Source organism: Nyctibius grandis, chromosome 7 (assembly GCF_013368605.1).
Source record: "Nyctibius grandis isolate bNycGra1 chromosome 7, bNycGra1.pri, whole genome shotgun sequence".
In the NCBI taxonomy this organism is placed as follows: Eukaryota; Metazoa; Chordata; class Aves; order Nyctibiiformes; family Nyctibiidae; genus Nyctibius; species Nyctibius grandis.
In genome coordinates, this window is record NC_090664.1 from 54,046,186 (window position 1) to 54,117,906 (window position 71,721).

At 47.4% G+C, this 71,721-nt stretch overlaps 1 protein-coding gene across 3 annotated transcripts; it reads left to right on the forward strand.

Annotated features, from left to right (window-relative positions):
• The first annotated feature begins 34,855 nt into the window (after positions 1 to 34,855).
• On the forward strand, positions 34,856 to 58,507 carry XIRP1 (xin actin binding repeat containing 1). 3 transcript variants are annotated; one of them, XM_068404361.1, is made up of 4 exons: positions 34,856 to 35,003; positions 48,146 to 48,199; positions 49,828 to 54,525; positions 55,004 to 55,093. In XM_068404361.1, the coding sequence occupies exons 3-4, from the start codon at positions 49,828 to 49,830 to the stop codon at positions 55,010 to 55,012; spliced, it is 4,707 nt and encodes a 1,568-aa protein (XP_068260462.1). In that variant the 5' UTR covers positions 34,856 to 35,003; positions 48,146 to 48,199; the 3' UTR covers positions 55,013 to 55,093. The 3 variants fall into 3 exon arrangements, with proteins under 3 accessions (XP_068260462.1, XP_068260460.1, XP_068260461.1); XM_068404359.1 differs by having other exon boundaries at positions 49,828 to 58,507; XM_068404360.1 differs by lacking the exon at positions 34,856 to 35,003 and adding an exon at positions 46,117 to 46,260 and having other exon boundaries at positions 49,828 to 58,507.
• Positions 58,508 to 71,721: the final 13,214 nt, after the last annotated feature.

Here is a 71,721-nt window from a genome sequence, read left to right on the forward strand (position 1 = left end):
GGAGGATCAAGACTGTATCAAAGCATCTAGTGACACCCTTTGAATCTTCCACAGTACCAACGCCAAGGATATACCACGATATTTCCAGTTGTCTGGATATCACTCAGCTGTTTGGAAGACATTAGCAGGACTTGGGGCTTAGGATGGGTTGTCATGATGGAGGGAGGCAGTCTCTACCTTGAATGCTACTAAACCCCTGCTCTCCAGGGGCTTGTCCTTGCTGGTGAAATGGGATTTCCCTCTTGATAGGAGGCTGAGGAACTGGGACTCCACTATTTTGTTTGGCTTATTGCCTTAGCACCACCATGTAGGGTATGAAAAGGAGAAATCTGGCTCTCCTGCAGCCTCTCCTGCTCCTGCCTGCTGGAGTAGAGGGCAGGGGAGGGGAGGCAGATGGATCGGGCAGAGCAGAGCCACACTGGTCATGCAAGGCTGAAACAGGCAGTCACATAGGATTAATATTGAGGTAGAAATTTTGTTGTCCTTTGCTATCATGTGTTTAAGATCACAGTGTACTAGCACGGGCCCTTTTCCCATTTGCCCCTCTCCTTTCAGCCTCGTTGTGTTTGAACATGTTTGTACATCAGGACCGTTATGTCCTAGGGGGAGACTGTCCTTATGTTAGCTGTCCCAGTCACTTGATTATTCAGGGCTGGAAGATGGGCGCTGGCTTGAGTTAGCAGCAGCCGTCGAAGCCGGCAGCAAAAGGGAATAGATGTCAATAACTCAGAAAAGGGAAGCAGGGATGACTTGGAGAGGAGTTATCGCTACACCCTCATGAAGTGAAATAGAAAGCTCTATTTATCATAATTTATTGTCCTTTACTTTGTATCTTACAGATGTCTGTCCTTCCACAGGTAATTCATCTGTGCAAAGTCAAATGACTGCCCTCCAGACAGGGCTGGAGCACAATGGAAGGATCATGCTGTAGAGCAGCCCCCTGGGACAGATGAGGGACTGTGTGCTGCTGTCAGATCTTACAAAGGGCTACACTTCTGTGTCTTTGCATTGTGGCTGCACGTCACGGGCCAGTCAGGGAACAGAGAAATGGAGAAAAAAAGGGTTCTATAATGAAAACCGTGCATTTGACCTCTCTGGCTGGGGACACAGTCTAAATCTCATTGTTGACTTTAAAGATGGCAGAATCTTGTCCTCTCCAGTCAGGGTTCAGTCCCCTTCCCTCTGATCAGCTTTGACATGTGTCGGACCTTCTATGGGATACAGAAACTCTGGTGTTGCCAGGTATCAAGGAACCAAGCTGCCCTTGGCCATGGGCACATGATGACATGCAAACATGCAGTTGTCCAGTCTGCAAGTTGCAAAACAAACTGGCTTTATACACACTTCTTTTCAGCCTTGTTTCCAAACTGCAAAGGCTTCTGGACCTCCTGGGTGACCACCTATCCTCCTCACTGCAAACATTCTCTTTTCTTTTCCAGACCAGACAAGGAACAAATTTCCACTCCTCCTGTTGCTTTCTATGGAGGTTATGCAGCCTACATTGAGATTAGCACTCACAGGAAGAGCCCCATCTCTAAAATGCCCCTACCTCTTTCCTTGAGAGAGAGGGAGTAAGAGAGAGAGATGGCAGCACAGATCTCAAGAGGACATCCTGGAAGATGGGAAAGAAAACGCCTTCTTTTATCCCAGATTTCCAAATGTCCTTCTCCAGTCCCCACAAGTGATTGGCACTCATGCAAATGTCTCTGCATATGTTCTTGTACCGAGTAACTTTTGAACCTGTTAGCCAGATGCAAGGGAGGGTACCTCATAGACAGCTACTGTACATGAACAAAGGCAGAGGAGAAATTAATTTCCTGGAATTGATTTGTCCTTAATAATTTTGCAACCCAGAGGAGTTGATTCTTACAATCAAACATGGTTGCTGGCAAGCCCAAAGAGCGTGAGAAGAGGTGATGGGTTTATTCAAGGAAAGTGGGAGCTCTTAATACAGGTAATTAAAAAAAAAAATCAATCAGGAGATACTAATGCACAGGGAAACTGGAGACAGTGGTGCTCATAAAACTGCCACCTGTCAATACTTACCTTCTTGTCATACATGAAAAGTCAAACTGTGGCATTTCAGCTGTGGTGGGAGGAAAAGTGAAACCTCTCAGACATGCCTTGATTCAAGGAGCAAGTCCCTTGCTTACCAGAGCAGGTAGCTATTGGCTGCACCAGTTATGGTGCAAGATCTCAGCAGTCTGCTGAGCAGGTCGTGTCCCGAACTGCTGAGAGAGGTTGGGCTCAATTCCACCAAGGGCCAGCAGAGCCACTTGGCTTGAATCTGGAGGAAGCCAACATATAGGTCAGGTTGGCCCTCACTAATGCCAAAAAGGACTTCAGCATGGATGTCTCCAGGGAGATTGAGTGGAGGCACTGCTGCCCAGCATGAGCTGCGATATCAGAATCCGTCCCTTTGCTGGTCTGGGGGAATGGAGGCGGGGTGGCCTTGCAAGACAAGCAAGCACAAACGACTAAGAAAGCAAGATAAATATGGGACATAAATACGCGATGGTGCAGGAGGTGGTACCATAAACTTATTTTATTGCCACTCGTCTGCAAAGGCCAACATAATTCACTCGCTTCGCCTCACTCTGTCATTCATGAATAATGAGATTGCCCAAACACATGCCAGTAAAAACCTCCTCAAGCCCTGCACCAAGATGTGTGAACCCTATCCTGGGAAAGGGAATAAAGGAACAGGGATTTTTTAATACTGATCAATCCCCTGCTGATCAATCCTGAATACCTGAAGTAGTGTTTACTGATTACCAATAAAATCTGATCTTTCATGTTGCTGCTCTCTGACTTAGCCTCTATCTTAAAAGGTCTTCAGGAGCTCCTTCAGGAGCAATATCAGTACAGTGAACCCAGCTCCTGCAGGCAGAGGTCCACGGTGTTTCATAAGCAGCTTGCAGCAAGTGCAGCCCATGCTCTGGGCTGAGCAGATCTGTGCAAACGCAGTCAGCACGATGCTGTTACCCAAGCAAGCGTCCTGGGGGCTGAATTAATCTATCCTGTCTCTCTGCAGGGTTAATGTGGCTTTCCACTTGTTTTGGCTTGCAGCAAACCTCGGAGGCATGCTCGCAGGGTCAGGTTGTGCCCAGAGGTGCTAACAAGGGCTTGACCCATGCCTCCAGCTGGAGCGGGGAATCTGCCTCATAGCTTTAGAGGTGTCTATTGAATAGCTAGCACCTAAAGCCTTGGGTGCTGGCAGATGAGAGGTTAATACTCACCACCCTTTTTGCTGAACTTCAGCTTCTTCTCACCTGCCCCAGAGGACCTTGAATTCAGGTGGTGTCCCCCCTCCCTCCCTGCCCTGGCCAGCTGCATCCCCAAAGCCTGCTCCAGGCCCTGTGTAAGCCAACATCCACCATGAAACGTGACAGGGGAGGCCTGTGTGGGACTGACTGTGCCAGAGCCAGGGGGGAGGGAGCTGGATCAGGCTTGTGGGTATGCAAAGCCACGGACAGAGGTTTCTGCTGCCTGCAGCAGGACTGCGCTCCCTGGACCATGCCTCCGGCGCACGGATGTGCAGGCATGCCAGAGCCCACATCAACACAGCCTCTGCCTCCCGAGGGGAAAGCTACTTCAGAGACGGGATGTCTCTTCCCCTGCGCTCGCAACCTGAGCCCTGCCAAGCAGCCCTAGCAAGAGGCAGGGCCAGGGTCACACAATCCCTGCCCCCCCCCCTCTGCAGAAGGGCAGAGTGAGAAAAAGACAGTGAAATGATGAACGTGGGTCAGCAAAGAGAGCCAGAGCCTTTTTCCAGAGCCCAGGAGGGAAAATTGCTGTAACCTTATGCACAAGACATCAACGGGCAGTAGGGTGCGAGCTGGGTGATGCACAGGCAGAGAGCTGGTCCCCAGAGTTAATCCTCTTTCCTCCTGTTAGAGACCAGCACTTCTGTGTCGCCGTGGTCACAGGAAAAAAAGGAAAGCAGATGGTTCTTGTTGCCTTCCCATTACTGGGTGACACAGCAGCATTTCCCCAGCTTGCACGGGCTGCATCACCCGATACTGTCGCTGTGCTGCTCCATCTGGGCTGAGAGCTGGAAGCTGTAAATCAAGGTGCCCAGTGGAAGTCGTAAGGGGATAAAGCATCCACAGTAAAATTTTTTCTGACAAGTAGTCACAGCTGAGATATCACTTGATGAATGGCAGCAAAATCTCCAATGCAAGGCAGTGGATTCTCTGTGGCTGCGAGCAGACTGAACTCTGTTGTAGGTCTGAGGGCTTTAGAACATCTGCCACTTTAGCAGGTACGTGTGAGAGGACGTACCCAGCCCAAACCCTACATTACTCTCAGCAGGAGCAGCACGGGTAGCTTTCTCCTCCACTTGCCTCCAGCTAAGGAGAGCTTTGTCATTAAGCATCAGTTTTAGTCCCCACTTGGGCACTTTGCTCTTCTCCTCCTCCTGGTCCATGTAGGTAAAAAAGAAATAGGTAATTGCCTCATCTATCTGGGGTGATTTCTCCAGAGCAGAGCCTACAAACAGTGCCAATCGCAATGGGGGCCTCAAAATGGTTTAATCTCTCTAGATAGGTGTATAATAAATTACAATAAGTGTTTAAAAAGTGAAGATACAAGGACCATGACATCTATACCAGGTGCCAGGACATAGGGCACTCACTTTATCAGGTTATATCCCTAGAACTGGATCCAACACCAACATTGAGCTCTGTCGCTTCCCTATCCCTCAGGACGGGCTGGTTCCCAGGGGTGAGCTCAAGAGATACAGGAGAAAGCTCATGTCCTGATTAAAGCGAAGCACCCCAAGGGTTATTTTCAGGATGATGGGAATGTCGTCTATCTCCTGGGACAATTTCCAGCCAAATCAGGATGTACAGCCATCCTGTAATAAAAACTCATCCTCATTTACGACATGATCATAAATGATGCAGCAGGAGCTGTAACAGTGAAAATAGTACCAGATATGGCCTGGAAAAAAAATAATCAGGGCAGGGCTTTCCATTTCTCTTTGGTTTCCTGGAGATACCAGGAATTTCAAGAGATGAAGTACATCTCTAACATATCCTGGTACTCTTCACGCTGAGCATCAGCCCTAAGAATTATTTGGGCCATAAGAACTGAGCTTGTCACGGGCAGCTTCCCACAACTAAAGAATTGCACCTCAAATACAGGTGCCTAAATCCACTCAACTGGAATAGATATAGAGCTGGGTTTACTTTGTTTGTTTGTTTCTACCTTGAATTTTTTCAAATAATACATAAATTGTTGTTTTAGTCAAAGATTTCTAGGGGAATTGTCGGAATTTTGGCAAATTTTCCTGCTTTTGAGATTTTGTCAGCTCTGTACTCATCAGGACTCCCTGGTGGTTCTCACTGGAGAAAGAAAACAATAGATCACGGAGTCCATTGCTCATGGCACATAGTCTGTTTGGCTATCTCAGCCCACAGAGGTGGGGAAGGAGCAAAATACAACCCTCCAAAAGCTACCACAGCTCCAGACCTGTCTAGGCCTGTGCACTGAATATATGACTTTGAATAAGTGAGTCTTGCCACAGGTAGACCTGCATTTGCAATGCTATATTGTGGTCCTTTTTTTTTTCTCTTCCAGCTTCATGTGCCACACAGAACTCAATGGCCTGACCCTTAATAGTCCATCTGGGGGACACCGGTACCTGGCACTGCCTGGACAGAGAGGTCCCACTAGCAGCCTGTTCTCACCTAGGTACGGTACCATGACCCTCACCTAGTCATGTTACCAACATGCCCAAGCTGCTCTTATCAGACCCAATGCAGAATTGTCTCATACATTGGGGAGGAAGATTCCTGAGAGGTGAGTGAGTCCCATTTTTCAGCTCAAGACTTCAGTGCTCAGCAGATGTGTTTGATGAAAGACAGGAACTTATACAAAAACAGTTGCTTCTCACTAAAAAAAAAAAAAAAAGTATGTTTAAACCTCATTGCTGCTTGGAAAAGACCTAGTGTCATTTTGTGACTGGGTGTGGACGACGCATAACTCAAGCATGCTGGAAAACCAGCCTGGTCTGCACCAAGAGAGAAAAATGTACATTACAGTTGAGGGCTTTCCACCCATATCTCCCTTTCTGCAAGGCCCAGCCACAGAGCAGAAGGTCACTGTATTATACAATGCAGCCACACACCACTCAGAGCTTACATGCTATGGTGATACTCTAGAGACAACCTGCACATAGCAAAAGGCTACACTACTGCAAAACAATCCCATCCATTTCAGTGAGGCTCTTCTCAAAGAAAGCAAAAAAAATCCAGAGATGAAGAAAGAAATACCCAGACTAAGACAACAGTTGGATTAGGTCCCATGTTAGGTTCTGTTTGCAGGAGCTCTTGACTGTGTTTAAATTCACCGATAGATGCACCACCCAACATGACACATGTGTTTCTGACCATGCAGCTGCCTGGGTGGGGATGTGTTGAAGAAAGTCTCAGCTACCCCCATGGAGGCTTTCGCTGTCAGAGCAGCCAAAGCACACAGTGACAAAGGGAACAGTGCGTGCATTTGCTGCGTAGGGTGCCTGTGTCCCTACGAGTGACCTGGCCAGTTCACCCCAAGAGATTCCCTTTGATGACATTTGGATGAGGTCTTATTTTAGGTTCTGTTTGCTGGAGCAGAGATCTAGGCTGCATTGTGTGACACCCAAATGCCCAGATGAGGGACCTTTTGAAGAGCGTGGAAGTCACTATTTGAGTGCCATGAGCTGCTAAGCAGTATATAGGAGCTACAGTAAGTTCCCAAGTCTCCTCAGCTCTCTTCTTTCCCTCCTTTCACAGATCAGGACAAACTTTGTGGACTGAACTGACCTTGTACTTCCATCCCTTAGTCTTCTACTCTCACTATGCCCTTCTCAAGGCACCAATCAACAGTGACAGCACATAATTTAAGCTAGGGGAAGGGTGACATTTCCTAAGCATTTGGACCTTCTGACATTTGATACAGATGACAAACCTCATCAGGATGAAGATCTGGTCTTTGTTGTGCATGTCTCTAAATCAGTGCAGGTGGTTTTAAGAGCTACCCCACTAATACTCCTTATTTTCTAAGCTCTTCTGGGGTCTGGCACTTTTACACATACCTCAGCAGATGGACTAACACCCTCTGGAGACAAAAATAGTTCCTACTGCAGCCGTAGTAAGAGCTATACAACTGGGAGCATAATAAGTTTGCATCCTTGACAGAGGGGCACAGAGGTGAAATTGTTAGCAAGCACCAAGCAGGGGCTACAGCACCTTGGGTCTTCAAATAATCCTGATCGGTGTGACAGCCACTGCCTTTGTCAACACCGGGTCTGCCCACGGAGCCGAGATGCGTGAACATCTGAAACAGGGATCAGCTCAGGCACTCAGCTGTGCTTTTTATCAGGTGATACTGGAGAATTGCATCCTTTTGACAGACATTGAGTTGGACCTGCAATCCAAAAGCTGTCACTGCTACAGAAACTGCTACACAGGAAAAAAAGTCGTGTGGCTGTTACCCTTTAGCACTTTGGCTTTCTCTTCACAGTAACTTGCCTTCCTGCTAGTATAGATTAGATCAACGCTGACAAGGAGCATGATGGAGTCTAACAATGTCAGTCAGTTGGAGAGCTGCTCTGATGATGTATAAACCACCCAGTCTAATTTTGGGGGGTTTTGGTTTTGGTTTAATGCAGAGAACAGGGCCAGCCCAAAGCAAATGGGAATAAGGGAGACCTGACAACTTTCAAGCATCTCTACCTATATCTCTGTTTTTTCCCGTGCATTTATGTGCATTTAAAGTCTGCAGCCAAAGTGGGAAATTCCTAGAAGTGTCTCTTACCCTTTAACACCTTGCAAATGCAATCTCTGTCTCTATGGTATTTTGCTTGCCCAAGGTCACATCAGCAACTGGAGTACATGGAGCTACACATAGATATCCCACTGCAGATGCAGCCCTGAGCCCTTGCACTGGCAGAGAGATTGGTCTGTAACAGTGAAGTCATGAAGACTGGATACCAAAGAGGGAGGGTAGTCTTTCCTTTCGGGCATTAGAAGTGTCCTGGACTCTTTGATGGGATCTGTCTATCCTACATCAGGTCAAACCCTCAAATGAAGTCAAACATTTGTTATCTTCAGAAGGAGTGACTGCAGCAATCAGCCTTGAAGACACAACTTCCACCTCCCAGTTGGTGGAAGAGGTTATCAGAGATGGCCATCTCTAAAGTGTCCATTCATCAGGGTTTGTCTGAGCTGGGCTTCTGAAAATGCTTCAGTGCTTTCCCTGGATTTTAACCACTAAAGAGAAGATTCAGGTTGGCACTTCTGTACTGCGTTTAGTATTATTTTGATGTCTGGCTACAGTCTGTTTCTAGTAACTGTCCATGAAAGATAAAGACCTGATCATGTGTTGTAGTTATTTTGGTGTCGGACAGTGGAAGGAGGATTACGACTGGCCTTGGAAGCACTGCTTTTTTATCCCTCTTTACTGTTAGTGTGCCAGGTAGCCTTGGTAAACTCACCCAACACTTTCTTCTGGCCATCTCATTCACAAGATGGAGATTGCAGTACTCCATCTTTCCAAGACGTGTCCTCTTTCAGTGCTAGTCTTTATTATTGTTGATATTTTTCCTATGTGGTCAGGTAAAATGCTAAAAGGCTACATCTTGGGGAAAGAAGGGTCAAAGTGTGAAGGCGCTGTTCTGCTTGGGTTTATAACCTCTTGCATACTCAACAATTGGTGTAATTTAAATAAAAGAGGGGGTTGGAGGAGGATTCCAGCCTAATTACACATTACAATGGTGCTGTGCTGCTTCTGGGAGAGCAGCCAGGCATCTGGAAAGAGGTTCAACTCCCAGCAGGAGAGAGCTGACAGGACAAAGGAGAGAAGGCTGGGGAGTAAGCGGGACAGAAAATACAACCAGAGGAGGGTGGCCCAGCTGCAACCAGGAAATGGCAATATTACCAACACCAGGCAACATGGACATGGTAGCCATGTGGCCAGTCTCAGAGGTAAATCTGGGACATAGTGTCTCGAATTCAGGTGCTTTGGGCTGCACCTTAACCTTGCTGAAAGCCTTGTACCATGAATACACACAATTCATAGCTGAGCTTCTCACTTGTCATGGGCCACCTTGGAGGCCTTTTCAAAGAGTCATCCCAACACACCGCCTAAGATCTCTGCTTCCTCTCCCATCAATGCAACAACTCTGCAAGTTCCATGGGAAACAGGCTTGCCTGCACCTCACTCACTTCCAAGAAACTGTTAAAAATCATCTCCAGCTTCTCCCCTTTGGACAGGACACCACTCCTTCTGGCACAAATTCCGAGGGCAGAGGAGGGAGTACAGGACCACCTCCCCCACATTTCTCCTACATCCACGAGGCTTCCCTGGCTGAGAGCAGCAGCTGGGAATGGTTAGTAGATAGTGAACTCATGTCCCTTGCAGACAAGGGGTGGTCTTCTCTTTCTTGGCATACAAAGCAGCAGGAGAGGGTGCCCTGGCAGCTGCTGTTTGAAAACACTGCTTAAGTGACTGTGAAGGCCAGATGGACTTCAGCCCTGAAGACTCGAATGCCCTATTTAGCCACAGAGCGGGGACGCAGCGAGTGACTGCAGATTTTGAGTGCAAGCTGTCTCAGTATTCTCCAGCCCTGGTCTGGAGGACTCTGTCCAGGCTGAATCCACAGACCCATTCAGATCTGCCAGCTAACTGCCAGAACAAGCTTGGGGAGCTGAACAGCGAGGAGCTAACCCATTTCACCAGCCTTCAGATGGTAACAATCCTTCCCATCCCACGAGCTTGCGAGTAGGAGAGGGGAAAGGCTCCAGATTTCATTCTTAATCCTCCAAGTTATTCATACTACCCCTGTTCCCCAGCATTAGGAAGGGCAGCGTTCCCTTATATGGTCAAGAAAAAGTGGAGAATATCTGCAATACATTCTCACATCTGTGCTCAGCCGAGCCTGGCCAGCATGTCCCTGTGAATGCAGAGGTCGTAGCTGCCAAGAGCTGCAGAGCAAAATGCCTCCACCCTGCTGTGAAAAGGCAGGCAAGGGGGATAAACAGATACGGGTGGAAACATTGCAAAATGGATAGCTTTAAGCAACGTTGTTCATGGGTTTATGGTATCTGATCTGGGATGTTTTCCCGTGCAAGCCTGGAGCCCAGTGGGAAAAGGCAACTTGCAAATGTGAAAACAACAGTAAGAAAAAGCTGTAAGGCCAAGTTCTGAAGAAGTAACTAAAATGGGGCATGTAGACCCCTAAAGGACCCAGAAGAAAACTGGTCCTGCTTACTACGACAAATAGGTGCAGGTTCCTCTAATGAAATTCTCCAGCATCTTCTTGCCTGACATGAAGGTCAAGGTTTTAAACTGTGGAGGCTTAGAAGAAAGAAAGAGGGTTCAGACAGGCTCTTTAGGGAAAAAGGGACAAGACCGTTGGGAAGATCCTTCCAATAGATTGGATTAGGGCTATAAAGAGGGAGATGTTGCCACATTTCTGTGCTGATGGAGAAATAAATGTCATTTTGGAGTTTTAAATACCAATACCCGTGCCATCTCGTGCACAAGAACATGACCCATCTGAAAGGTTGCCCAGGCAGTGTTTGTCTAATGATAAAGTTCTTAAGCACATTGATTTCTTCCACCTAGATGTCCTACTTTCTTTCAGAAAGGATGTTCAATGGATGGGTTTAGTTTTTACAGAACCCTTGTATGCACATTAAGGAGAACTAACCATGTTTTTAAGCGTAATCCCCAAGTCTGAGAGGCTTCTGGGCTAGTAAAAAGTCAGTCTGTAGTCCTGAAGACATGGCATGTATTGCATCCACATAGTGAAACCCAGAGCAGCGTGGCCACATCCAAAACAGACTCAAGCATTGCCTAGGGTCACACTACCCCAGGCCAAAACAGTGCCAGGGTGCATACTAATGATGAAAATGTGCTCGGTGGTGACCTGCTGGTCTCAAAAAAGGGTCTTCCAAGGACACAAGATGTCCTGCTCTGCCCTCCTACAACGTTGGCCTTGGTTCTGTGGCCAAAATCCCCCAAGACAATGGCGCAGGGGGAAGGCCATTAGGCACCAGGGCAACAAGCTGGGCTCAAAGACACCTTGGATTTCTTTCTTGCCCCCCACCTCCAGCCCTATCAGAGGATGCTCCAGGCCCAAGGACCAGGCTGGGATCAGAGGTTGCCACGGTTGTACTGGGGTTGAGGAATGGAGCTGAGGCATAGAGAGGAGGAGACATACACAAATTCATCCTAATTGCCCCAGATTTGTTTCTTCTGATGAATGTTTGGATTCAACTTGGGATGAAACAGTGGAGAAGAATGATCTTTTTAAGTTACTTGTAGCTGGCTGAAAAGGAAGCACACAGTTTCAGAGCCTGCCAGCGCTGCTCACAAGCCCCCTCACGAACTTGAGCCTCAAGAAGCTATGGATGCTCTGGAAATCAGAACCTTTCTGTGTAAAACTACATATTTGACAACCTAAACAGAGGCATTCTGATCTTTCAAGGTGCCAAACACCTTTAGTTTCTTTTTCCTCTAATGGCTTTTGTTGCTTCTTTAATACTAGAACACTTTAAAAAACCCTTTAACGTGTAACACGTGTCTGGGAAGCATCCTGTTCCAGAACACAGCTTTACACACCAGAAAATGGTCTGATTTTCAGGAACAACCTTTTCTCCCATATAGCAGTTTCTACAGGACAGGCATCTTAAAAGCATCTTGAATCAATAGTCTTTTTTTTAAAAAAAAAATATACCAGGCAGTAACCCATCTAATGTCACCCAACACTCACAAAAAAACCCACTATCTCTACATCCTAGAGACTGTGTGCCCCTAGGGAAACCTAAAGCCCTACTGTCGTGATGAAAAATACCGCGGTGCTTTGATATTCTCCTGAAGGTTCTACGAAGAGACATGGGTGGCAGCATGCTCTGTGTCCTTCTCCAGGTCAGCCCTGCTCTTGCTCTGAACATTTCGCCCCTTTCTGCCAGCTCTGTAGCAAAAGCATCCCTGTCCAAACACATGGAGGAAAAATTGCTTTCCCCGTGTTGAAACAGAGGTGATGGGACAATGATGCACAGGAAAAGTTGGGCACTGGCTAATTGGGTTCTATTTATGAGTAGGTAATTAGGTGCAGCTGCAGTACTCCCTGCTCTCATAGCTGCAATGAGAGACAAAACATGTTTCGATTGCATGGATGTCCCTTAACTCTGTGCTCCTCTGGGGACAGCCCGTCTGGAAACAGCCTTACACCATCACTTGAAGGGGGATGGAGGAAGGAAAGCAGACTCCCAACACAGGAGACTGCATCCAGGTCCCAAGACTGAGCTGGCATGGGAAGAGAATATCAAGATTGACTGTATACTATCACTGCTGTGCAGCTTGGACATCCAGGTCACTGTTCAGACACCAAGTATGGAGCACTTCTTGGATATAGTAGTGAATAAAAAAGTACCTTTTACTGCCAGTGTCATGGTGTTTCTGTGCTCTGCAGGTCAGCATGGAGGTCAGGGGTCCTGTGGTCTCCATCTCCAGAGAATGGACAAGATAAAACCAACAGCAGGTAACAAGCTTCTAATGAAAAGAACACTAGGGAGGAAAATACCTTTATTAAAAGGACACAGATGGGATGGTTTTCCAATCTCTGGCAGCTTTCTTACCTGTTCTGCCTCCTCCTTGGTGGTAGGGAGACCAGATGTTTGATGTGCTCACTGCTTCCCCTCTGCTGCTGCACCCACTGGGGCAGTGAGTACAAAATCTGCCCCCTCTCCTTTTACAGGCTCCCATCTCCTATTTTTAAACCAAATTTCCCCTGCATCCATCAATTCTGTTATAGTCAGAGAGGATCCCAGCAATGCCATTTTGACATGTCTGAGTTTCTTGCAGCGAATGATCAAAACCAATGACAGATCTCAGAGCCAAGGTCCTCTGAGAACTCTTCTGAAAAATCTATCAGCTCCTGAGGTGGAGACACCCTCTATTTTGTATGAATAAATATGATTTAATTACTCTGTGGGAGGCTCTGGAAATCCGGCAAGGATGAAGCTCCCTTCAGCTGAGTGCCTTGCTAACACATCTGGAGACAAGTTCCCTGCTCTAAAGACCTTCACCCAACCTTCTCCAGCTGATGGGGTGAAGAGGTGAGAAATGACTGCAAATGAGGCAGTGCTCCCCAAAAGTAAGGTGGAAGCGCCCTCTTGTGTCCTCGGAGGACGCCAAGTGGGTTTGTTATCCGAAAATAAGTGGGTGCACGCTGCTCTTCAGACCATTTTGCACAAGTTGGGAACACCATCGCTACCTAAAGGGCAGAAGATGGGGGAACAGGGTGTGACAGCGTAGTCCTAGAAGAAGCTTCATCTCTTGTCATAAATGCAATGGGAAGGACCATGCAGAGGCAGAACAATCTGCACCACACCATCAGGAAACCCAGCACAGAGCCCATCATGCTTCACCAACATGTCCTCAAGCAGAGACGTGCAGGGAGGAAAGTGCCACATGGAGGAGAGCAGTGAGGGGATTTGGGAAATTAAACTGCACAGAAAGTTAAAATTAACTGGAAGGGGTTTTTTTAAAAAAGAAAAAACTATTTTTTCCTTCTAGATCATTTCCAGAATGGGATGTGGTTGAGAGACTGGCTTAGGGCATCTTCCAAGCAGCTTTTACTACCTGAACAAGTCAAGGTACTTTGGTGCTTCCCACTTCACAGATATTCTCCCTCTGCTTGGCATGGTGCTCCTCTGAGGATGAGGACAGCAGGGAAGTGCATGGCACCAACAGCATCCATCCATGGAAAAGGGCTCTAATCAAGGTGCCTTGTCTCTGGACACACACACCTTTGCAAGTAGGACCCTTGATTCTCAACAGAAGATACATCTCTCAGGCTCTATTCCCTTTGCTCACTCAGCTGTGGGTGAGATGCACCAGGGAGAGCAGGTGGTGGATGCAGGTCTCCATCCATAGGTAGCAGGCAGTTCTGGACAGGTGGGTCAGGACAACTCCCACAGATAAAAGATCTATTTGGAATACAGCTATTTGGAAACAATAATTCAACAGCCACCCAACCTCCCCTATCCTCAATGGGCTGGCTTCTTTGAGTGGACAAACTCCCCCAATGCCTTTTGGGTGTACCCTTGGCCATTTCACAACAGACCCTCTGAACTCAGGGGAGAAGTGAATGCTCAGTCCTTCAGGATAAAGGGGTTACAGCAACTCACAGGGAAGAAAAACACTGATTATGGAAAACACATGCAAACTGCATGACAGACACTGTATTTAGAGTATTTACCTTTGAAGACTTGAAGACGAGACAGAGAACAAGGTTGTAAACAAAGAAATGAAGCTCAGAAATGCAAAGAGGCCACAAGCAAGGAAAGAGGAGAACATGGCAGGGGTTTGAGCCTCTGCAGCTGAGGGTTTATCCCACAGCATCTGCCCCCAGGTAATCCTGAGTTTGCTGTAGAGACAGCAAAAGTATCTGGTTGAGCAGACAGCAGCATCATCAAACCTGCCTTCCCCCCCACCGCCATGTGTGATCTGTGCTCGCTGACTCCTCTCCATCGACAGCCTGCAGTTCCCCCAAGGGTTTTGTCTTGTCAGAGGCACGTTAAGCTCCTGAGGGCACATGCTGTACCGTGCCTGCCGAAACACTCTTCCATATGTCCCTACGTTGCTGTAGACAGACGATCTCTCTCCTGGTGGGGACGTCCCCGGGGCTCCGTGCGTTTGACAGCTGTGGGATGCATACAGGCAGCCTCGGAATCCTTTAATACAAATTTCTCATGGCTGGAGATCATTTTCTGTATTTTGAGTAAATGGTGGCACCATGGGCTGGGAGGTTTCAGGCTTCACAAATCTTTCTTTTTACAGGAAAAGAAGGACTGGAAGAGATCTCTTATTTTTATCTTTTCTGCCTTTCAGAGACTAGCAGAAGCTCATCACTGTTACTAATAGCAATAATAATACTGAATAAATCTCACTTGAATCCCACTTTGGTATGCAAATGTTTCCTCCTTATTTGCATCTTTCCAAAGGATCATGCAAATATGAAGCCAGATCTATTTCTCAACAGCCGCATCAAGCTGGCAATGTGAAGACCTTCAAGATAAATACATAGGACTCAGGAACACAGCTCCTCAGTGAGGACTTGCAAGCACTAAAGTGTAACAAAACTGGTACCCAGCCAGTTCACCTATAGCCTGCAAGCCCTTGCCGCCTGCTGCAAAACTGGAGAGGGATTTTTTACAAGGGCATGAAGTGACAGGACAAGCGATAATGGTTTTAAACTGGAAGAGGGTAGATTTAAATTAGATATTAGGAAGAAATTCTTTCCTGTGAGGGTGGTGAGACACTGGCACAGGTTGCCCAGAGAAGCTGTGGCTGCCCCCTCCCTGGCAGTGTTCAAGACCAGGTTGGATGGGGCTTGGAGCAACCTGGTCTAGTGGAAGGTGTCCCTGCCTGTGGCAGGGGGGTTGGAACTAGATGATCTTTAAGGTCCCTTCCAACCTAAACCATTCTATGATTCTATGCAAAACCAGCACATATCTGCACCTTTCAACGTACAGTTCATTCTGATATCTGATCTTGAAGGTCAAACCAGGCCTGGTGGAAAAAAAGAAGTTTTTAAGGCTAACAAGATCAGTTTGGAGTCCTGACACATGTAAGACTGATGCAATTCTGCCTCATTCCCAATCCCCTGGCCCAAAGCCCTTTCCCTGCCCCTAACCACGCACCATGAGGGGACTCAGCCTAGGGACCAAGAGGAGGTGATGACAGCTTCCAAGCACCCCAGCCAGCTGGAAAGAGGCTGCAGATGGAGCAGGGCTGTCTGGGCTGGACCCTGGGGAGGTGCCCCACCACCCCACCGGCACCCCTGGGTCCTTATGCAGCCATCATGCTCCAGTTACGCTCAGGGCTAGATCCCCCAGCTGAAAGCCATGGAGCAACACACATTTTCCTCTGCCGAGAATCAGAGACAAGCGAAGCCAGGCTTGCTGCTTGCATACAGCGTGGGTTTCGGCAGCGGTGCAGTGATGCAGGACTTGAGCTGCTTCTTGGCCCCTCGCCCACTCTGCTGAGCCTGAAGCAGAGAGCATCTCCCCCTCACCTAGATTTGTACTTGCTGACGTTCCCAAGACAGATCTTAACAGCTTTCCCACACATCTGCTGCCAGGCTCGTGGTGGGGGCTGGCAGGCAGCAGCGCCGTTCAGCCAGCTCCCCCTGAGCTGCTCTGCAGCCATCCCTTTCCTCCTAGTCAACGCTTTCAGGTACAAGAGTTTGCAGTGCCAAGAGCCTCTAGTGCAGGCACAGAGAAAAAAGACACGCTAATTGTCACCAAACCTTTGCACATCCTTCAAATAACTCAAAAATACACTGCAAACTGTGCCCAAGGGTGCATTTGCCAGGGAGGAGAGGGCAGAGATGCTGAGGGGCTGCCGTTGCCTTTCCCCTTCCTTTAGCATCAATCAGGGCAGTTTGTATTCTCCAGCTCATTAAAAAAAAGGGGGAAAGCAGAGGCTTTTGCCCCGTATTATGGCTGCACCCAGCTCTGATGTATGCCCACAGAGTTGAACAGCACAGAGTACGCACACTGTGTAGTTTGCAGACACACGCACACAGCCCCACGGTGTCTTAGAGGCAGCCAGGAAATATTTCCTTCTCACAAGAAATGTACTTTTGCTGGTTTTAATTTTCAGAGCTTCCCAGGGGGAGGAGAAAAAGATAAAGAAAAGATACTTTTCAATGAGAAACTGAAGCCTGAACAATCTGCGGTTTCACATTTTGCTGGGGAGAGTGGAAGAAACATCCACCTCCAAACACTTTCATAAAACCGTCAATCACCCGCTTTCGCAGGGAAAACCCTGTGAACGAAAAACATGTCCAGCCCAAAGGGACACTGCTGTCCCGTACAGTCAGAATAAGATGGTCTACACACTGAAGTTGAAAAGCCAAAGTCTTTCCTTGAGAAAAAGCAGGGCAAGGGACAAGCAGAGTGCTCAGGGTGAGGAGAGTCACACAGCTTTTCGTTGCATGGGTTTACTTGTATTCAAAAATTAAAGGTAGCTCTAGTTCTCCTCTTCCTTCCTTCCTTCCTTCCTTTCTTCCTTCCTTCCTTCTCTCCCTTCTTTCTTCTTTTTCTTTCTTTTTCTTTTCTTTCTTTCTTTCTTTCTTTCTTTCTTTCTTTCTTTCTTTCTTTCTTTCTTTCTTTCTTTCATCTTAACTCCACTGAAGTTCAAGACACCCCTAATTTGCTGCGTGTCATGCCAAGGTCTCTGCGGAAGCTGAGGCCAAGCAGGAGCTGGAGTTGGCCTTGGATGTCCCCACAGCCTGAACCCTACAACCCTGGCCATCTCTGCAACCCAGCCTCCACCTGAACATGAGACTGTGGAGCCTGAAAAACTTTAACTTTTGGATCTTTTTCTTTCCTTAAGGAAGCCAGAGGCCATCCTACTTCTTGAAGCGGAAATTACCGAAGTTCCTGCCATGGTATTTCCAGCCATCACAAAACCCAGACACTACAGAGGTCTCCCAAGCTTTCCAACCTGGTTCCTAAAATGAAAAAAATCAGAAAAAAAGATTTGGCAATCTGCAGCAGGGAGCATTCGAAGGGAGTGTGCATCCACGGAGGTTCTTGCAGCAGTTTTCCCGTGCTTGCCCCCACAGACCACACACTTGTGTTTCAGCGTGTTGGGGTGAAACTGGAGCCCCAGGGTCCCGGGGGGCACAGGCAGCCCCAGGGCAAGAGCACACATGAGCTCTCTCCCCAGCACGTGCCAGTGCCGTGGAAGCTCATTAAAATGGACCGTGCGATGTGCCAGCTGTAAATGCAAAGACAGTTCTTTTCAAATAAGCCCCATTAGTTCCACATGTGCGTTTGATAGATAATTTTTTGGTTACTTAACATGAAACCAATAATTATGGAAATGACTGCAAGGATCCAGATACTCTCCACAAGAAAAGGATGGAGAGCAGAGAGAAAGCAGTACCAGAGACTTTGCAGGGATTTTTCCTCCCCTAACTCACCCATCCTTAGTAAACTGCTAGTGCAGAGCCCTACCCAGCAGACCAAAGGAAAGAAATTGGCTCTGCCAGCATCAGCTCCCTGGAGCTGTGTGCACAGTGCCTTCAGCTACAGGATTAAACAGATGCAGCCACATACACAACCCTGAGGCCACACAGGCAAACAACTCTCCTTACCCCCAGACAATGGGAAGAACATACTGGAGAGAGTGCAAAATCTGGCTCTTTCCTCCACTGCTTGTAGATAGTTTGCTGTAAATTCCCTGACAGGGATCAAATCTGGAGGAGATGCACATCACAACCAGTATTTTTCAGAAAACCATTTATGTATCAATCTGTTTATAACAAATAGCAGATCTCTATTCACACCCAAATTGATTTATTCCCTCTCGTGATCGCTCGCACCCTTCACCATCCCACCATCCCCACACACAGCCATCTGACAAGCAGGGCACGAACGTGCGTGCAGCAAAGCAACACGGGCTGGGCACATGGGGGGAAAGAAAGAGGCACGTTTTTAGTGGGAATACAGCTATCAAAACAACATTACGCAACAGCAAAAAAAGAAAAAGGAAAAAAAATTTAGGCGGTTACGTAAACTGCTGTCCCTGTCTGGTCAGCACAAATCTCCTGTGGGCTTAGGTCAGTCCATTTGACACAGCTAGAAATAATTGTCTGTGTTAACCATTAGTAGCTCCTAGTTCAAAGTTCCCCACTCGCTGCTTCTGTGCCCTGCCTGGACTCCCTCTGCCTGGCTCACATGGCTGCCTGCCTGCTCCCTACTGCCCAGGGGAGGAGCAGGCAGCGTTGCCCACCCCTGCTCATGCCCATGCTGGAGAGCTCGGTGGGGGATGTGACATCGAACTGCAGCATCCAGCCAGGATGCCCTGCTCTGTCCCAGTTGGCCAACCCAAGTGCCCTCAGTGTCCTCACAGGGTGTCTGACCACAGCAAACACAACCAAAAAGCAGACCTTACTGTTCCTAGTGTGGTGGACAGGAGATGTCCTGGGCAGGCAAAAAAGCCTTGTAGTGCCTGGAAGGAAGCTCCAGCCCCTACCCTGGAGAAGGCCTGTGTTGCAATAACAGGACAAGGCAGGGTGGATGGCTCTAACAGGTAGAGTTGTGACCCTACAGAGGAACATGCCAGCGGCATCACCTTGTGGCCCAAGCTTATGAAAGCATCTGGAAGACTTTTTGTTTTCTGCACGGAAATTCCCATTGCTTTAGGGAAAAGGATGTGATTTGGCTGTTCATCACAATAAGGAGGGAAAGGGAAGCCTGACTTCTTAAAACGTCTCAGCTATCTTCTCTCCCGGGGTGAGACCCCATAGAGGGGTCCTTGGGATGGAGGCACATGTAAGTGACATGATTGTCCTCCTTTCTGCAGGAAACAGAGGAGGTATTCATGGCTGACTGTTCTTTCTAGCTTGGAATACTAGGCCACCACATTTTATTTAGAGTTAAGGACATCTGGAAAGGCCCTTCCAGGAGCACAGTTAGTGTTGAGCTGTTTGCTCCTGTTGGAGAACAGGAGCAGAGCAGCCAAAAGAAAATCTGCATCCAAACAGGTCAAGGATTGCTTGGGCTGGTGACTGGAAAGAGCATTTGGGGGTCACAGAGGAACATGCGCAGGAGGGTCCTCACAGCACTTCTTTACATCATCTCCTCCACCTGGGGAAACTGCTGAAGCTCAAAAATCATGTCCCATCAAAGCTCCCAGTTTCTACAAGAGACCTCTTCCAAATTCTCACAAGGTAAGATGCAAACCCCAAGAGTCTTCAAGAGTAATGATTTCTCTTCCTTGGTCGTGGAAGGATAAGATGTTTTGGGTACTGGTACATTCAGTTCCTCCATCCTCTAGTCTCCCACTGCAGTGATTTGGTACCCAGAGGCAAGTCAACCTGATTCAGACACCTTTCCTTGCTAACCAGTGGAACTACTTACAGCAGCATGAAAATAATGCAGGGAGGAGAAGCAGGCAATAGGATTTGGATGGGTTTGTACTGGACAGCAGGGACCAAGGAGGCCAGACGGGGCAGTTCAGCTGTGTGCAGGTGTGCATAGCTCTAACCCAGCAGACATTTCTCTCTCTTTCTGGACTGGGACCCACCTCTTCTCAGCTCACAGAAACTGCTCGGCATGAACAATTCATTCCCGTCTTCCCACAGACGCTTGCCAACAGAGCAAACCCAGTGCACCGCTAATAGGGAGGACTAAAATCTCTGTGAGCTGAGTAAGGCCCCCAGCAGAGACGGTAGCTGAGGAAGCAGCCTAAGGCACTGTAATCCTGGCAAAAACAGTTTCAAAACACACTTTATCGAGTGAGTGTGCCTTGGAGTTATGCAGAGAATTGTTTCACGCAATCTTTTTATGGAGAGAGGAACTGGGTAGCAGTAGTCCCCAAAATAATTCATGGGTCTTTTAGCAACCTCAACTACTCACTATTGGATGGACTGCAATGTTCATTGTTTCATTCTGTCAGCCAAATCCTTCTCCTCTAAAGCAAATAACTAACAAGGAAGCATCCCAGCTTCAGAGCCTTGTTTTGCCCATGCAACTAAAATCCTTCTAGCCTCCATCAGGCTTGTCTTTTAATATGCGAGCAGCTATTAAAGTCACTGGTATTTACCCATTGTGGTGCAGGGCTTCCTACAAAATCCTCCAAGAACTGAATCTTGTTCAGTGGGAAACATCCAGCAGGTCAGGGATGCCCTGGGAGCACAGGAGAAGGGTGAAGGGTTCAAGTCTGGCACAAATCTGTGTATGTACAAAGCCAGGACTGTGCTCTAGGCTGGTCCTTAGGCACTGCTGCAATGAACACGACTGACAGCATGAGAGGAGTCTACCATATGAAAACAGACTCACTGTACCCACAGGACAGAGAATTAAAATCACTGTTTCTCAGTTGTTCTTAGGTGCTGGAATAAAAGCTCGATAAAGAGGTTTTGTTTCACTAAGAGTTGAATCAGAACATATGGAGAAGTGCAAGTTATTATTTTGTAAAGCAATGACAGGGACAGCCAGTTTGTTTATCCAGATCTCTTCTTCGCCCTAACTCACTTGCTCCTCATGTCAGAGGTTTCTTGCTTAGCTTAGACATTTCAGGGTAAATGATTCTCCAGCTTTTGATGTCAAATGCAGCCCTTCTTGTTCGTTATAAACCAACGCGCTGTTCTCTGCTCTTATTTGTGCTCTGGCTTTGTTGCTTGGTCAACTTGCCAGCATGCACAGAATAAATCCCTAGAAAGAACTTCATAAAAACCCAGTTATTGTCAGGTGCAAAAGCAACTCTGTTTGTGGCCATGATGTTTTTTGAGAGGGCTAAGAGGTTACCTTTGCCAAACTCGGACCTCAATCAGACTTAGACATTGCCTAAATCGGATCCCTTCAGACAGCCCTGCCCTTTCTAGCCCCTAATACTGAAGTATTTCAATTTATTTCGTCTGGACCCTGCTTCCCTTAGGGCCTGGCCCACCTTTCATTTCTGCCAGGGTGAGCAGTGTCTTCCCTAGACTTGTTAACACCACAGAGAGATGGTCTCTCATGTAGCTCATGCAAAGCCTCTCCAGCGAAGCCACAGGCACAGGAGACCGCAAGCTGAGCTGAAAAAAATGGCTGGTTTGGGGGGTGAATATATGACCTGTGCCAGAAGCATCCATTTAAAAATCCCCATGCAGAGGAGTTCAGTTTTTTCCACCTGGGACAAGGTGGGGAGATGGATTCCAGCAGATTTCCACCCAAATCAGAATCTAGATTTGGGACTAGATGGCTATTCATGCCCCAGCTTGGATCTGAATTTACCCAGTGTTTTTATGGGGAAGAGTGAGACCTCAATAATTGGCAACAGGCTGACAGGAGCAGGAAGGAGGCTTCATCTCCTCTGCTCTTCAGTGTCAGCTCTCCAATTGACACCATCCCTGTTCCCACATCAGCTTTTAATATTTAATTGCAGCTTTGCCAAGGGACTTTGCCTCCTGTCTTGCAAAGAAGGGGGAGAGGAAGGAGTCAGAAGCGTGGTACTGAAGAGCCCCGAGGAGACTATCAAATGGCAGATCTCGGGTGGAGGAAAGCACTCTAGCATGTAAGTGATTTTACACAAAAACCCTCCCAGATCACAGAAGATGGAATGAATTAATATCAGAAAAATCCTGTAAAGCCTTAGCAACTGGGGGATGCTGTGCTGATTGTGGGAACTGTTCAGGGTGGGCTGAGAGGAGTATTTCCATTGACTGCCTGTACCGTATTTAAGGAAAAGGGAGGATATAAATGGAAAATCAGGGAACACTTCTCTCCTAACAGGCTTGTTCTGCTACAGAGTAAATCCCTCAAGGGCTCTTCACCTGGAATTGTTTAATGTTAGACACCACCACAAAAATGGGAAACAATCCCTGGACTGTGGGAGGTGGAAGCCTGTGATCTAACAAATCTGTCTCTTCTCTAACATCATGGGAAATGACCTGGAAAACAAAAAAAGGAAATTTCTAAAGCAACTAGTGAGAAATATATCTCACTCCCTGTGGTCTTGATTTCAGATGTCTTAAAGGCATAAGAGGGGAGGCAGAGATTCATAAACTGCTGAATGACACCCCTGTCTCCCAGAAAATCTGCCTCTCTTGAGTGCTTCTGGAAGTGGACACCCAAACATGGGTGGACAACGGCTCTGGGCACAGCCCAACACTCAGGCCAGTGCAATAAAAATCGCTTATGAAACATATTTTGCAAGTAATATGGCTTTTAAAACAAGTATTTTCAACATCTAAATACAAGTATCTAATAATCCCATAGTTCGAATGTCTGTGTCAGTAATTAAAGAGCAATTACATGTAACTTGTAGGTCCCTAAAGCTCTGTCTAAATTCAGAAAATGAACCCCAGATGACCTAATGTACTTCCAAGTGTCAGACCCGTCACTGCAAATCCAAAGCCTGAGACTTCTGCTGCGCATTTCTGAAGCCTGGAAAGCAAGAACATTTTTGGCAGAAGAGGCCAAGAGGTGCTTAATTCTCCAGTTACTGCCTGAATTCAGAACTGGTTGAGGTCTATGCAATATTGGAAACATTAAAAAAATTAACTAATGATGCGTACACAGAATTTTCATCAAATATTTTTGAAATTATTTAAAGCTAATTCTTCAGGTTCTTTCCCTCTCCCGGTCACAGGGGTGAACTGGGCAATCTAAGAGAATGAGAAAAGTGGCAGGCAGAGGTGGAAAAGACCCATTCCCTAATTTAATTTAAATTGCATCTTCTTTAACCCCATTTTATTTTTTCAAAAGTGAATTTATGTGATGAGGTTTGCATATGTATCCATGAAGACAGTATTTGTTCCACAGCCCTTTACTGATGCACCGATCCCATGAGTGGAGATGGATGCACTAATTGTTGGCCTCTTTTCCCTGGATCTTCACATCCAGCACCGTAACCTTTGCTCTCTTGCTTCAATACCAGCAGACAGAGAACATGGAAAAAGCTGAGAAGCTGAGGCCAGCTGAGTCCTTTCCTTTTCTGTGCCATTCTCCAAGGAGCAATCCAGAGCTCAGAGCAGTTCCTCTGAGAAAATCTGTGTCCGTCTCTGAACTGGTTGCCAGGTGGGTGGTTAATCCACAGCTCACTTTAGATCTAAGGGATTCCAGGGTGGACTCTCCCTCTCCCACTTCCATAATAAACAAATCTCACTCAGATAAGGTCTTTCCCAAGCACAGCATCCCAGTGTCAAATCTCGAGCTAGAGGCAAGTACTTTTCTGCCATAAGTGCTCTTAGCTATTATATATTACTAATGCATTATTAAGTCTTGGAAGACAAGTCCAGATTTAGAAGCCAGACACACTCGAAAAACTTCCCCAAATACAAGCACACAGAGGAATTTGCCCTTGACCCCAATGACTGGAGCATTCCCAGATGGATAATTAAAGCTTTTAATCTTGATAGTCTGTAAAATGCCATGAGCAAAACCAACAAATGCTGGAGAGATGAACTGATGAAGTGATGAGGGGTATGGGCATCCCATCCCCTCCTGGTTTCTCTCAGCTATGTCTAACCAAAATGCTCCAGGGAGAGTCAGATTTCAACCCAAGTGCTTTAAGGCCTAATTTCTCTTCTGGTTACAACACATAACTGAGATCAGACCACAACGCTGACAAGAGTGAGACAAATAAGATTAGCAACAGAAACTGAAGCACCTCATAAGAATGACAGAGTAGCTGTCAAGACTGTCTCTTGAACTTCCCCTTGGGACAGTTTAGTTCTGAATATCCCAAACTTGGTCAGTTTTCACTGCAAATAGTCATCTATCTAACAGGGTCTTCGGAGAAAGCTGAAAGTGCACTCCCCACAGGAAGGAAGAGAAGGAAGGTGGTTTCTTCTGCAAAGGTCTCACTCATCACTGGTGTTATGTTAGGTCAGGTACTGACTTGAAAAATCCCTTTACATTAGGTTAAAGATGAATAAATAAACAATGCATTGACCTTCTGGAAAGCCTGACTTCAGCTGCAAGCCATGTATCAGCAAAGTGCAATAACACACCGGTTTCAGCCAATATAACACCCTAGCACTTCCTCCACCAGTGGGGAGATGGGGTGCTTCAGGGACACATCTGCATGGAGTTTGTGAGGAGAGGGCTCACGCTGGATCTAGTGGCACTGCACCAAAGTAATCCATTAGACCTAAAACCAGTCCTCTTTGGGGGATTTTTCACATCTCTCTCACTCTTCAAGACTGCTTTTGAAGTCTATTGGGTTTGATATTTTCCAGAGGGTAGGGGAAGGCAGAAAGAGCCTGGCTACTATATAGAAAAATACATTCAGTCTAAAAAGGGCTTAAGGTGACATCTCCTCTCTTCTCTGCAGGTACCAGAGCATCCTGGACTGTGAAAGCAGCATGTCTAAGCAAGAACATCCCAAGGTGAGAGCCAAAGGCTCAGAACAGGTGGGACAGAGCATGTCCTAACAACATAATGCTCCAGTTCTTGGCAATTAGAGACAAACAAAATCCTAGCATTTTTTGCAATACCTGTTGCTGTTCTGGGGACATCTCAGGGCAGGACAGATCCAATTCCCTTTTAGTATGTACAGATGGACTGACACATACAAGATGCTCCAGGATGGGATGAAAGCTTCATATATAACACTCAGATTGCTCTGAAGTGAAGAACTTGTAGGGGTAGAGCCTAATGGAAGACCATCAAGACGTGTAGGACCTGGCAGAGGATTTAGCACTGGTTAGGAAGCAAGGGAAGAATCTAGCCTAAGGCAAAGGCATAGAAAGTCATTAAGGCACCCAGACAGCTACACTGGGCTAGTAGACATGACACTGAGGCAACTCTGCCCTCCTGCACTAGCAGCTGGAGGCTTTGAGGGTTACCCTGTGTGTCTCAAATGACCCTAAGCACCTACCAAAAAAACCTGTCTACACTAGGGTGCAGAAATTACTTTCTTGGTGTTTTTGACTGTAATGGGACTTAGATATCAAGTTCAAGAGTAGATTCCACTCACTGCTACATTTAGATGTCTACATTTCAGCATCTTAAACTGAATTCCCCCCTGACTAGAAACTGTGAATACTGTTCTCACATCATGGTAAAGGTGCACCTCCTATTTACCAGTGTCCCTTATATCACATTTTAATTGTAAACTCGTCGGCATAAGGTGCAGTTCTTGGCTCTGTATTTGCATGTTGGGTCCTGCTTTGTGACAAGGGCCTCTTACAGACTGGAATAACAATGATAAAATCACACACTGGAAGCCAGATACTCTGGACTTCATCTAGTTTCCCTGTTGAAGACAGGGATGATTCCCACCGACCAGAGAAAGCTGAATTGCACCTCATTATAAAAAGGCAGAATCTGAAAATTTTTATTTCCAGTCCAGGTTTTTAAGATGAAACTGGAGTTTTCCCATGAAAGATAGACAAGGGGCTTTCCTGACTGGAAACACAATTTCCTAGAGGAAGAGGATGGAGATGAGGATGAGACAATGATCCAAGAGGGAAGAGAGCCGGTGGCGGTATTTTTTCTACTCCAAGGTTCATTGTGTGAGCATGGACAAATTAGGAGGATGCACTGGAAACAGGCAAGACAGAAACTTCTCTCACACTTCATAAAGGGCTAGAGTGTGTTTACATCATGTCCCTGACATTTGCTCCAGGGAACAGAGAGCAGAAAGTGATGGGACACTCTTTCATCCCAAAAAGTTAGAAGGTCAACAGATGTGATGATTCGAGTAGAAGAGCGGGAAATAAAAATTTCAGTTGATTTATTATTGAAGTTAAATATGAGCCTATTTTGATGTTTCTTTGCATTTTTTTAGCTCATGGAGAAAAGATATCTATCACAGAGTAATGTCAGTCCAATGGGGAAAATACATGCCCTATCTCAAAGCCATCACAGTGATATGTCCTGGAGCAAGTCCATGGAGGATCTTCCTGTCACTAACATCAATGCCCCAACAAGGAATCTCAAAGGACTCCTGGCCAGCTTTGACACACCTAAAGCCACTCAACAGTGTAAGACTTTACATTTTGCTCCACTCAAAACACCATCTCCCAACGACATTTTGAGGAAGAAGGAGGCTGATGCCAGAATCATGACAACAATCCAACCCCTGAGCATGGATACCAAACTCCATACAGACCCATCCTTCCCTTCCTCTCTTCAGAGCATCCAGAGGAAGGCACAATGGAGACCTGCCACTATCAAATGGAAGGAATCTCCTGCAAAGGTTAGTGAGTGCTCTTCTTTGAAAGCTCCTAGAAATTTATTATTTTCTTTGTGTGTCCAGAGTCATACTGTAAGTGGTTGGGCTTCATGGTGGTGCTTCATCATCCACTGATGTCAATCCTTGGGCATGGGGGTTGCCCTGTGGAAGCCTAACCTTCCATGGTTAGGGAAGGAGAAGCAGGTTTGCAGGGAAGCCATGTTGTGACATCAGAGCTAACATCAGGGTAGAGCTTGCTCTGAGATGTGGTGAGGGTGAGCAACAGAGACTACCACAGAAAAACCTCCCTGCAGCATTGAGGCCACCTCTCTTTCCGTATTATTAAAAGCTGGCAGGGACACCACCACACCCTCAAACACATGCTGGGTCTCCCTCGGGCCAGATTCTGCAATGTTGCAGTGTCCAGTGGAAAAGGGGTACCATGTGCTGTGACAAGTGAAAGATAGACCTGACTCTGCTATTAAATACTAAAGCACCAAAGGAGCTGGAAATGGATGTTAGTGCCAGTTCATGCAAGCAACTCACAATGGTTGGAGCCAAGCAGCATTTATGAGCAAGCACAAATTCATAATCACCTATGGTTTAAACTTCCTTCCAGCCTTGTTACTCTACCCAGACACAACACCACATCTCCTTGGCCCAGTCCTCTCAATACAGACACTCATCATTCTTTCTGTGCTCCCACATAGTTTATCTCTAGTACCATCCAGCTGGGGGTGATCTAATGGTATCAGGGGCACAGGTCATATGTTCAACAAACTATTCCTTGCCATGATCCTTTTCCTGGAGGGAAGGAGCTGATAGGAATGATCAGCCTAGATTGGAGAGAGACCTACATCAAGGAAACAAGGGAGTCCTATGAAGTTGTTATCATCTGGAATGTTAATTATGGATGAGATCCTGTCTGAAATGCTCATGTCCATCTCACCACTGTCTGATATCACCCCAGTGATTATTACTGCTCAGGATGGACTGGTCCTGTCACTGGGAGTACAGCAAAGGGCAACACCAATCATTACTGGGTTTGAGACACTGAAATTATTCTGGGAGCAGGTAAAGGAAATGGGTGGATAAACCTAACCCTTAAAGAGCAGCAATGGTGGCCTCAAAAACATGAATGGGTAGAGAAAATACCACTTAGCTCTGGAAACAGAGGGGAGCATCAAAAAGCTGTGAAGCACTGTCCTTGGAGAGAACAGAGCAAAGCCAGGCCTGGGTCATGTCTACAGAAAAGAAGTCCAAACCACACACAGTGTGTAGAGACAATGTCAGGGCCACTTTTGCCTCTGGAAAGCCTCTAGTGTAATTGCCTTCTTCACACTGGGGCTTTGTGCAGTTCCTCTCTGTTTATGGGAATTTACCTGTTTACCCGCTGTTGTTCCCACGCAGGAAGGGAAGCTGTCCCACAACAGAGAGGCGATCATCACCTCGGTGCCGGGTGCAGCTGATGACTCAGCCACAGGCAGAAGCTGTGAGTTGGATTTATTTTGGTTACCAGTCATCATTGCTACTCTAATGCCAGCTCTATAGTTGCAACTGGGAAGGGTCTACTTGGTCCTTGCACAAAGTTATATTTCCCATGTAATCCCATAGCAGAGACTGGATGGGAATGGTGTGGGTACTGCCAGGACTGGCCATGCAGGAGGGTGGCCAAGGATAGGGAGAGCAGAGAGCAGACAACACAACCACTGCAGCCTTCCAGCCCTGATTGGTCCCATTGCACAGAGCTGGCAAATCCCAACACAGCTGGGATGTGGGCCAGTGATGAGTCCACAGAGCCACACTGACTCTCCCAATGCTGCTATCCCAGCATTTAAAAATAGCTGGTATCAAATACCAAGGCAGAAGTACGTCCATGTTTAGTTTGGGATGAGTAATATCTCCCTGCACCTCAGCCTTGAGGATAGGAAAAGGGAGAGGTTCCTTTGTACCTAACTAAGGAGTTTTGGCTGGGGTCCTTTTTGAATTTGGCAGCAGTGGTGTATCAGATACAGTCATCCTTGGCTTAAGATAGGGCATGTAAGTGATCCCTAATGCTATGACATCATCGGGACTAAAGCGGGTCAGGGATATTTCAAGGCAAGAGGCATCCGTGAAGAGTGAGAGATCCAAGCTGAAGATTTGCATGGGAAAGGGTGGAATTCTACCAAACTTTGCTGTTTGGTTTGGGGTGGAAATAAACAGCTCTCCAAAAATCCCATAATGACTGGATTTGAGACCAGTGGACCATCCTGCCTTCTTTGGGCCTATATCAGGAATCCAGGGTCCCCATATCCCATCTATCTAGGACTTGTTCTCGTTCCTTTCCATTTCTTCCTTTTCTTTCACACAAGAAGCGGAAAAAAAAAATCACATGCTGCCTGGATTTGAGAAACAGTATTTAATTACCCAACTGCATGGGAAAAGAAGTCTCTTACATGAGCACACCCACAATTGAAGGAGCTGAAGTTTCCACAGCATTGCCGGGATTTTTTTTTTTTATGTCAAAGCACATGAAGTCACCATGCTATCTTGCTACACACACTCACAGTATGAGCTGCAGCGTGCCTTTTACAGTGTGAGGAACATCTTTTCCTCCGTCTATCAAATGATGAATCATGGTCTATCTTAGAACCTTACCACACTCTCCAGACCCTGACTCAAAGGCCTTGTAAGAGCAAAGACTTCATGTCATCTCTGGCACTGCTTCTTTGGTAGGGCTAGGCTTTGCGTGGTGTGAGGTCCTTCTGGGGAGACAATTGCAGCCAGGGAGCTGAGAATACGACAGCTACCTCCGATGCAGGCGCTGGATTTGCTTAGAGACAGGAGTTGTAATGCTTCCTAAAAAAGTCCAGGAACCAGCTGTCTCGTATCTCTTCTGGGACAAAACAAGTCCAGGACTATACCTGTGCTGTGCTTGGTGATTCCCATGGAGCAAGAGAGACATCAGTGTTCCACGAGCCCCAGGAGTGACCAGGGCAGGTCTTCTACAGAAGCCTCCTCACTATTTCCCTGGGACTGCCCCACAGACCTTCTCCAGGACTGATGAGGGGACAGCCAGCTGAGGTAGTGACCTAGGATGGGGAAGGCAGTGTTGAGTGGTTTGAAGCCACATAATGTTGTAAGGTAAAGCACAGAGCAGAGTTCTCAGGTCTGGGATGCCATGATATGGACAACAACAGCTTGGCAGTATTCAAGACAGCTCTGCTGACTGGCATTTGGCTTATCAGCAAACACATGTCCATGCAACAGTTCAGGGCTGAAGGTCAAAGCACATGAAGTCAAAGCACTAGTTGCTGTACCTCTTTCCAGACACGGCATAGTCACCTCTGAGACACTGCTGGAGTCCTGAGCATTGCTCAAAGGGGAAGGCTGCTACACTCCTTAGAAAAGCCCATTCCCAGGCAGCTAAACCAGCTGGGCTACATCCCTGGCCAGGCTGACAATATCAGATGATCTGGAGGAAGCTGCCACCAAAGACGTCACCAAGTCACTAATTAAAGAGGTCCAAGCGGCTATAGGTTGCAGTAATGAGCTTAAACTGAGCAGTGGAAGACTTACACGACAGAACAAAATACTTCTTAGGAAGGAAGATGGCAAATCAAGGAATCGTTTTCCCCAAAGGGAAGTGGTTGAAAGCTTGAGTCCTTTAATATTAAAAGGAGAAGGCACCAGCTAATTTGCTGCAGGTGGAGTCTCCTGAGTACTCTGGGTTTAAAAATTAACAACTTCTAAGATGGATTTTGGCAATCAAAGAAAGGAAAATCACGGCCAAGAAAGAGAGAAGAGGGGCATGCATGCGGGCATGCCGTTCCTCCAGCTCGCACACATACATATGCTTGTGCATGTATGTATTAATATAGCTCCATTATTCAGTGCTTTCAGCTGAAGGGCACACGAGGATGTTACCTCGGTGCAGTGCAAAGATGAAACGGGAACCTGACGTGACTGCAAATTACAGAGCATCCAGACAGCCTCCAAAAAGCACTTAATTCTCTCCTCCCCCTCTCCCTTTCTATTCCGTATTCATTTCGACCTCTATCCACGGGGAATTTTCAAAGCAAGGAGAGGAGGCGAAGGACAGGGCAGAAAACGGTGGGGTCCCCCATCCTGCGTGCAGGGAGACCCAGGTTTGGTCGTAATGCTCGCTTGGCAGGGAATGTTTTTTCCCCTGCTCGCTGTAGCACCCGCACCTTCTCCTGCGAGGGGGTGCGGTGCCATCTAGCGACAATGAAACGGTCCCACTTCAGTCCCAAAATTGGGCTCTGCAAGGATGCTGCTGCACAGCAGCCACCGGACACCGTGTCTCAGCCCCAGAAGTGAAGGGAGGGTGACATCCTCCATCTCTTCATGATCTGGGGCCTTGCAGACAGCATCCCCCCTTCTGCAGCATCCTGTTCATCAGGCGGGTTTGGGAGAACATCATTAGTGAACTAGAAAGATCTGAAAGGAGGGGGGAAAATGCTGATTTGAGATAAAAGGCTGTGCTTGTGTTATAGGCAGCTCTGAGTTCAAGGCAGCTCTGGCACTTGCAATGATAGAGGCTCCTGCAGTCAAAATAATCCTAAAAGCTCGTTTCCCTTTCAGCAGTTGATTTTCATGAGCATGACAAGCAGGAGCTGAATGTCAGGACTCCTGTAAGTGGCCGGTCTGTCCAACTCTAAGTGCTTTGTGCCTCTGCAACTCAGCCAGGGGGGAAAGTGGGGGTGTTTAAGCATGAAATCTATCTGCCCCCCTGACTGGAGCACCCCACATCACAGAAAGAAGGGGCAGAAGCAGGTGCCATCCTCCCCTTTTCACTTCTCCCAGCCCCTGTGACAGCCAGTGGGGGATGCTGGGATCACAGGCACCTTTTTGGGGGCTGCCACGGGAGCGTGCAGCGGTCCCCAGGCAGCCGTGGAGGGCAGAGAGCAATCAGCCTCCGCTCATGCCTGGCCAAGCTCTGCCAGCAGCAGCGATCAAAGCAGATAGGCTAGTCCGTCTAGTTGGCTTTCCCTGCGAGCCCTAGTTCATGCTCTCACCTGATCTAACCTACAGAGCCTTTCCCCTGCTGAGCCCCTGCTACCCCCTTCTCTCGGCTCCCAGCAAGAGCCACCCCACCTCAGTCGAGGGCTCAGGGTTCCTGTCTGCCCCAGACCCTCATGTCCCCAGGCTCCTGATCTCCCCCATCACACTCTCAGTGCCTCTCAGAAAGGCCCAGTGCCACATTGATTATTCTTTTTTTTTTTTTTGTCATTTCCTGCTTTCAAATTAGTTGCTGTTTTTCAGACAGGAGAAGAAAAACCCTTTCCCAGGAGGTGTGCAGAGCTGTCAGGTACCTCAGACCTCGCAGGAGAGCGCTGGCAGGGGCAATTTGCCAGGGCACTGATGGAGGGACACACAGCAGACCAAGTCCTCCACCTAGGGATGGAAAGAGAGACAGCAGGAGCATGAACAGCCAGCCACGCATGCAGACAGGCCACCATCCCTGGATACACATGCTGTATGTTGCAGCTAGACAGACAGACGGGCAAATACATGCTGCAGACTAGGAGAGAGCTCCACATAAATGCATGAACCCTGTGTGTTCCTGCTGGGCACAGGCATGCCACAAGGACACACACACTCATGCCCATCGTGAGCCGCTGACTGTGCCGATACACTCTGCCCTTCACCTCCTGCCTTTATGTCCCTCCACCCATAGGTAATAAATAAGATACCTCTGTCCCCAGCCTGCCGCTCTGTTCCCTGACACCCCTGCCACCCGGTCCATGCTCCCTGAGCGTGTTTGCTGGCAGCCCCTGCTATCGCAAGCCCTCTGACTCACAGCCTGGCTGGGAAACAAAGACCTGTCTATCACCCTGCTAACAACATCCCTCGCTTTCCTGCTTCATGTCATGGGGTACATTCAGCACAGACCGCTTTGGTCTGCACCTTCTCAGCTGCTTAGTGCTGCCTCGCTCACAGCCATCACTCACAATGTACGGTCTCCTTAGCTCGCAGCAGTAACGAGGGTGGGTGTATCTATCTCCCCCACCCCTAGACGGTTAAATTTCAGCCCATTCTGATTTAGCTCTTTTCTCTGACCCCCATTTATGGAAGGAAGTGACAAAGAACATGGAGACCACTTCAGAAGGAGGGGTGATGATCTTCCTAGACACCGGGCTTGACATAGACAGCAGGGGACAAGGGGCAATGGGCACAAACTGAAACATGGGAAGTTCCATCTCAATATGAGAAAAAACTTCTTTACTCTGAGGGTGACAGAGCACTGGCACAGGCTGCCCAGGGAGGGTGGGAAGTCTCCTTCTCTGGAGATATTCAAAACCTGGCTGGACGTGACCCTGTGCAACGTGCTCCAGGGGAACCTGCTTTGGCAGGGGGTTGGACTAGATGATCTCCAGAGGTCCCTTCCAACCCCAACCATTCTGTGACAGTGACAGGACGCGACTGGTAATTTGTAGCCTTGCAGGATGTTTAAAGAAACTGGGCTATGGTAGGAAGGAGCTGGGCTCTTCCAAGACCCTCGATGAAAGCAGATGGTCATCTGGAGCTGGAAGTGATGTGATGTTGGTGAGGAAACCTCATCACATGCTGAACTGCAGCCTGATTGATGTGTAGCATCCTCCCCAGGGACTGATACCTGTAGACCCATAGGGAAAAGAGAGGGGCGGCAGCCCCTCCAAACACCCCTGTAAAAATCCAGCAAAGGTATTCAGGAGGAAGGAACCAAAAAACTTAAGCATCTCAAACTGGAAAATCAGCAGCAGTGAGCTGCTTGGCCCTTTGGAGCAAAGAGCGTGGAGCCCCTTTGGGGATCGGGGTCGTGGTTCACCTACTCAGCACAATACTGCTGAGATCTTTAAGTGACCAACGAGCCCAGCTGAAATGGAGATGTTCCTGTGTACACACTGTACACACACATTGCAGAGAGGCTGAAATACCTTGGGGAATACCCTTGCCCTGTATTTCTGACGGTGCATTGGGGCACAGGAAGGCTAAGAGAGCTTCTGTGCTGGCAAATAAAATAGATAAGATTGTTGCCTTGAGACCACCTTGTGCAGCACAGCTCACATCCATGCATCTCTCTCCCCCATCGCTGCAGTCCCATGTTGTCTGACATTGGGTGCTGCGGGCCATGGACATGGCCTGGAGGCTACAAGCAGGGTGGGACTGAGCATGGGTCTCTTGCAGTCCTCACCCTGTCTTCTGTGATCCTCAACACCTCTGAGTGAGTGTTTTATCTCAGGTGATGGTGACTTCTGGTACTGGCATAGCCAACCCACATCTCCTTTCATCACCACTCGAGCATACACTCTCTAAAGGTGTCAGAAATGTAAACCAAAGAGCGAACAGCTGGACCTGATTCAGACATTGCTGGGTACCTCAGCTGTATCGCTATCCCAGCCTGATAAAGGTGGACTGTTAAAATAAGCCCCAGAGCCATTGGTTATGTTTGTAGTTGTAAATCAGCACGGCCAGGCCAGGTTCCCCAGCTCTGGCACGCAGTTGTACCCAACATTCATATGCTAAAAATAACACCTATTGCCCAGTTGAGGTTTGAGGGCATGGAGAGGCCTCTGGGGCTGAGTGGTTTACTGTTATCCCTCTCCAAACACCACCCAGAACAGCTACCTGCAGCACCGCATTGCTAACAGAGGGACTGCAAGGATGGAGGTGATTCCCAGCTGACCATAAAGCAGATAGGTCGATTGCCCTTCTTGCCAGACACACTTCCCCTCATTTTCCTAAAATATTTTTTTTTCTTTCTTGGTTCTAAAATATTGGAAATTATGAGGAAATAGGGAACCAGAAAATGTAGCTAATACCTGTCACCTTCCCAGCTTTTCCCTTAAAGCTTGAGCTGAGACCAGAGGCGAAGGGGACCTGGCCGTGTAGATCATAGCCCGAGGACATGACAGTGAGTCAGGGAAATGTGTCTTCCCCATCACACCACTGCCTGGAAGCATCCCCTGTCCCGTACCAGATTACACCAGGGGTATTTTGAATGAATAAGTTCTGAAAATAAGCCAGGCCCCCAGACTTTCCCAGCCTCCACATAGGATTGCTAAAACTCATGATTGACTCAGCCTGGTGGAAGAGCAATTTTACTCTTCCCTAAAAATAGAACAAGTGGTTCATCCTCTCAACATAGCCCAGTGATCCGTGATAAAACCAGCTGCCAGAGACCACTGGGAGGCAGTGAACAGGACCGAGGGTGTGGGGAGTGGAGCAGGGCTCCTCGTAGGATACACTAAGGGCTGCCTGGCCGTGAGTTTCACATAGATTTTCCACTGGGGCTGTCTACGGCGTGACACAGCTGTTGGGACTACCAAGACCTCCCTGTAAGTAATTTTGGGGTAGATTAGAGTGGGGTGAATTGTTGCATGAAGATGAACCTCAGACTGATGTTAAAATCATAGAATCATAGAACTGTTTTGGTTGGAAAGGACCTTTAAGATCATCAAGTCCAACAGTTGTGGGCAAATGAGGATGCTTAGCACCTCGTGCTATGAAAGCGGTGTTGCAGCTCCTGGAAAGCCATGGATTTTATTGTGTTGGCCCAGAGCCTGGTAAATCCCACCCTTTGCTGCAGAAGGTGTTGTCTCTGTGTTCCCCAGATGGTGGCTTCGGTCTGGTTCAGCACCGTCATCTAGGGTGCTTGGGCATGTTCAAGGCAGAAACAGAGCATTGTACATGTGTGCTTTTCTCCTGTTCTGAATATTCATAGAATCATAGAATGGTTTGGGTTGGAAGAGACCTTAAAATCATCTAGTTCCAACCTCCCTGCCACAGGCAGAAACACCTTTCCACTAGACCAAGTTGCTCAAAGCCTCAAGTTCCTAGCTTTGAGGCTTAAATTCAAGGAGCCAGATCTCAGTGTCTACTCTCTCCCCCAAAAATACTGTTATTTACCCTGAGTCTGGTCACCGTGACCAGCAATAGGGGAAAGAATCTGTATGGGATTCTGTTGAGCCAGTTGGGTGCTGGGGGTGGAGGGGACATCTTACAGATCAAAACTAGGCAGTAGGAAGCAAAATGTGGAGTGTTAGGAGAGAAATGAGCTTTGCTTCATCTTACATCCCTAGGGAAGAGGAGGCAGAGTAGGATTAGTTAAAAAGGGAATTCCTTTCCCTCCCTCTTCTGTCCTGGTCTCCAGGGTGGGCTGAGAAATGTGTCTGTGACCCTGAGCCAAATAAAGCTCTTCAGGAAACTGTTGGGTTAGCAGCGTTAATATGGCCATGGATCCCCCTGTTTGTGCTCACGTATGGAAAGTAACTCCCAAAATCTGCGCTGCTTTGTAAGATGGAGCAGAAATCTACCCCCGTGTGTGCATGTGTGTGTCTAATACCTGATCATCCATTTGCTGAAGCCTTTTAACTCCAAGGTCTGTGTCGTGGCCAGCAGAAGAGAGGCAGGACTCCCCGTCCAGGTCTCGGTGCTGCCCCTCAGTCACTGTGTGAAGGGCCTGACCCCAACAGCCTGAGCTGAAAGCAGTATTTTTCTGCTCATGAATTTGGCGGTGGTTAACATTTCCTTCTGAGTTATCCATCCTGCTGACCACTGCGAGAATAACAGAAATTCTTTAACTTTCCCCAGTTCCCTCCAGATCTCCATTTTGCACCCAAATCTTTGCTGGAAAATATGTGAAGTAGCTTCAGATTTTTATTAGAAAATGGGGATTTAGGGAAAGAGAGGTGGAGTTGATGCCTCAGGTACGGATAACCCTTGATGGGAAGAGACAAAATATGAAAACCCATGTTCTTGTTCAGGCAAAGTGGTAGATAATCCACTAGTGGCAATTAAAGGATCCAGCATGGGTGGAAATTCATAGGAATATCCTATAAAGGCTGTTTTCAGCCCTTGAATAGATGCAGTATTTTGCAGGGTACAAAGTCTCCTTTTTGGGGGAAACCAGACGAATATGCCCTAAACTTGTTGCTGGGAGGATGGAAATTCTTCAGCACTGGCAAAAAAAAACCAGGTCTAGATCTGAACACGATAGCATGAATCTCTGCATTAAATATAGTACAACTTGGTATTTTACTCTTTTAAAGCAAATCATTTCTCTCCTGCCCCATATTCTCACTGGCAGCTTGCCTCATTCAGAGACAAATGGAAATGCCGGGGAAACTCAATAGCTCCAAGTGGGTTGGGGTTTTCTCTTTAAAGGATACTGCTGAATTTTTTTTTGGCTGTGGCTGTTTCTTCCAAAACAGTATTAAGTTTTCTTGGCTGTCAGTGATAAAGAGCTGACAGAAGCATGGAAACACCGTGATAAGAATAGAAAGCAAAGGCAGGGTCTCAGACGCTCCTCAGAGCCGCGTGGTATCCGTGCAATGCCCCTGCGCAAACACCACGGCATGGCAAAGAAATGCTTAAAGATACACACCACAGCCCCTGACCCCAGCTGTGCTCTGCATCCCAGGTGGGATATACGGCTGGTGATCACTGAATCACAGAATCACAGAATGGCTGGGGTTGGAAGGGGTCTCTGGAGATCATCTAGCCTAATCCCCTGCCAAAGCAGGTTCCCCTAGAGTACGTTGCACAGGGTCACATCCAGGCAGGTTTTGAATATCTCCAGAGGAGACTCCACAGCCTCCCTGGGCAGCCTGTTCCAGTGCTCTGGCACCCTCACAGTAAAGAAGTTTCTCCTCATATTGAGATGGAACTTCCCATGTTTCACTTTGTGCTCGTTGCCCCTTGTCCTGTCACTGGGCACCACTGAGAATAGTCTGGCCCCATCCTCTTGACACGTGCACCCCTAAGGTATTTGTAAGCATTGATAAGACCCCCCCTCAGTCTTCTCTTCTCCAGGCTAAACAGACCCAGCTCCCTCAGCCTCTACTCATAAGAGAGGTGCTCCAGTCCTCTGATCATCTTTGTACCCCTCTGCTGGACTGTCTCCAGTAGTTCCTTGTCTTTCTTTAATTGCAGGGCCCAGAACTGCACACAGTTACTCCAGGTGTGGCCTCACTAAGGCAGTGTAGAGGGGGAGGATAACCTCCCTTGACCTGTTGGCCACACTCGTCCTAATGCACCCCAGGACACCATTGGCCTTCTTGGCACAAGGGCACATTGTTGGCTCATGGTGAGCTTGTTGTCCACCAGGACTCCCAGGTCTTCTCCACAGAGCTGCTTTCCAGGAGGTCAAACCCCAACCTGTACGGGTGCATGGTGTCATTCCTCTCTAGATGCAGGACCCTACACTTGCATTTGTTGAACTTCATGAGGTTCCTCTCCACCCAGCTCTCCAGCCTGTCCAGGTCTCGCTGAATGGCAGCACAGCCTTTTGGGGTATCGGCCACTCCTCCCAGTTTTGTGATGCTCGCAGGGGTCATGCCTGCACAGACATTCCCAAGGTATCTCTTCACGGTGGTTAGAGAGGGCTTCCCTTAAAAGGTCTGGTATTCGTGGCATGCTGAGAAGCCCTCTCCCCAGGCAGAGGTTATTCCAGTGGTAGCTCGGTGTTGCTTTCCCTGGGGAAGGGATTTTAGAGGGAGAGAAGCTGCTATCATGAATGGTCATCCTGCATTGTGGTCTGCAAGGGCTGAGTTGCTGCTGTACGGGAGAAGGTAGAGCATGCAGAGGACACAGAGCCTGGCAGAGGGGTTAGGGATAAAAATAGTCCTGCTACCAGCCAGTGTCCGGGAATAGGTGAAACAGAGAAACAGGGAAATAAAACCAGCTCTGGCTGGATGGCGAGCAGGGCTGTTTATCACCATTTCAGTGAAAACCCTCTGTATAAACCACAGATAAAGAGTTACTGGAGGGTACGAGAACGGTGCCAGCGTGAGCGGGGCGTGATACACGATCCCCAGCACGTCAGAGGGCAATGCTGGATACCAAGATCCCCGCGGCACACAGCCTGGGGGGGCGATTCATTAAATGCCCGCTCGGCCTTTATTAACCTGCAAACAGCAGAGGAACATGGGGAACAAGGCAGCGCTGAGATGATAGTCGGGGCTGCACCCATCTTGTCAAGGCACGTCGCATCCCAAAAGCGGGGGAGCCGACCTGGGTGACGTTGAAGGCCCTCTCTAAGGAAAGGCAACCCCACAGCAGCTGGCCCACTCCGGAAGGCCACGTCCCCAGCCAGCAATGCCACTCGCAGCTGTCTCTTGGCATTGCTTCTTGGCATTTTTTGGTACCAGGAATAGAGTCCTCCACATTCCTGGATTTTTGCAAAGACCAGAAATAGCCACGAGCTGCCTTGGGGCAGATACTCAGGCTAAATTTTCCCAACTCTTTACAGGGGACTGTTTAAATTACGTGGGGGTTGTGATGTTGCTCCTGCAAAGGAAAGTCCAGCTGACACTGAGGAGCCAGAAACATTTGCAGAAGTGACTAAAGATCATGAACCTTCAGTTTAGAGGTGCTGGAAATTGTAAAGAGATCTGATTTTGAAACTCAAGTGCAGGAAACAAGACACTCCTCAGTGGTTGTTTTTTCCTTCACCCTCTCCCACCCCCTCAGATCTGCAAATGCAACTTTATAAGCGTGCAAAATGTTAATTGTTTGACTATAACTTAGTAGACAATTCCTAAAGCGTGAAATTATGTTTTAAGTCCTATTCCCTCTTCAACACAGCTGCTCTTTGGTAACATTATTTTATTTTACTTACTTGTTTAGCACCTTCCTCTGATTCTGATGCTTTTCTTTTCAGCCCATTTCCCACCCCAGAATACATATATTAGCTCTATGTGCCAGAGCTGCTCAAGTGATTGCAACATATGGCTTGCAGACAGCGCTAGATCTTTCTTAAACCCTTTCAAAAGAGAATTATTTCTATTTTTCGATGTGCATTAACGATTACATTTATGATCTATACCAGAGATGCCCCCCAACTCCAAATCAGGGATCTATTATACTTGATGCTGTACAAACTTATTTGAAAGGACAAGGTCTACTCTTGAAAGTTTGGAATCAGAAAAAAAGTGTTAAGTCGTATGATTTTTGTTAGTTATCTAACTGTGATCAGGGTTGTTCTTACATCTGAGTTGGTTACATGTGAAAATCTCAGTTCTCACTTTTAATGGTCAATTCCTAGCCCATGTCGTTATAACAAAAAGGTAACTTCAACTAAAACAGTCAAAAAACAGACTATTTTTTTTAAAAAAAAAAACATGTTTACAATTGCCAGTCTTTCATATAATTGGCCACTCTGTGGTAAAAAGAAAAGGCTTGAATTTCAAATCCTCGCTGTTCTTTGTAGAACTGAAAATGAGAGAAAACACTGCAGTTTGCAAACAGAGCACAGTGTGATCTGGGGGTCAGGAGGGAGTACCTATGAGGGTAAGCAGGATGTTTTAGAGCATCGCTGGTCCTCGCTCTTTACTAGAGGCTGCCTAAAATCCTGTCGGTGCTCCCTGATGCAGCCTTGTCCCATCTTTTTTCTCCTTCCTTTAGAAAAAATAGCACATGATATTTTGACATGTGCTGAAGCCTCAGAGCAGGTTATGAGGCCAATGAGAAATAGCTAGAGATGCTCTCCCTTCCCCAAATCCTCACACTCCCAGGACTACCCTTCCCCACACACCCTTCGCTGCAGCATCCCGGGACCACTCACCCTTTTGGCAGCCTTCAAACTGGGCAGCGAGGCAGCCTGCCCCTCTTCCCACACCGCCTTCAGCGCGCGTCTCCTCTGGCAGAGCTTCCCCATGGACCAGGGCCGCCGGCGCAGGGGTTCAGGACAGAGATTTAAACCTTTCCCCGCTGACTGAGCACCACCAATGGGCTGCCGGGCTCCCGGATTAAGCAGCAGCACTGGTTTCCCAGCCAGCTTTTATGGGTGCTTACCCATCCGCGCAAATTCCCCCGGCGCAATCGTGAAGCCGTGCTGGTATTTAGGAGCCCCTTTTATCAAGGGACTGATTCTCTGCGGGGCAAAGCTGGGAAGAGGATGGGGTAGGTGTGATTCAGCACATGCATCTCCCACATCTAGGGACAGAGGCACTTAGAAATGGGGTCCCTGTCTGCAGGGATGGGCTTACAGCTTCAGGAGGGGGACAGTGAGTTGCTGAGGTTTCACTGGCATGCACACCAAGGCCAAGCAGGTGGGAATGGGGACACACATCCAGCCACACAGCCTGAGTCAGGGGACCCAACTGGTAATGACCATCCAATTGGGAGTAACCCACAACCCATCCCAGGCAGGGAGGAGTAGTAGAAATGGCCTCATATTCCCAGGAAACAGCCAGCCCAGAGCACCACAAACCCATGAGCATTTCCATGTCAGTTCAGCTCCATCCCCTTGGAAAACAAAGTCCCTTTCACAGTGTGAAGAAATCGCTATTTTCCTGCCCTGATTTCCCTGGTGCTAAGAAGCTCCAGGACATGGGTCCCTTTGCTCCCACCAGCCTTCGAGTGTTGGGTTTTGAGTCCTGCTCTGTAGGATGCACTGAGTGTCTCATGGTACCCGAGCTGTGGCACAGCCAGAGGGTGAGACCATAACACATCCATGCTCCATGGCATAGGATATGCCAGGTCCAGCAGCCATCATGGCAAGCTCAAGGCTGGTCTGCAGAGGAGCAACACCAGGCAGTGGCTGAGCAGGTGATGGAGGATGCCGGGTTTGGCTGGCCAGGATGGGATGCTCTCCGGAGCACCGCTTCCGTCAGTGAGCAATGGAGAGGGATGGGACCCTGGCACAACTTGCACCATTGGGCTATCCCTTACCCGCCAGCTTGTGCAAGCCCCCAGCTGATCTCAGGCCCTGTTACACAACCCCCACTGCCGTGGGGTGCACACGGCGACACAAAGGGCTTTGCTTAGCAGCTGTGTTTGCTCTGGGCGGCTGATTTTGGGAGCAAAGCCGATGACATGTGGTTGGCCAGGCAGCCCGGGAGACTGGTGCTGAGCTTGCAGCTTCCTTTTTTAATAGGTGACTCAGGCACTCGGTAGCTCAGTGGGGTTGGTGGTGGGAGCCGAGCTGCGAAGGAGTGCCAGCAGCAGAGGTGGTGGACATCAACAGGTGGGTAGCATTGTTTCTCTATAGGATAAAGTGGTTTAAATAGAAAGCTGAGCGAGCTGGAGCTGCTGTGTTACTGGCGAGATGGGGTTTTCTCAGAGGAAGGAGGGGGATAGTGTTTTGTTAGTGATTTGTTTTCCACTTGTTGGGAGTTGGCTGTCAGATGTAACACAATTACAGTTCAAGAGACCTGTAATATTATCTTCAGTGGGAGACAGATCAGTTGAGTGATTTATGGGCAATAACTGAAGAGGAAGTGAGTGAATTTTTAGATGAATATTTAAGAGTTTCCCCCTGTTGCCTTGCCTTTTTCCCCTGTGCCTGGGAAGATCAGTGAGTACAAATGAATATGAGGAATGGTTTTCCCCCATTGCAAGTTTCCAGGTCCCACAGCCCTCCCTGCCCTCTGGGGGCACAGATGATGGGGGCAGAAAGACTGTAAACTGAGCCCAAGCTGAACATACATGGGGCAAGGGAAGAACTAAAGAAACCCCAACAGCTGCTCCCTACGGACAGTCCTAACGCTGCAGCCCCTCACACGAAATGTGCAGATTCATCCGGCACCAGACGCTGGCACGAAGGACATTTTGCCAACAAACCCCAGCGGGGAGGAGCCCATATCCTTCATGGGAGGAGAGGGTCCTCAGGAGCTCTTTTCTTCTATTTTAGCTCACAAGGGGATGCTTTAGTGCTTGAAGTATCAGTTTTAAAATCCCTGGGGCCACAGTCAGCGCTAGTCAATCAGCGCCGTGTGGGATGCACTGCTCAGCGCTGGAGCAGATGCCGAACGTGCCAGCGGAGACCTTTTGCTCAGCAAGGCAGAAACGTGGAGCCTGGCACAGGTCTCAAAATGGGCTTCCATGCCCTCTGTCTCATACACAACAAACAGTACCCTAAGCCTGGTCTGCATAACATCCTTTCGCTCTGCTTTAGCATCCTCGGAGGGGAATTTCCCCCCTCCCTCCCAGGGGATGCTCATCAGTGGCACCATGCTCACAGCTCTTGAGATGTCCTAGGTGCCGCTTGGACGCTGTTAGCTGGACACACGTGACAGCTCGGCTTTCTCGTTAGCAGAATGAACTGTTGTTCTTTCGCTCTTATCTATAATTAGCAATTTAGAGGGTGGCAGCAGCCTGTTTCGTCAGGCAGAGCCGTGTGGAGCGACCAGACTTTCCGCAAGCGCAGAGCCAGCCGCCAGCCCGGCGGGTTTGAGCAGCCCCTATCTAAGGCAGGCAGTTTTGTGAGAAGCGATAAGCAGAGGGCTGTGCACAGCCTGTGCACTGCAAAAAATGTCAAAAAGGAAAAGAAAGACAAAAAAAAAAAAAGAAAGCAAAGGCAGCGATAAGGCTTCAATGAAAGCCTTGTATCTAATTATGGCCGTCATTAAAACAGAAGCCCTGTGGCCTTTCATCCACCCAAGCTAAGGGATGAAGGACTAGACAGCACTGAGGCTGTGCTGTTTTCCACTGCATGAACTGGAAATCTTCCTTCAGCTGCATTATTCATTCCTGTCTGGAGGGGCACATTGCTCTTTATGCAGCATCTCGCCCCCAGGGCCCATGGGCCAATACAAATTATATCAATCAGGTCAGTGGTAATACCCACAGCCTGGGGTAGGAAGAGACCATTAAACGTTACCAGCCCAGCTCTAGGTCATGGGGATGCTTTTGTGAAGCACTTAGCACTGACATGGTTAAGCACAGCAGTGGTCTTGTGAGCCTAAGCAGGGTCCCTGCCTTGCTGTGAAGTGCTCCCATCTCCTAGAGGTATTTTTTAAGAGAGGTTTTTCAGCATGGCCATGCCCTTGCCAAAGACCTGTGTTCATTTTTCCCAACCAGAAAGGCTGCAAAACTGTGCTCGGTTTTCTTTCTGCCTTAAAGCTAGCAAGGCTGACTCTCCCCAGCTCTCCCTGTTGCTCTTACTGGGAGGCTTAGCCAAATCTCATTACCTTGCAAGGAAGAAAGCTTCTTTTTTTCCAGACTGATTGGACCCCTTTGGCCTTTCCAGTAGCTAATTCAGCAATGTAGGAGAAAAGAGAGATTCCCAGACAAGATTTTTCAAAGCCCTCTTCAAAGCTTTCTGCAGCTAATTCAGCACATGCTTCAATGCTCTTCTCACAGGGTACAGCCATAATAAGGGAAGACTGAGGTACCTTCGTTGCAATTACTTCATTTTCCAGTTTTAGAGAGTGGACACCTTCAAATGTATGCCTCAAGCCTCCAAATGAAGGGAGAAGCCCACTGCAGCAGGTAGAAGGGCTTGTGTTAGCAGCTCTCAGCACCACCTCCTGTAAAAGCAGTGATGCCTTGACCCTCTCCTCCCCATTTTCAGGGTGCTGTTCGTCCCAAAAAGCCAGGGATCTAGTCAAAGTCTGGAGACTCTTGAGCAGAGTGGGGAAAAACTGATACAATCAGAGGGTGATTTATCTTGCAACCTTGCCGTCTATCTTAAGACGCACCAGACCTGCCCCAGCAGTGCCACTGCCTCCACCAGCTGTAGGTGGATAATTCATTTTGAATCAGTGTTTAAGCTGCGGACAGCAGAAATCGGGGAGAGATGTCTCGTATTTACATGGTGACTTAGCAAAAAAAAAGCACTAAGGAAATGTCTTTCTCTGCTTCTTCCCCTCATGTCCTAGTGACCTCCAGCAGAACTGGGCAGCTAAATCTGTATTGCATCCAGCTGCTTCCTCATGTATCCAGCCTCAGTTCTGCATCAAAATGCCTGAGCATCTGCAGGAGCAGCTGGAATCAAGGACAAAAGAAACCTTGGGGTTTGGCATCTTCCAGCAACACATCAGCCAGTGTCTGACAAGCTCACTGGGGCCCCTCTGCTCTTATCTCGATGGCTTTTTGGTGCAGGTTTGTCCCCACAGGAACTGGTATTTCATTTGAAGCACCAGCTCCTGGAATCCTGTTAGTATATTACACTAGCTGTTGTCATTTAAAAAAAACCAAAAAACAGAGTAAATCACCCTCAGCAATTTAGAGAAAATCTTGACAATTTGAACTCAACACCCAGAAAACAAAGAAAAGAGTTGTTAAGTTTGTTATTTAAAAAAATCTCATGATTTGGGGACTGAGATTTGAGGGCAAAGAACGCTAGAATTGCTGCAGTGCTTCTAATGTGCACATATTAAAAAGTCCATCAGCCCTTTCCTGGCTGTGCAATAGCTGGATTTGTGGAGAGAGAGCCCATTGTTCAAACAGAAAGCATTGCAAATACCTCACTAAATCCGAATGCAGGAGTGCAAGTCTGCAGATAAAAGGAGAACCTTCTCGTGTTTGTACAGTGGTAACAGAAAAATTACAGCCCTAACTAACCTGGAGGACTGAGATGCATCCTATAGGTGTAAAGCTCTGTGTATGTCTGTGATGGGAGCTGGAGATGGCCATCCTTCTGACACCTAGCAGGTTAAAAAGACATTGCTTAGCTAGAATTTGGAGTTGCCCCTTTCTTTGAAAAGTGAACCTATCTACTTCAGAGCCATTAGTTTTGATATGAACCTCTCTCTGGGGATGGACACAGCTCTCATCCTCAGAGGGAGGAGAAACCCCCGCTGTTTAGGGGGATGGAGACCAAGGTGGGGGCAGTACAACAGATGGGAATGATGGATCATGGCCTGAGCATCATCCAACAGTGTGTGACCACTTCAACCATCCAGTCCCTCTGTGCACCCCTCAGGAGGTCTGGCTAATAGATCACCTCCTCCCAGAGAAGCCATTTCTCCATGAACCAGACAGGAACATCCTCAGCTGTAGTTATCTCCATGGGAGGCATCTGAACAAAGGTAGAAGGAATGCTGAGCATCTTGAACATCTCAGCAATGTAATGCTGGGCCCCAGTGGGGGCCCCATGGGAGGTGGTGCAGCTCAAAATATCAGATCTCTAAACTAAGAGCAGGGTTTGGTCCTCTGGCTCTGCCAAAGACTCCCTGCTACTTCCCTGGGCAAGTCTGGTAGCCTCTTCATCTCTTAGTTCCCTGAAATGAGTTCCCAGGGGAGAGGTAAAGATAAATGGGTGCAACTGCATGTGAGGCATGTTGAAGGGAAAGCTATGTGGCCACGGGGCAAAAAAAAATGTGGGAATTGGTTCAAGTTGAACAGGTGTAGCTCCTTCACGTCCTCCGACCCACTCCTGTTTTGTGATGGCCTTGTCCAGGGATGCGGGGATGGATGCAGGCTCTGTGCCCCACCAGCAGGATGGTGGCATCAGGTCGCTGCCCAGTGTGTTACTCTCATCCAGGCTCAAAGTCCGTTTGAGCCCTGAAATAGGTGGAAATGGCCACGTTTTCTCCCTGAACCAAAAGGGCATGATGTTAAATTTTGGGGGACCAGGGCAGGGGCTGACAGGGGAATCGGTGTGTGGACGGCGGCGGTGCCCAGCAGAGCCCTCGGTAAGCGATGCTCACGCTCCAGGCTGGCTGTGCCCTCGTGTCTTTGGCGCACAGCTCACCGCGCACGTCTGTCCCTGTTTCAGATGAGAGGACGCGGTCATTTTTAGACCTATCAGACAACGCTAGCCACATACTTCACCAAGGACGAGGGAGGTCCGTGAAGGAGCTGTCGGCTCTCTATCTCTCCCAGACAGCTGCTGCTGCTGCTCACGCCGGCGGCCCCGCACAGCCGGTAAGCACCGCGTCGCCTCCTACCCCTCACAAAGCACCAGAGGCATCCCAACAATGTCCCGTCCCAGCAAGTGGTTGTAAGAGGGTGAGAGAGAACATGTCTGGCGTCGTAAATCTGGAGAAACACGGCTTTTGGTTTTCCAAAAATGACCAGCTTTCCCTTGTCATTTGCAAGTATTGTGTAAATGTTATCAGAGGTGCTGGTGTGTATGTATATGATGTATAAGCTGCATAGACATACACACATATCTATATACACATTATGTTCACACATGCACACATGTACTGAGCACACACATGCCAATCACACACACACGTCTGTTTGTATACCCACTAGCCTATACAAACAGTTTATTTATACGCAAGATCATAGAATCATAGAATGGGTTGGGTTGGAAGGGACCTTAAAGATCATCTAGTTCCAACCCCCCTGCCATGGGCAGGGACACCTTCCACTAGACCAGGTTGCTCCAAGCCCCATCCAGCCTGGCCTTGAACACTGCCAGGGAGGGGGCAGCCACAGCTTCTCTGGGCAACCTGTGCCAGTGTCTCACCTCCCTCACAGGAAAGAATTTCTTCCTAATGTCTAATCTAAATCTCTCCTCTTTCAGCTTAAAACCATTATCCCTCATCCTATCACTCCATGCCCTTGTAAAAAGTCCCTCTCCTGCTTTCCTGTAGGGCCTTCAGGTACTGGAAGGCTGCTAGAAGGTCTCCCTGGAGCCTTCTCTTCTCCAGGCTGAACAGCCCCAGCTCTCTCAGCCTGTCTCCGTAGCAGAGGTGCTCCAGCCCTCTGATCATCTTTGTGGCCCTCCTCTGGACTCACTCCAACAGCAACATGTCCTTCTTCTGTTGGGGGCCCCAGAGCTGGATGCAGCACTGCAGGTGGGGTCTCATGGGAGCTGAGTAGAGGGGCAGAATCACCTCCCTCGACCTGCTGGCCACACTTCTTTTGATGCAGCCCAGGATGTCCACTTTATTTGCATGTATATATTTACACACTCACATTCGTGGATGAAATATTCAGCACTCGACAACACATACATCTCCCTGCTATAGCCACTCCAACACAGCACATATATATATATATATATGTCCGTATATGTGACACTCAGGCATAACTTTACAGTGCAACCTCTCTGTGTTCCTCTGTTTGTAGCCCTTGGTCTGGGACCCAGGGGTTTTTATAACCCCTCCAGGCTGATCACTGGCTCATGGGATAATTCAGGTTATAAAGGTTATGAGGCACTGAGCTACATTTTTCCCATTTCCCCAGCTCCACTGGTGACACAGGAGTAACGTGGGCTGTGATTTCACACCTGGACCTTTCCTGCAGGCGTGTTCATGCTCCCTCCCACTCTCAGCCTTTTGCAGGGTCCCTGTCCACAGATGTGCTCTCTCGAGAATGTATCAGGGCTCTGTACTGGAGGAGTCCAAACTGAAGCAGTCCCAGTTGAAAATAAATGAGTGGAGACTGTAATTGGAAAATTACAACTAGTTAGAAATCTAAGAAAAAAAAAAGAGCAATTTCAAAACAATGAATTACACAATCCATTAATTTAAAATATTGAAGTATAAACAAAAATATAGGCTAAATCCAACTTAGGAGAAATCAGTGCTTGTTTTGTTCTTCCCACAACTCTAAATAAATGTCTTTGTGGTTTTGTTTGTTGACTGAGACTTTTGGAAACAAGTATTTCTGATCAACCTGGAATAAGATTGTTTTTCCCAGCTGTACAGAACTGCCAGTGAACCAAAAAACCCCCACAAATCCTCATTTGTAATGGTTTTCAGGTGTCTGTAATTGATACGTATATACATATATACACACAGATAACGTGTCTTCCTATACAGTTTGATGTCATTTCTCCTCGTGTCTTTTCCAGAGTACTGTGAAGGACAACTCCACTCACTCTCCCCACAGACAGAAAAAAAGCAAGGTAAGAATGTTAAAGATAAGCACCATTATCTAACCAAATATTTGTGGACTGCGGTGAAGTGTGATTTAAACACCCCCACAAGGCAGTGAGAAGCTCTTTCATACTGAATATAGCTATCAGCTGCTCAGTCACCCTTCCCCACAGTCAGAAGTTCTTCACAGATCCCAAAAAAAACCCTTATTTTAAAAAGTGCATCCAAAGTATGTAGGCTCACGTGAAAGATTTGCATTTTACACTTGCTGCAAAATATGCTGATTTTGGTATTCTGGGGTTGGTTTTTTTACTAATGTTCAATACTTACTTATTTTTAGCCGGAACAATCTGCATGTAACAGAGTGAAATAACATCGCGCGCCATTGCTTTGAGCAACAACTAATAATATTCCAGGCATAACTCTACAGACGTAACTCCACAGGCATGCCAAGGGTCAGCAGATCTGTTTACTGAAAGAAAAGCCACCAGGATTACAGTCTGTTTTAGATAATGATTATAGGCCTCAGCTACCCTCCCTTTGGATAAATGTCAAGCCAGTGCAGGTCGCAGGTATTCAGTTCGGCGTTCGATGCCCAGGCTTCCCAAGCTAAAGAGAAAAAATGCAGAAAGTGGGTCTCAGAGGTAGGCTAAATGACCACAGTCCACCCCTGTTCACTGCTGAACCAGTGCAGCTGTGAATTCAAGCTGAGCTCAAGCTGACTGAGCCTAAACAGATTAAGCTTTTCCTGGCCCCCAGCTATGGGTGTTATCCCAACCTCTGCTCCCTCAGCCTTGTTTTTTCCTCCCAACAGAGAACAGAATTTGGTCTGCTAATTCCAGCAGTTTGTAAACCTAATTTAGCCTCATGCCTGTACAAGTCCGCAAGTCAAAAGAGCTTTATTTAAGTCTCTAATTGTATAACTGTGCATCTATTCTTATGCAAATGATGATGTGGGGTACACTCCTGAATCCAACAGAAGAAATCATTAATCAGACAAACGTGACAAATACCTTCCCCAAGCCCTCACTCCTGTGCAGTGGGCAGCCCGTGGTGCTACCAGAACCCCATCATGCTAGCTCACTACCCTAAAATAGGCTGCCTTCATCATCTCAGTTTGACACTTTTCTTTGGTTCCCTCTCCCCATTTTCTTCTTGAGAACTCTTCATGAATAGCTCCTTGGCTTTTATCCTGCACCCATATCCTATGTTCCCAGACTCTCTGCAGGTCCTCACACTGCCCTGGACACTTGGGAGCAGGAAGGAGAAGTTAGCTTTTAGCTCACTACACTAAGACAAACTTCCTCATGTTATTCTTGGGGTCACTCTCTCTTGTTGACACAGTCCAAATCAGGCATCTTTATTACACTGTAGCTGGACTGAATCCTGGGGACTGCAGACTAACCACTGCACATGCCTGGATTAGAGACCTTCTTTAGAGCGTGTTGCTGTGGAACCATAGCTAACATCAAGCCTGGAGCGTGTGCATTGGTGTGATGATTTGGAGTGCTGTGTGCTACTGAACCAAAGGTATGAAGCTTAGCAGGTGCATGGATTTCCTTGCTGGCTGGCTTTTTCCTTTGCCATTCTCACTATTAACGGCCATGGGGTTGGGGTGTAAGAGATGATGATGACATTAAAAACTGTTTCCCTAAAGATGTCAGAAGCTCAGAAATCATCTGAAGTTGCCATCAAGAAAATGGAAGACGACTTACCTCCCCCTCCTGCCCTTGGCTCGGTCCAGGTTATCGCTCCAGGGAGCCAAGATCTCAACCCACTCCCTGTGCCTCCTCCAAAGCAAGCCTTCTCCAAGTTCTACCAGCAGCGTCAAGTGAACGAGCTAAAGAGGCTTTACAGACACATGCATCCTGAGCTCAGGAAGAACTTGGAAGCAGCTGTGACCGAGGACCTGGCAGAAATGCTTAATACTGAAGATCCCAATGCACAGGCATCTGTGAACCTGGACAAAGTTCTTCCAGGAGAGGTTCAGTCCATGCGCTGGATTTTTGAGAACTGGACACTTGATTCCATCGGGGACCATCAAGCCACAAAGAAGCTGGCAGAAGAAGAGATCATTCCTGGTGGGGATGTGAAAAGTACTTCCCTGAGATTTGAAAGCCAGTCAGTTAATGGGGACAGTCTGTCAACATCAGCCAAGATAACAGAAACAGACCTTGCCAGAGGGGATGTGCATACTGCCCGGTGGCTGTTTGAAACCCAACCACTAGACTCTTTAAACAAACTGTATTCGGATGAAACCGAAGTGCAGGAGGCAGTTCTCAAGGAGCCTGTCCAGGGAGGTGATGTGAAAGGTGCCAGACAGCTCTTTGAAGCACAGTCCTTGGATGCTATCGGACGCTGCTGCTCAGTGGAGGAGAAGAGCATCCTACAACTCAAGTCAGAAATCCAGGAGCTAAAAGGCGATGTTAAGAAGACTGTCAGGCTCTTCCAAACAGAGCCCCTCTGTGCTATCAGAGACAAAACTGGGAATATCCATGAAATCAAGTCCGTCTGCCGAGAAGAAATTCAGAGCAATGCAGTCAGAACAGCTCGCTGGCTGTTTGAGACTCAGCCCCTGGATACCATCAACAAGGACACTTCCAAAGTGCAAATAATCCGTGGGATTTCATTGGAAGAAATTGGAAGGCCAGATGTCAGTGGAGCAAGGTGGATATTTGAAACTCAGCCGCTGGATGCCATCAGAGAAATCACAGTTGAAGAGCAGGATTTCAAGGCTTCAACAGATGTCGTCACAGGAGCAGATGTCAGTAAGCAGCGAATGCTGTTTGAGACCCAGACTCTTGATTCTCTGAAAGGAGAAGATTCAGAAAGCGTTGTAGCCAAAGAACAAGTCATTGGAGGTGATGTGAAATCTACACTCTGGCTATTTGAAACCCAGCCAATGGAAACCCTGAAAGACAATTTTGAGGTGGGACGTTTAAAGAAAGTAGAGCTTTCAGCAGAGGAGAAGGGAGATGTGAAGCAGAGAAAACACGTCTTTGAGACCTGTCCCTTGGGCAGCATCTCCAAGGCGTTTGAGGAAGAAGTTCCAGCCACCAGCATGGAAGAGGTAGTGAAAGGGGATGTGAAGTCTTTCAAGACCCTGTTTGAGACTCTCCCCTTAGACAGCATTAGGCAGGCTGATGCTGAGCCCATCACCAGAGAAGAGGAGATGATTCCAGCTGGCAACGTCAAAGCCAACCAAATCCTGTTTGAGACAACACCTCTGTATGCCATCAAGGATAGCTTTGGCAATTTCCATGAAGTCACCTCTGTAAGCAGAGAACAAATCATCAGTGGTGATGTCAAGAGCTACAAATGGATGTTTGAAACCAGGCCCCTGGACCAGTTTGATGAAAGCACCAAGAAAGTGGATATAATACGGGGGATCACAAAACAAGAGGTGGTGGCTGGTGATGTCAGAACAGCCAAGTGGCTCTTTGAAACTCAGCCCATGGACGTCATTCATCACCAAGCCATGCAAGGTGAGGAGCATCCCTCAGTGAAGCGGGAGATCTCCCAGCGGGGGGATGTGAAGACCTGCCGGTGGCTTTTTGAGACCCAGCCCATTCACAGCCTGTACGAGAAGACTGAAAAGAAGCAGGAGGAGGATGGCAGTGTGCCCCAAGCTGATGTGAAATCATACACATGGATGTTTGAGACTCAGCCCCTGGACTCCCTGAAAGGCCAAGAGGAGCAGTATTTACAAGTCAGTAACGCATACAGTCAGGAGGAACTACAGGGAGTTGATGTCAAAACTGTCCGGCACCTATTTGAGACTGAACCCTTGAGCAGCAGTGTTGTCGGTGAAGCTGACCAAAAGAAAACTGTGCGGTACTCCAGTCGTGTGGAGATACAGTCTGGGGAAGTGTCCAGAGTGAAGGAGTTCTTTGAAGCTAAGCCCTTGGATACAGCCACCAAACCAACAGCCCAGAAGGATGATGGGACAATTGAAGCTGGATCTGTGCACAAGTTCACGTGGCTCTTTGAGAACTACCCCATGGACTCCCTGAAGGACAGCTCTGAGGGCATCCAGGAAATCCCTCCAGAGAAGGATAACAAGGGGGGAGATGTTGGAGGCAAAAGGTTTGTATTTGAGACCTATTCCCTTGACCAGATCCATGATAAAGTGGATGAGACAGAGCTAGAGAAGATCCAGAAAGACACCATGAGCAAAGCTAATGTAAATTCCTGCACAATGCTCTTTGAAAGTCAACCCTTATATGCTATCCAGGACAAAGAGGGGGGATACCATGAAGTCACCTCAGTGCAGAAAGAAGAAATCATGAAAGGTGATATGAAAGGTGCCCGGTGGTTGTTTGAAACAAAGCCCCTGGATCAGATCAAGAAGGAAGAAGAGGTGTTTGTGATTAGGGCTGTCACTCAAGAGGACATCAAGAAAGGAGATGTCCAGGCTGCTCGGTGGAGGTTTGAGACAGAGCCTCTTGACTCCTTCTCAGGGGGAAAGATGTCTGTGCCCAGAACAGTAGATGATGTACAGAAGGGAGACGTTCAGTCCAACAAGCAGCTCTTTGAGTCCCAGCAAGTGGGCCAGAAGAAGTACGTGAGGATGGTCAGTGTCAGTGATGTTCAGCGGGGTGATGTGAGGACATCCACTTGGCTTTTTGAAAACCAGCCTGTGGACTCCCTGTACGGGGATGCGGAGAGAGGTTCATCTATCAGTACAGTGCAGAGAGAGGACAGCCAGAAAGGAGATGTCAAACGCTGCACCTGGTTGTTTGAAACCCAGCCAATGGACACCCTTAAGGACCCAGAGGTGACAGCCAGTGCTGGGGCCCAAGAACCAATCCCTCGTGCAGATGTGAAGAGTACAACGTGGCTCTTTGAGAGCACACCCTTGGATAAATTTAGTGCCTCTGAAGGTGGTATAGAAATAGAACTGAAAGAAAGGACCATGAAGGAGACTTTAGAGATACTGTGCAGTTGCCAGGCTATTCAACATGATGGGATTCTCATTGAAGCCAATGATATGGAGAGTGTGAAGATGGTGAAGTACCAGCTCAGCAGTCCAGGTGCTCCAGAGATCCTGAAAGAGGAGATTGTGGGAGGCCATTTGCAAAGGATCATGCTGCAGCTCCTGCACAGAACCAATGTGGAAGCACAGAGTGTGCTGGTGGAGGAGGACAGAGAGGGCAAGATCAAAGTAAGCGCATTGCAACTACTGGACCAGAGTGAAGCTGTTAAAGGCAAAGAGGACTTGAGCGGAAATGTAGCTAAGGCTTTACAGGGTCTCCTCAGTCAAGATGCTTCCATCAAAAAGGGGATGGTCTTACAAGAAACAAAGTCAGGATCAGTGAAGATGACTCTCTACTCCCTCCTGTTCCATTCTGTCCAGCAGAAAGTTGTCAAGGGGGATGTGAAGTCAACAATAGGGAACCTGTTGGCTTCTTCTCAGGAGCAGAAAGCAACAGCAACCATTAAGCGTGAGGACAATGAGAAGGGAAATGTCCAGCTTTTTGCGAGCTGCATTGAGAAGGGAGATCTAGACTATCTGAAGAATCTCCAGCAGGAGTCAGAGATACAATCCCTCATCTCTTCCCAAGCAGAGCAGGGGGCAGATGAGAGTGCCCCACGAGTTGTGCAGGGGGCTAAGATACATATCGTACCAAATAAAGAACAAATAGAGAAAGTAATTGCAGAGGGTGAGACAGGGTCTATGGAGGGAGCAAAAAAGGTATTTGCATGTGAAAGCATGGGCAAAGAGGGTGGATTAGAGAGAGAGGCTGTGCATGCAGCAGGGGTGACAGGCACCACTGTGCAATGTCTTGGGAAGCCCCTGCCCACAATGATGGGAAAGGAAGAAATTCTGTCGGGGGGGCTTAAAGTGACTACAAAGTCAATCCAAAGGGTTGCAGATGTCAGCAAGAAGGCAGAGAAAGAAGAAAGCACTGCTGCCAGTTTGAAAGAACCCAAAGATATGGCACAAGGCAAATTTCCAATGCAAGTGACGACTCAGAGGGGAGAAGTGACTGGGAAACAGCAGAGTTTGGTGACTGGGGAAGCCAGCCAGATGCACCCAGAAGAAAAGGCCCTTGGGAGTGATCTTCAGGCTGCAATGCAAAGCCTGAAGCTAGCAACAGCAGAAGCAAAAAACATTCAACACCATGTCCAGAGCAAGCTACAGAACAGGGAGGAGGTCCACATGGCCTGCAGGCAGCAGGCAGTTAGCACACAGGGCACAGCGACCCTTCAATCAACCTTACATCAACAAGACTCTGCATCCACCACACAGGAGAGCACCAGCACTGCCATCAGGACCACCACTGCTAGAGTCCAGGAGGCATCCAAGACCAACACAAGCGTGTCTCAGAAGAGCATAGCATCACACAAAAAGGTCAGTGCTTCAGAGGAAGTACAGGGAGGACAACTATTGAGCCAGGAAAGCCAAGTTGTGCCTAGTAGAGATTTTAGCATTAAGGATGGCCTTTATACTGCCACACCCGTGAAAACCTATATAAACCCTTTTGTTGAGGCTGATTACAAAGAGCAATCAGTGCAAGAAGAAGGAGATGTTATTGTCAGAGGGGATGTACAGACAGCTATCAGAGCACTGCAAAGTGCCGCCACAGAACAGCGCCTGGTAGAAAAGGAGGATATTGTCCGAGGTAATTTAAAAGCCACACTTCAGTCGCTGGAAAAGTCTAACGTTAATGTCTCCAGAGGGGATTTTAAAGCTGCTATGATATACAGAAATGCAGGGCAGTCCTATTCTGTGTGTAAAAAGAAAAATGAGACTCAAGTCGTTAGTAACCAGACTGCTGTAGTGGCTTCAGGGTCGCAGGCTGATAATGACTTTCCTCCTCCTCCCTCAGTTGCTGTGATGAAAACAGAGCATTGCCCACCCTCAACTAAAGCAACAAGAGAAGGTGCCCTTCCACTACCAACCAGCAAAGATGAAGCCCCAGGATGTTCTGCACCACTCCAGACCCCTCTTCTTGCCCTCCCTTCTCTGTCCTGCAAACCCAGTGATCAGAGTCCTCCAGAGAAGACCAGGATTCCTCCAAAACCAGAAATTACTGCCCCACCCAGGAAAAAACCTGTTCCCCCTCCAAAACCTGAGCACCTCTTAGATGAGGCACATTCTATCTCTGCAAATAACACCACAAGCAGACCAATCAAACCCATCCCTCCACCCCTGCCTCCAAAACCTCCAGGCCTGAGGGAGATCAGGAAGCCAAAGCCTTCCCCCACAGAGCTGGGATTAAGCTGCATGGAAGGGTGTGAACAATCAAGCCATGGGGAGGTTCAGGCAAAATGTTGCACTTTGGAGACATCTGTGAACAAGCCTGTCACAGTTCAGGGTATGAGTCCTGAGAGAAAGCTGCCAAAAAATGTTGCCAAAACTCCTCTTCAAATGGCAGAGGAAAGGTACAAGGCCAGCAAAGGAGGACAAGGAAAGGTGGAATCAGACAGTGCTAAGACTTCAAAACCAATAGAAAATGGAGTGGCTAGTTTGGAAGTCAAGCAGGGCATGATGAATGGGAAATCAGCAGCTCCAAGGAGATGCCCAGCTGAGGTGGTTCAGAGGCATATAGAGCTGTGCCAAGACGAGAATGTGTGCTCTTCATTATCACTTCCAACCTGTCCTGGTAGAGCACAGACACTTAAAATGCCAGGACAGACTGAGCCAAGCACCTCCCCTGCAGGCCACACCACTCCTCCAAAGAGAGGAGATGATGTTGCACAAAATGCCTCATCCAAGGTGGAAAGGGAAAGTGTGCCTAATTCTTATGGATTGTGGGATAGTCAGAGAATCGTGCAGCAGGTGAATGAGAGGAGGCAAATGTGTCATTTGATGTCCTTCCATCAGCAGCCAATGAACTCCTTTGAGGAGCAACAACAGGGGAATAGTGGACAATTGAAATGTCCTGATGGGGAGGCAGAGACACCTGCCCAGGAGAAGCCAGCAGTTGTTATGAGAGAAAAAAACAAGAGAGAAACAGAAGATGAGCGTAGAAAGAGGTTGTCAGTACATAAAGAGGAGATCATGAAAGGCAATGTCAAGGAGGCTATGGAGATCTTTGAGAACCTCAGGAGACAGAAGGAGCTGCAAGAGATCTTGACTCGGGTGAGGGAGTTTGAGGAGGAGACAAGCAAAGTGGACGTGAAAGCTCTGAAGAGCTTATTTGAGAAGGTGCCTGACTGGGTTGTTCGTCAGAAGGCCCACCAGGCCAAGCAACGGGACAGGTCTGAGACACTGACAAAGGAGGACACTGACAGTGTCTCCTCGGTGGACATGGTTTTTGGGGACCTGGAACGAGCAAGTGCTGAGATTATCCACCTGAAGGAGCAGACACTTGCCCGGCTCCTGGACATCGAGGAGGCTATCAAGAAAGCTCTTTATTCTGTCTCTAGTCTCAAGTCTGAATCAGACATCGCTGGGCTCTCAGGGCTGTTCAAGGAGTCTCTGGGAAACACCCAAAGCTCTGTGAGCAGCAGCAATATCCGTAAAATCAGTATTGTCTCAAGCAAAGCCAAGCAGGAGGGAATGACACTGGAGACAGGGGAAGCAGCATCTGTGGAAGGTGCAAAGGTGGCAGAAAAGACAGCGGTAACTAAGACAGAGCTAGAGGTCCCCCATCTCATTCAGTCTCGTGTCAGCTCTCCTTCCTCACCTTCCTACATCTCCATCGAGTCTGCTGCCAGGAAACCAGCAGAATCAGCCAGGACAGCACATTCCCCCTGGGACATCCCTTCACCAGGCTGTCTTGACACTCCAGGAAAGAAGGATTCTTTTGCTCAGGACAGCTTTAGCTCCTTTAACCATCCATCAGCAGGGTCTACTGAGCATGACGTGACCCCTTTTGAGAAGATACCACAGCCCGTCCAAAAAAAAGTTGGGCTGAGCTCAACGAAACAACACACCCTTGGCAATGCTACCCATCCGACCAGTGAGAAAGAGGGGTGTCCTCTGGACACCTCTAAAGGCAGTTGCCACTGTGGGGTGAAAGGAGGCTTTTCGGACTACTGCTCCCTGAATGTCCCCAGCCCACAAAATCCGCGGAGGCAGAAAAGCATCTTGGAGCTGCAGACAGGGCCCGATGGGTCCAAGCTCTATGGAGCCACTCGTACTGTCATGGAGCAGTACGAGGAAATGGACCAGTTTGGAAACAAAATCATCACTTCATCCACCACAGTCACCAAGCAATCTGAGACACAAACATCTTCTAAGTGCGATGTGGTCTCTCATCCCCAGTATGAGGTATCTGCCTCACCTGTGTTTCGGAAGTACTTGAAGAGCCCAGGTGAAGATTTCCACACCAATGGCAGTTTTCAGGAGACAGGAGTGGTCTTTGTCACCTTTGGCAACTCCAAGCCAAAGAAATAGGAGATTCTGGAGAGCAAGAGAGAACTGTATAAGACAAAAAGAGAAAGTCCATAATAAAAAAATATCATGGTTCATCCACATTACACACAGGGATTCATCTACACCCTAAGGATTTCTCAGGGTCATCGTCTTGGTGTTTGCATACAGACAGGACAAATGCAGTCTGCCTTGACACTGGAGGAGAACAGCGCTCACCTGGCCAACCCAACAGACTTGGTGCTGCAAACAACCCAGAGCCGTGACACTGCTAGAAGCACAAGGGAAAAATCCATCCATGGGCACCTTAGGGTAGCTTCTTTCCCCCAGAGTGTTTGGGGGGTGGAGGGGTATCGAGCTTCTCTGAACTAATGCAGAAGAAAAGATAGGTAGGATCAAAGAACCAACCAATCTGGTCATTGACAAACACACACCTTTATGCTATCTTCTTTTACTAGTTTCAATACAGATTTTCCAAGAAGGGCATCCTAAACACACATATATACACATGCTCATATTGATGGGTGGGTTGGACAGGTTTTCTCTTAGCCATTAACAAAAGAAGAGGCAAAAAAAAAATCTCAAATTGCTGTCAGTATTGGGGTTGGGAGTGGTATTTATCAGCTTATTTTTCAGTTCCTGGAAAGTACTCAATGCTACTGAAAACTGTCAAGCCAAGACCTACAACTATTATCAATGCTGTTCCCCCAGAGAAAGATGCTATGAAAGATTCTCTACTTGAGTCAGAATGGTTACTGCTTTCCTTTCTTTATTTTTAGAATTGTAATTTATTATTCAATATATACAAAAACCTTATTTTAGATTTCCATGCTTTCATACATGTTTACTGTTTAAATTCATTTTGAGACTTTGTAAAGCAATTTTCTTTTTATTATGACTTTGTTTTGTACATTCTCAACTCAAGATTTTAGATATTTTGTGGTTTTTTTTTTTAACTTCTATTGCTGCGTTCTGAAGGTAAACATTACCTCTAAAAATACTTTGGTCTTGAGTTTCTTTTGTTGAGTGCTTGTTTCCTTTCGAAGTACCTAGAAATCATCTCTCAATGAACCAGTTGAATCATATATTGAGAGCGCTCTGAATCACTGGAGACATTTAGTCTATGTCTTCTTTACAAAGTGGGTGGATTAACAGCCCTGCGACAAACAGCTTTCATTCTCTTGTATGAAAGCTGAGTTGAGTCCAGGGTGATACACACCACCCAGTCCAGGACCCTGTGTAGGTGTGTGGAGACTGGGTAGGATGTATACACCAAGAAAGGTCTGAACACTTGCCTGTACCCATTTCCTCCATGTGAGAAGGCAGCAGAGGTGGTGTGCCTCCATAAGCCTTACAAGGAGGGGCAATTGATGAACCAGCCATTGCTCAGTGCTGTGCCTCAACTCACATCACAGGTTGGCCTCAGTTTGGGAAGGAGGCAAGCGAGCATGGAGTTTGCTCCAGGTGTGGGAGAAGGTGAGGAGCCTACAGAATGACTGCATGGTTTCTCAGGGAGCTGTGTCCAACAGCCTGGCTCAGACTTAGGCTACTGACCCCTGGGTCTCACTGTAGACCTTCTGGCTGGCCTACAGCAAGCCACCTCAACTCTCAGTGCATCAGTTTACTTTTCCACAGAAGGGGACAGTAACCTCATTCAAAAAACCACCATGTTTCAGTAAGATGTGGTTAATATTTTCTTTTTTCCTCTGAGGGAAAAGAGCTCACATTGATGACTGAAGAGCAGGACACTGAGGAGGAAGGAACTGTTTCAGCATCTACCTCTTCATATCCCTGCATCCATAGCTAGGTTTTTAAATAGCAAATAACATCTCACGTCATGCAATACCTTGTTCAAGGTGTTGTAGACCAAGTAGAAGTTCTGTTTCAAACCCCAGAAAAGCAGGCACATACCCAGAGTTCTTCGGTTTGCCCCAGGAGCCCATAAATTTGAAAGTGAGATTGCCAAAAGAATATCTTTTTCAGTTCCACCAAAGAATATACCGAAGGCTGAGGTAGAAGAGCAGATCATCATAAACTGAGCATATCTGGTTTCAGCGACACAGAAAAAATAACTGCTTGAACCTTCCCAATTGTTTTAGTAGGACTAATTGTAGAAACAGGGGAGAAAGAGTAATTTGGAGCTGCTCTTCAAAATTTTTTCCAACACTGTTTTCTTATCCTTGATTGTTTCTCGTCTTGTTTCAGGATGCCTATAATACGTTTATTTCATTTCTTTTTAAGGACAGCTGCAGATCAGTTTTAGTAAGCTGCAAACAGGTTGCTTGGGCAATGAAAATGATTCCACAGGAACTCAAATAAACCCAAATATCCTGCACTGCCAGCACTTAAAAATACTGATCTTATTGTTTGTGTTTCTGGTTTTACAGGATTTCTAAATGTCTCAATGAGCCATTTATGAGGTTAAGATCATTTGAAATGTGTTTCTGTCATGGTATTTCCATCAGCCAGGAACTGAAATATCATGAGGGGACAGATGCTACATTATTTCAGGACCGTACATGGCTCCTTGAAGCACTGAAAGAGCTGGAGAAAAAAACAAATGCAAAGATTTGAAACTCAAATACAAGCTGAAGGATCAGCTCATATTCTCAGACCTTGCAATAATAAACCAGCAGAGCACATACAAACTATCAAATCCCAAATGAGTTGTCATAGTTTTTCTGTGATCTTTGGATACAAGACATGCCATTGTTCATCATTCTTTGCTCTAGTGAGTTGCTACATTCTCACACAGTGCTGGGTAGATATTTTCAAGAGCAAAATGGCTGGGAGAATTACCTGGGCCAGTGGAGAGAGGGCAGATGTCCTTGTCTTAGCTGTACCTCCTTGAGTGGTCAAAGGAGAAATTCAGCTACAGATCTGCTTCTCTTGCAGCAGTACACATGAAATATGCCACATTTGAGGTGCCTGCATCAAGTACTACCCTTCCCAGCTCCACAGAATCACAGAATCACAGACTGGTTGGGGTTGGAAAGGGCCTCTGGAGATCATCTAGTCCAACCCCCTGCCAAAGCAGGTTCCCCTAGAGCACATCACACAGGGTTGTGTCCAGGCAGGTTTTGAATATCTCCAGAGATGGAGACTCCACAGCCTCCCTGGGCAGCCTGTTCCAGTGCTCTGGCACCCTCAAAGTAAAGAAGTTTCTCCTCATATTGAGATGGAACTTCCCGTGTTTCAGTTTGTGCCCGTTGCCCCTTGTCATGTCACTGGGCACCACTGAGAAGAGTCTGGCCCCATCCTCTTGACACGTGCTCCACTTCAGCCACTGGTTTCCCTGAGGATAACTCAGTCTTAGGTCAGAAAGCTTTGTGCTCACCATCTTTTCCACCTATCAATAAGACAGGCATTTTCAGGCTAACCCCTCCTACTATAAAGATTTTAATTCACCTAGGGGAAAAAAAAGCAATAACTGATAAGCCATAAGCCAGCTGCAACTTTCAGCATGGCAGTGATCAGCAGTGTGCTAAAAGAGCCTTTCCAGGAACGCTCTGTAACTGCTTTTCACAGAAGTCTTAAGATAATTTCGTTGCCCACAGTGCCATTTGATTGCTGCTAATCACCTCTATCTTCCAAACCATTAGGAAGGCTTATTCCTGAGGCTGATAAAAATATCTCTGAAGAGCAAGAGTATTTGCCATGCATCAGACAGTGAGCACTTAAAATAAATCCCCTGGTGAAAGAGACCTGCATCCCCTAGAAAGGATTATCCCACTTTGGAAACACACTTCAGGAGTACATATATTCATTCCCAGCTAAGAGTAGAGAGCTCTTGTTTGTTTGTTAAACAGCCCTGCTTCCTTCCTTGGTCATGATTGAAGGAAAGCATTTTTTTCTTATACAACAGAGACATGTCAACACTTACTCTCTTCTCTGCCAGGACACACACCTTCATGCCAGGACACACACCTTCATGCTGTACGAGAGCTCGTCACTGTCAGAGGAAATGCCTGCCAGAGTACCTAGACATGACTGTGATCTGTGCTGCCAAATACAGCAAAGTTGAACCATTGGCTGAGATTTATTATCGCCAGGACTGGCACTTTGCTCCATCATCACAGATGATGCTGCGTTCATGCCGCTGTCCATCAGCAGTCACTGTTCTTTGCCAAATAGCCTGCTCATTTCCTCCAGTGAAATGACATCCATGCCAAAGGTGCAGAGCTTCAATTTCTTTTGGAGACGCCTGCTAATACGGCATCACTTTCCATCCGGTTTCTGCTACCATTTTCCACTTGAAGGATCTATGTTATCTTTGCACGAAAGCATATTTCTGCTTCACCTTCACCAACACTGCCCTCCCACTCGCATCAGCACAGTTCTGTAGTCACATTGGCGAAATTCATCTTGCCTGACTGACTGATTTTGTCCAACTACATGGGCTTGTTTTAAGGTAGATGGATCACCTTCTAGATTACCTTAACTGGACCTACACTGAGTATACTGGGAGTTTAGACACTCTTTACATACATAGACACTTCCAGAACTATGGTCTCCTCTCTGCAGAGGACTGGAATAGCAGAGGTATGCTGAGATCATTGCAGACTGAAGGAGAGACAGTGGGTTTTGTTTGTATGCTTCCCTCTAGAGAGAGGGAAGAAAAACGAAGATGTTGTTAAACTCTTCTTCTTGAAAGTGTTGTCGTAGGAAAACAAAGATGACATGACCTTGCTGGTATGTTCAGCCAAAATGAAGGTAATTTAAAAAAAAATGGCCCGCCAGGTGTCTGCTGCAAATGAAAGACAGGGTTCTTGTTCCCTTGTCAACTCATCTCTTGAGATACAGAAATACCTTTCATGTTTCATAGAGTCAGAGAGTCATAGAATCATAGAATCATAGAATGGTCTGGGTTGGAAGCAACCTGAAAGATCATCTAGTTCCAACCTCCCTGCCATGGGCGGGGACACCTTCCACTAGACCAGGTTGCTAAAAGTCTCATCCAAACTGACTTTGAACACTTCCAGGGAGGGGGCGTCCACAGCTTCTCTGGGCAACCTGTTTCCTCTGGTCAAAGCTAAAATCTGGCCACCAGCCCACTCCACATAAGAGCAGAACATAAACTTGCCATTTCTCTGAGCTGACAACACTGCAAACCGGGGTGAGAACATACTGAACTAAAAGCCGGAGGCATCAGAGAGCACCAGCAAAACTCTATCAAATCAAACTGTGGCAAATTATCCCCAACAAAGAGGCAGAGATGTCCTCATGTGAGGGAGTACCAGTACTCAGAGCACTGACCTGGTCAGTCAGTTAGGTTAGGCTCAGCTGCGCTCCTTCTGGGGCTTTGGACAGACTTGACTTGCAGATAGACTCACCAGGTAAGCTGAGCCTCTGCTTCGTACCACAGTGAAAAGGAGTGCACAAAGATATCCACTTTGCCACCAGCATCCTCTGAATTACTTGATCATGCAGACAACCTAGAGTTATTTCTGCAGCTAGGCTGATGACCAAGCTTCTTTACTCCCTTTCTTTCTGCACTAATAAAATAGCTGGTGTTGGCAATGTTTTCCAGAGAGATTCTCTGGGATCTTCACATAAAGTGGTGTTTGAGGAACCAGGTCATGGCATAAAATACAGTCCACAGAGTAAACATGCTGGGGTAAACCACCAGGTTTATGGAGCTGTGGAAGCTTTAATGCTGAGATGTGCTGCCTTTTTAGGGTTTGGACTATGTGGTCTGTACGAGCAGCCATATGATATCAGTGATTTCAGGAGTTGTCCAGCCAGAGTTTTTGAGTCAGAGCCTCTGAACAATGTTTCTTACCTCACTCAAGGCTTTCAAATGATTCAACTGAGTGAATCATTTGTTTTCAATCAAATGAGTAATTTCTCTCATTGGGGGTCCAAGGGTGTCTTGTCTTTCTGTCCTGACTGAAAATTAATATCCAAGATGACAAGTAAATTGAGTCAGACAGGAATGTGAACTCTCACAACAGATCTGTAAAAAAACATCAACAAGAAAATCCAACACAAGAAGATCCAGCAAATTAGCTTGCAGACACATTTCCATGTGGTCATGATTCAGAGTTATTTAACAGTTTCTCCTTCTTCTTCAGCCCATGTTGAAAGAAGTGTGTGCCTCATGCCTGCAGCCTGTCTACTCTATGGAGCGTGTTGTCGCTGACAAAGTCTGTGTGCACCGCTCATGTTTCTGCTGCCAAGTCTGTGGAAGGAAGCTGAGGTGAGTGGTAGGACCCAGGTGCATTTATTTTTAAGGGATGTCCAAGTAGTTTCCATCACAATAGTCCAAGGGTAATTCCAACAGGGCAGACTTCAGGAAATGAGAAAGGTAGTTTCCCTGATACAATCTGCCTCTCCATCACAAGATTCTGAAGACTGCTCATCTCGAGCTTGTAGACACCTGTGGATCAGGAATCTGCATGGTGGTGCAATGAGCTGAAAATAAATACAAGAAATATTTACAATTTGGGAATGTTGATACAGAATTTAATTGGAGGAGTCATTTGGGTGCCTCATGTGTTCATGGAGTCAGATAGGTTGGAAGGTACCTCTGGAAGTCTCCACCCAGCCTCCTGTGGGTCCAAGGAGGGCAGGTAGCTCAGGAAAATGTCCAGGAGAGGTATGAACGGCTCCAAGGATGGAGATTCCACAGCATCTCTGTTGGGCCCCCTCTTTCAAGATCTGACCACCAATGAAAAGGTTTTTTCTTACATCTCATCACAATTTCCCATGTTACAACTAGCTCTCATTGCCTCTCATCCTGTCACTGTCCACCTCTGAGAACACTCCAGCCCTGTCTTCTCTATAACCTCCCATAAAATAGACACATACAGCAATGAGTTCTTCCCTCTTAACCTTCTCTTTATAAGACCTAGCTAACCCAGCTCTCAGCCTCTCCTCAGATGACACATGTTCCAGGCTCCTGACCACCTTGGTGGCCCTTTGCTGGACTTCTTTCAGTTTGTCAATGGCTTTCTTGCACTGAGGGGCCCAAAACTGGACAAAGTACTCCACATGTGGTCCTACAAGTGCCAAATGCAGAGGAACGGTCACATCTCTTGACAGGCTGGCTGGGCTCTTGCTAATGGAGCCTAGGATGTAGTTGGCTTCTCCGTCACAAAGGCACACACACTGCTGGCTTGTTTTCAGCTTGTCAGTCACCGAGACACCCCGGTCCTTTTCTGCGAGGCTCCTTGCCATCCCAGCTGTACAGACACATTCTCCCATCATGCAGTTGTTGTATCATGGGAGCCCTGTGCAGTTTTACCCGTATGGTCCATGCTGTGCATACAGGGCGAGAGATGAAGTGCTGGTGTGAAGCCTGACCCATAAATGAGAAAGGGATTGCACATAACCTGGACTACAGCTCCCGGAGGTATTGCAAGGAAATGTTTAATTTTTCACGTGTTTTGGTTTTTGAAAGAAAAATCAAACATATCCTCAGAAAACCAACACTACTTTTGAAAGGTTTCATTCTTCAAACCCCCTCCCTTCCCCAATAGTTTCCACTGAAAAACAGTTTTGCTGAAAACCTGCCCATCAGCGCTACTGTTAATCCTTCCCTCCCACGCAGCCGCTAACAGCTATGTCAATGTGTGTTTTCCAGCTTGCAAAACTATGCTGCCCTCCATGGGGTGTTTTACTGCCAAGTCCACTACAAGCAGATGGCTGGAGCTAAAAGCAGAAGTGAGATGGAAAGGCTGGAGCATCGGCTAGGAGACCATCATGTTCAGCTAGTGGCGATGGTAGACAGAGGACCACAGCCCCAGGACTGGTATAATAGGGCCAAAAAGAAGACTGAAATAAGAGAGAAACCCACATCCTTCAATGCACAGTGCAGCTTGAGGCTGGCTGAGCACAGGCAAGAGCTGAACAGCAGGTCTGTCCTCATAGGGAACAAGTTCAGAATGGGCTGGCCACCTTCAGAAACAGTCTTGGCTGTAGATGGAAAAGCTGGAAAGGGAGCGTGTTCCTGGAAAAAGCCTGCACTGAGCCAACAAACCTACCAGGCTGTGGACAGCAGGGCAGGCAGGATGATGATCAGGGGTCAGGAGAAAAAATCAGCAGTGGAGGTACCAGTGAAGAAGAGAAGCTTCTTACCTGGTGTCACCTATACCAAGGAAAGAGAGCAAGCGTGTTCCTGGCCCAAGACCAGAGAACAGAGAGACAGTGAAAAGATTGGGGACAGGGACATGCCCGAAGAGAAGCGAGGGGGCAAGGTGTCCCAGCGAGTGGCTGCAATCCAGCAGGGCAAAGCCCAGCTGAAGAGAGGACCTGCCTCTGCCTCCTCCCCTCTAGTCCTGGAGCCTGTGAAACCCCTGCCTCATGGTTCACTTGCTGTCCACCATGCCACATGTCAAAGCACTAAACCTACCAAATGGATGTACCTGGGGGGCACAGAGGGCTGCATCCTCTCTGCTGCAGAGCTTCCAGTGAAGGAAAACAAGGTCTGTGGATCTCTAAGCACACCCAACGAAGGAGGCACAATGCCTGCAATGACAGATGACAAGCCTGAACTGACCATAGCCACCCCAGCTATCACAGGAGACAAGCATCATCTTGGAGAGAGAATGAACAGCCCACAGCCCATCTGTGTGCCAGAAGAGCCTGAAACCAGAAACATCACAAGTGTGGAGCTAAAATGTGGAGCTGAGGGTGTTGATACCCCTGAAAATGAAGCTGAAGAAGCCCATTGCCTGTACGGTGTGTCAAGGACCCCTCATGTATCTTCTGGCTCCCCAGAGGCAGGAGGGCTGAGTGTATCACCTGAGATCGCTGAGCTGATGAATGAGAAATCAAAGGCAAACACTGATGAGTTTCCTGAGAGACAGATACCAGTAGCTTTCAGGGAAAATATGCAGCCATCCAGCACAAATAATTTGCGTGGAATTGAGAGCAAAGGGGCAGAATCTGAGAAGACAAAAGAAGTGAAACCAATAAGTCCGTCAAGGTTTCAGGAAGAGCCCAGTCCTGAGTATATATCTCAGGAAAACAAAGCAGAAAAGAGCAGAGTCTCTTCACCTGGTTTGCCAGATAAGGCAGATGACCACAATGTGTCCTTTCTACAGGAAACAGAACCTCAGGGCACATGTGGCCCACTGGTAACTAACCCTCATGAGGATATTTTGAGCCATGATATAAAATCACCTGACAAGGATTCTCCAATATCAGCAGACACACCTCTGAAAGGAATCTGTGCCACTTGGCCCTCACATGATGAAGTCAACAACTCCAGCTCAAAGGATCCCAGAGAAATTCTTAGTGGAAACATCTTTAACATTTCTGAGCAACCAGCCAAGACATTAGACTCTTCCAAACAGAATATATCCTCGGGCAAATCCAAAGGTCATCCAATGGGTAAAGAAAAAGTGGATCTGAAACTCCCAGGGGAAAGCATTATGCGTACGTCAAGGCCTGGTGCCCAGAGCAAAGAGACCAGAAGCAGTCAAGCCTGCAGAGAGATGTTAGGTAAAGGTTTCAGGCTTGGGAAAAACCCCTTCACTACGTTTTTTGGTTCTGGAGACAAAGGCAGCACGCCCAAGAAGGAAACAACAACCCAAAGGAAACCCACTAAGCCCCAGTCAGCCCTTGTCACTTTGTTTGGTTACTCCTCAGAGAAGCAGCAGAGACAACAAGAAAAGTCTGCAAGATCCTCAGAGCAAACAAATATTGACATCAGGCCAGAAAAGCCCCAGGGCTCCTCCAGCCAAGCAAAACAAAAGGCCTCCAAGAATGATCAGCTGCCACAGCCAGGAAAGATGGAGGTCTTCCCTAAACATATCCAGGGGAGCTCTGAAGGCTTCTCAGACTCTACTGACGGCAAGGAGACCGACATCCTGTTGTTAGCTCCTGGCACAAGCATTTCATGCGATGATAAACATGAGAGAACTGAACTTGACATTCATGGCCAGCTGGATTTAGTCAGTCAGGTTCAGCAGCAACAGGACAGCTCTTGGCCCTCTCTCATGCCAGCACAGGACAATCGGAAAGAAGCTGCAGTTAGCTCAGAAGGTGGAACAAACCCTCTACATCGTCCTCCAGAGCTTATGCCAGCTGCTGATGATAACAGCAAAAATCTCATTGGGGAAGGAAATCATCATGATGCTTATGTACTAGAAATTCAGAACCTATTGAGTCTGGATGTCCAGGACACAGTGATAGAGGATGGGATATTTTTTTCACCAGGCAATTCAGAAAAGTTACCCGAGGAAGCTGAGCTTCAGTTAGACAACCTGGATTTTCTGGAGGACAATAACTTGTTGTTTTCTGGAGGACAAGATTTTCCCAGCATAACAAGTAAAACCCCAAATTCAGATTTTCAAAATTCAGAGGTAGAAACTCCACCTAGCTTTGATCCAAATCCTTCAGAATTATGCCAGGAAATCCCAGCGGAAACAAATGCCCCACTAGTGCAGTGGGACACCTCCAGTCTCTCGCTTCTTGCTGGACAGGATGAGATTAATATTAGAGACCCAGAAGGGATTCAGAGCTGCGCACTGCTGCAGCAGTTGGATCCACAGTGCCAGGCTCCAAAGGCTGCAGAAGATACATTTGGATTGGGTCTCAGTGCTGAAGGCTCAGCAAACAAGCATCTCTCTATGCAAGAAGACAATTTTCCCCCAATGTATGCATTCACTAGCCATGCTTCTGAAACCTTTAATCAGGGTGTCTTTGATCCTTTTGATGTTGATACAACAGAAATGGGACAGGAGGCTCCTGAAAAAATGAACAGGAGCAGAAAAACATCAGGAGTTGAAGATTACAAAAGTGTCTCTTCTGCAGACCTGAATGTGTTAAATGATGGCCTTTCAGACCAGGAGTTCTTTATATAGTTGAAAAAAAAAAAGAAGATTAAAAAAAGCACCCACCCCGGCAGCACAAGTTAGCTGATATGGGACAAAAATTGATTCATTAAATCAGTTTAGAAATCCTCAACTTCTCTGGCATGAGACAAATTCAGTTGTGCACAGGCTGATTTATTAATGGCTTAAGGAGCTAAATTTAAGTCCCTATTCTGGTCATAGTGGGTCAGTGCTCAGTTCCTGAAAAAGAACATTACAAGAACTGGCCTCACTGTGAGGAACCTCCAAGGAGATACCAACCAGCACCCCATTCTCTGCACCCAGGGGTCTTCTGCAGAGGGGATCTTCTGCACGATCTACTACCTAGGTCCCTCAGAGGATGTCTGCATGGTCACTGTCTGCATGGCTGAGGGGAGATAGACCTCTGAAGAGGTCCAACCAGCAAGCAGCCAGGAGCAATAAAGTAATCATGAACTAGAAATTCAAATGAGGCAAAGCTGAGTGGGGCAGGATGAAGATTTGTCTCCAAATTAGGTTTAGGTGTCTGCAAATTAGTGTTTCAATGTAAACCAGGTGCTTAAGCCCACATCAGGGTCAACAGAGAATTAGTTAAGTATAGCTAGGGGAGTGATTCAACCCACCCTAAAACACACAACTGCATTCGAAATGCTAACAGCTCTCTGGACACAATTAACTGTGTCGATCCATCTCCCCTAACTACAATGCAACCTTAGGTACCTGTTTAACATATAGACAACCACATTTAGACATCCAGAGATGAATCCAACCCAAAACATCATCCACCTTTTCACCATATGGCTTGCCTACACTTAATAATAGTGATATCTCGCTCCCCTCGTTATATTTTTCCTTCAGTAGACTGCAAAATTGCTTCACAGAGGAGGTCACCATCATTAGCCTCATTGTATGATGATGACCAAAGGTAAGTGAAATGACCTTGCCAAGGTCTCCCGGTCAGAAGGGCACAGGAGGAAAGGGAACCCAGGTCTCTTGAAGTCTTGGGGAGTGGGGATGTTGCTACCTTCGCTCTCCCTGTGCAGTTGCACTCTGACCCTCCCTGACTGCCCTTTGTTGCCATAACAGAAATGCTGTAGGAGTTAACAATTATACTAATGATAAACAAACTCACCAGAAACATTAGAGAGTCAAAGCAATAACACGTGTGTTACGAAAAGGATCCTGGAGCATATCACTTCACCTGTTTTAATCAGCTGTCTGTAAAAAAAAAAAAAAAAAAAAAAAAGATGATGATGTTAAAATAATTATTTTTTTAAATTAAAAATAAAAAAACAACCTCCCTGCCTCACCAGTGCCAAAATAACTCTGGCTTTGTCAGATCTGCTGGAGGAATAAAGCTGCTTAATGACTGCATCTGCTGCAAAGCAGTATGTCAGTGCTCTGCGCAGGGAGACTGTTCAGTCAACATGAATCAGGGAAAAGACAGATGTCCTTGAAAGGTACATGACTCATTAGATGCTGAAGTCAGTCTCACCTTGGGATGAGGCAAGAGGCTTGGGACAGAGGTGCTGCCATCGCACAGCCCTGCCTGAAATCTGGTCGAGCTGTGTTTAGAGATGGAGAAATGAGACCTAAAGGCTTGCAGGGATCAAACACCTTTCACTGAAGCAGTGGGAAGGGGGTGGCTTGTTACCTGTGTCAGAGATGCTCTGAGTGACACCCCAGACCAAGTTGTCACTAGGACATGACACCCATAAACCTGACCTCTCCCTGCCCGCACTAAGAGGAAGAGGGAAAATGCAGGAGCACAACAGCTGGTGGGTACGAATCCGTTCTGGCCGCAATTCACCCCAACATATAGGTGTCCAAATGGGTCTCCAACCACAGTCACTCCCAATGTTCAAAGCTGTGTAAGAGAAAAGCCAAGTCCTTGAATTAGTGCATCAATGCCCTACTGCTCACACCAGCCTTCCTCTCCAGGCAATGGTTTCTCTTTCTGAACTACTCTCTTGGATGCTCCCTCTCCCTTCCTCTAGTCCTTGACATTTATACACGGATGTACAGGCTTTCCAGTTGTCCATTCCAGGTCTTCCCTGAGAACTGCTATTTCTCATGCCCTCTGATAGAAGCTTTTCCATCTTCAAGAGGCTTTGCAAGCATTAGTAATCCACCTGGGCAAAATCATCAGACAGAGAGAAATAAGCACAGAAACTCTAGCAGTGGGGCTCCAGGAAACAGAGGTTTACAGGGCTGACCCAGCTTTTGCCCCTGAGAGATCTCCATCATGCAGAATTGACCCACTCAGCCCCAGATGATGACGACAGTCACAAGAACAATGTCTTTCTATGAGAAACATCATCTTAGGGTGACAGAGTTTACAAGGGACTGAAGCTTTCCCAGGGCTTCAGAAGAGCCTGTCTGGTGACGTTAGGAAGAACAGCCTCAAGAAGTCACATCTGCATTAGTGTGTGAGATTCCAGTCATGTCTGGGTTGCCCCCAGGGAGTTTTTATAGTCAAAATCTGACCTCTTTGCCAGAGGAGATGCTGGTGGCTGAGGAGCAGGAGGGAAGACCATGAGCCACACACAACATGGTAAGCTTGAAGACTTCAGCTTGTTGCACACTGATGGGAAAGGCACCTACTCCCTGTTCAGCAGGACAGGGTCAAAATAACTCAATCACAGTGGATCTCCTTGGCCAAGTCATCCCATGACATGGCTAGAGGTGGATTTAAGGTAAAAGGAACCTCTGGAGGTTGCTTATCTCACCCTCCTGTTCAAGGCATGTCTCTCAGTAATAGCAAGTCCTCCCATCCAAGGCTGTGGATCCAGAGCCCAGTGATATGTTTGGCTGTGTGGTGCATGCACGTGATACATGCACATCGCTGGTGTGAATTTACACCACTCTAAGTAACATTTACTCCTCTCTTCCTTTACTCCCAACAGCATTAACCAGGATGACCTCTCTCTCCTCCCCCAGCTTAGGGGGTGTTGTTTTAAGATCCTATCATCTTCTACCTCTCTTCCCACTTCCATATGCACACCAGTGCCATACCCACCCATGAAACACCAACCCAGGCTTGTGTGATCCTTCAGTAACTTTGCTGGAGGCTCAGACATACTATCTGGGTTGAGAGTGAAAGACAAAGAATTTGAGAGGAGACATGAAGTTAGCAGGTCAGTGTCTAGTGACCTGTCCTTATCGCTCTGGTGAAAGCAGCCAGGAGACCTTTGCCAAATTACACACCAATGGCATACACAGAGGGCAATCCGGCTTTCCAGTTTCCAGGAATAAAGATGCAAACCTCTCAGTTCAGACATGCAGGAGAAATCAGGTCAATTTACTTTTCAGGCGACAACAGAACTTGGCAAATCCAAGCTGGTGTCATTTCTTATCCCCAAATCCTGTGTGCTCTGTGTGTCTGTGTTCATAACGTGCTGTGTTTTTCTTAAGGGTACTCCCTAAG

Coding starts and splice junctions, on each gene's coding strand:
- XIRP1 (XM_068404359.1), top strand. CDS start 49,828: ATGTCAGAAGCTCAGAAATCATCTGAAGTTGCCATCAAGAAAATGGAA.